This window comes from Apus apus, chromosome 23 (genome assembly GCF_020740795.1).
Source record: "Apus apus isolate bApuApu2 chromosome 23, bApuApu2.pri.cur, whole genome shotgun sequence".
NCBI lineage: Eukaryota > Metazoa > Chordata > Aves > Apodiformes > Apodidae > Apus > Apus apus.
This window is the reverse complement of record NC_067304.1, coordinates 1,791,473-1,860,760: the sequence shown is the minus strand read 5'-3', so window position 1 is coordinate 1,860,760 and position 69,288 is coordinate 1,791,473. Positions and strand designations below refer to the sequence as shown.

The 69,288-nt window shown below is 57.2% G+C and overlaps 2 protein-coding genes across 2 annotated transcripts; both read right to left on the bottom strand.

Annotated features, from left to right (window-relative positions):
* Positions 1-23,122: 23,122 nt before the first annotated feature.
* On the bottom strand, positions 23,123-37,856 carry KCNC4 (potassium voltage-gated channel subfamily C member 4). The gene is made up of 4 exons (XM_051639312.1): positions 37,114-37,856; positions 31,297-32,233; positions 29,636-29,821; positions 23,123-23,731 (listed from the first exon to the last, which is right to left on the bottom strand). The coding sequence occupies exons 1-4, from the start codon at positions 37,762-37,764 to the stop codon at positions 23,622-23,624; spliced, it is 1,884 nt and encodes a 627-aa protein (XP_051495272.1). The 5' UTR covers positions 37,765-37,856; the 3' UTR covers positions 23,123-23,621.
* Positions 37,857-46,521: 8,665 nt separating this feature from the next.
* Positions 46,522-61,774, bottom strand: SLC6A17 (solute carrier family 6 member 17). The gene is made up of 11 exons (XM_051639187.1): positions 61,361-61,774; positions 56,048-56,205; positions 55,668-55,794; positions 54,835-55,016; positions 53,660-53,770; positions 52,360-52,601; positions 51,749-51,941; positions 51,203-51,395; positions 50,878-51,037; positions 49,824-49,986; positions 46,522-49,229 (listed from the first exon to the last, which is right to left on the bottom strand). The coding sequence occupies exons 1-11, from the start codon at positions 61,644-61,646 to the stop codon at positions 48,861-48,863; spliced, it is 2,184 nt and encodes a 727-aa protein (XP_051495147.1). The 5' UTR covers positions 61,647-61,774; the 3' UTR covers positions 46,522-48,860.
* Positions 61,775-69,288: the final 7,514 nt, after the last annotated feature.

Below are 69,288 nucleotides of genomic sequence, written 5' to 3'. Positions count from 1 at the left end.
TCTGGGGAGCAGGGAGCTCCGTGCCCAGCAGCACGTCCTCTCCTGGCCTGTCGGGGCATCGTTGCCCGCAGCCCTAGAGGAGCAAACACCAACTCTTCAGCACCTCTTCCCTCCCTTCCCAAGCGAACAGGGTGTTGTGCTGAGGGTGAGGAACCCGGGAGGTGACAGGGACCCCTCTGCTCCCAGGTCACGCTGCTGGTCACAAAACTCTGGGTTTGGGTTTTTTTCCCCCCACACCCTCCAACCCCCCAGCCATGCACAGGCAGCCCCAGGCTGGTTTCTCTTCCCCAAGCACTAATTCCCACCTCCAGTTGAGCAGAGCCTCAGTTTCCCCACACTGTAGATTTTCATAGAATCGTGGGATGGGTTGGGTTGGAAGGGACCTTCAAGATCATCCAGTCCCACCCCCTGCATGGGCAGGGACACCTCCCACCAGCCCAGGCTGCTCCAAGCCCCATCCAACCTGCCCTTCAACACTGCCAGGGATGGGGCAGCCACAGCTTCCCTGGGCAACCTGGGCCAGGCTCTCACCACCCTCACACCAAAGAATTCCCTCCTCATGTCCCACCTCAAGCTCCCTCTTCCACTTTTCATCCATCCCCCTCATCCCATCCCTCCCTGCCCTTGTCCCAAGCCCCTCCCCAGCTTTCCTGGAGCCCCTTCAGGCACTGGAAGGTGCTCTAAGGTCTCCCTGGAGCCTTCTCTTCTCCAGGCTGGACACCCCAATTCAGCCTTTATAGGAGAGGTGCTTTCCCTGTGCCAGGATGGCTGATGCCCCCACCAAGCCCCAAATGCCTCCCCAGCATCTCCCAGCTCCATCCATTCCTCACCTCTCCATGGCATTAACAGGAGGACAAGATGGCAATGAAAGTAAATCAGAAGCTGGCAGCTCCATCTTGGGGGGAGCAGTTACAGTCTGGATGGGCTGGGAATTTGGGCAGGAGACAATCAATAAAGCCCCCAGGTCTGTAAGGAGACCCCACCAACCTTCAGTCTGGGCCTCAAAGTCAAACCCTCCCCTGACTTTGCCATCAGAGCAAACGGGCTGGAGGAAGGAACGTGTGAGTTGAATTCCCTGGAGCTCTTGGGTTTCCAAGCTGACAGCCCTGGGCAAGACTTTGCTGCTTCAAGGAGACCCTTCTGCAGGTAACAGGATCCTCCAAACCAAGAGGAGCAGTAAATAATTCATGGGGCTCTGGCTGATGGTGCAGCTCCCTGGGCAGGGCTGGGAGGGATGCTCAGGGATGGGGTCTTCAGCCCAGGATGCTCCAAGGAATGAGGAGACCTTCTTACTCCTGAAGGTCTGAGAGCTGGAAAACACTTTGGGATCTCAAAGCCAAGGGGTGTAGTGCTGCTCTTGGCCACCCCACTGAGCATCAGCCCCGTGGTGGCTTCATCCTCCTCCTCCCATGGGGCCATACCTGCCACTCTTGTCTCCATGTGGGTGCTGTGATATGGATTTAATGCCACAGTTTTCCACCTCTCCAGCTGGTCCATCAGCAGTTCCCTTCTCCAGGAGGGCTGGGCTCAACCCAGCACTTCCTCATCCACTCCCAGCCTTCATGGGGACAAGGATCCAAGCTGGGCTGTCCTCACTCAGGCAGAGGGACCAGCACAGGTTACTCCTGAGGGAGGAAAACATAGAATCATGGGATGGTTTGGGTGGGAAGGGACCTTCAAGATCATCCAGTCCCAACCCCCTGCATGGGCAGGGACACCTCCCACCAGCCCAGGCTGCTCCAAGCCCCATCCAACCTGCCCTTCAACACTGCCAGGGATGGGGCAGCCACAGCTTCCCTGGGCAACCTGGGCCAGGCTCTCACCACCCTCACACCAAAGAATTCCCTCCTCATGTCCCACCTCAGTCTCCCTCTTCCACTTTTCATCCCTCCCCCTCATCCCATCCCTCCCTGCCCTTGTCCCAAGCCCCTCCCCAGCTTTCCTGGAGCCCCTTCAGGCACTGGAAGGTCACTCTGAGGTCCTCCTGGAGCAATCCATGATGGACAAGGTGTTGGCACCACAAACGTGCCCCACACAGGCTGGTGAGAGCCCGTGAGGTCTCCAAGGGTTGCACTGTCAGCACTACCTCAGCAGCAGAAGCCCTGAACTTGGCCTGCTGGTAGATTTAGACAGAAAAGGACCATTTCTAGAGACCCAAAGGGCTCAACATGTGACGTGGGGACAGTTCATGGGCACAGGAGGGTGGCTCAGAGCCCCCCTGCTGCCCCCTGCCCCGGGCACAGGGTGGGATCTCCCCCATCTCCACCCACCAACCTCCTTCCCCTCCAAGCTGTGCCAGATCCCACGTGTCTTTATCAAAAACCACCCTGTACAGTTGGTGCCTGGAGCTCCCTCAGCCATGGACTATGAATTCTTGCTAAATATGTATTTAAGGGAGTCGTGGGGATATTTTTAAATGACCCCTGAAGCTATTTCTGCTTCATTTCCCTCACTTTTCCTCCGTGTCTCTTCCTGATCTTCTCCTCCACAGAGGACAAGAGCTCATTTTCATCTCTCCTGTCTGGGAGGTGGGGTCCTTGGCTGGATGAAGACCAAAAAAACAGTCCAAAAAAAAAGATAAAGCAGACGTGGCTGAGCAAGAATAGCAGCCTGGCTGGTCCAGGGCAGAGCACAGCAGGGTCCATCCCCCCCTCCAGCTCCAGGGTGCTGCTCATCACCAGCCAAGGGCGACCAGGGGGAAATATTCCCTCCTGCAGCCCTGCCCAGGCACCCAACAGGGCTGTTGGGGTGTCCAGCCTGGAGAAGAGAGGGCTCCAGGGAGACCTTAGAGCACCTTCCAGTGCCTGAAGGGGCTCCAGGAAAGCTGGGGAGGGGCTTGGGACAAGGGCAGGGAGGGATGGGATGAGGGGGATGGATGAAAAGTGGAAGAGGGAGATGGAGGTTGGAGATGAGGAGGGAATTCTTGGGTGTGAGGGGGGTGAGAGCCTGGCCCAGGTTGGCCAGGGAAGCTGTGGCTGCCCCATCCCTGGCAGTGTTGAAGGGCAGGTTGGATGGGGCTTGGAGCAACCTGGGCTGGTGGGAGGTGTCCCTGCCCGTGGCATTTGGGACTGGATGATCTCGAAGGTCCCTCCCAACCCAAACCAGTCTAGGATTTTTATGCCCATCCAGCCCCTTGCACAACCAGGTCCTGCCCAGGCTGGATGTGCTCAGGAACTCCTTGGCCACCCTGGTCGGGGGGAGCAGGGATGGTTTTGTCCTGCAGGCTGGGAACCCTCCGAGGGTAAAAGCAGCAAGGAAACGTGAGGGGAGGACCCCGAAGCAAAGGTGGTGGGGTTTTCCAAGATACTGCCCTTTTATTTCCATCCCCCTGCTGATGTTTTGGGAAGGGCAGGTATGGATCGTGGCCAGGAGAGGCAGGAGACCTTCCCTCAGCAGCACGGGCAGCTCTTTGCTCGCTCTGGAAGTTGAGACTCCCCCTTGAGCTCCTCTTTTCGGCTCACCCAGCAACAACCAAGGACCCAAGCACCTCGGGGCTGCGGGAACCAGCCCCATTTCCCCACCCCTCGCCCTCAGCCTCCGGGGAGGTGCTTGAGCTGCAGCTCAGACAACGGGATTAGCATCGATTTCCCAGGAACAACATCCTCGGACCAGGATCTGAGCCCTTCCCGGCCAGCCCAGAGCACCCACCACCCCCCCGGCTCCCTCTCAGCCTCCACATCCACCTCCTGTCCCCCCAGCTGATCCGTTTCCAGAATGTTTTGGCCCCATCAGGGGGTAGAAAAGTGGGTCCTGACCCAAAGAAACCTTGTGGCTTCCAGAGCTGAGCCCCGACCTGCATCACTTCCCTCCTGCTGCCCTGGGTGAGGCTGCTGAAGGACAACGCTGGTTTCTTTCACAAGAGAGAAGGAGAGAAAAGGGATCCAAGCTGGTTTATCTCCCCCCCCCCAAAAAAAAAGCTCTCTGGCTCTGGTAACACCAGTTCAGCTCCAGAGGGAAGGGAGGGGAAGGTGCAAAGGAGACAATTCCCAGCCCACCTGCTGCGCTTCGGGATGGGAAGATGCTGCAACTTGCAGAGCTCCTCAGCTTAAGGTGCTTTTTGGAACAAGTGGCTCCTTGGTGGGGTGACCAGGGGGCTGGTGTGGGGGGAAAGTGGCACCACATGCCAAGGCCTGGGTGTCCCCAGTGATTTGAAACAGGCTCTTCAACATTTTCAATGATCTTTCTTTCCCCGTCGGGCTCTGAAAACAAAACCTTTCAGGTCAGGTTCCCTTGGCTTAGACAATGGTCCTGGAGAAGAAACATTCCCCCTTCTCCTTCCCCTCATCCTCCATCCCCTTCCTGCCCCAAAAGGGCTCAATTTAGAAGCACAAAACCCACGAGGTGCAAGTGATGGGGGGGGTTTGGGTGCTGAGCAGCAGCCCCACGACCTGGGACATCCCCCACCTGGTGGGTTCTAGCAGAGGATGGGGGACACCATGGAGGGTCCTCAGCATCCACCCCTAAATCATTCCCAGGATCTCCTGGGATCCAGGAGCCCTCATTCTGCCACAGAACCAACACATTTCCCCACTCCCATCACCACCACAACCAAGCCCAGAGAGGAGAACCAGCACCTCTCCCTGACCACCTCCCAAGTCCTGCTCTGGATGGGGTCGTTCCACTTCAACCCCAGCCTCTGAAAAGGCCATTTCTCCCCCAAAACCCCAACCCTGCCCAAGCTCCTCAGCTCCCACCACCTTCCAACACCCTGAGGGCACATTTCAACCAGTTCCAGGGATGGGACATCCTGCTCCAAGAGGGACAAGCACTTGGGAAGCACAAAGAACCTCCAGCTCCAGCTGAATCCCAATTATCCCTCCCAGAAATTGATTTGTTGGTGGCTTTTTTTTTTGAGTTGTTCATGTCTCATTAAGAACATCCCATTAAAAATGTCCCATCAAGCCAAGATGGGCTTGGAAGGAACCCCAGCTCTCCCTTTCTTCTGGTAAGTTTCCCAAACCCCACTGGTCATGTCCCTAAATAGTTCCCTTCCAGGAGCAGGGAGATGGTCTCAGCTGCTGGGATTTTGTTAAAAGTGAACGAGCAGAAAATAACAAAAGAGCTGCAAAAAGCTGCTCAAAATGCAAAGCAGAGGCTGGTGCGTGGGGGGGACCCGTGGAGATGGGCCAGGAGGAGCTGGCAGGGACAAGGGGGACACATTCAAAGGGGGCACCAACCCTGGAAGGTGCCACCACAGCTTGACAAAGCTGCTCAGCCATGGTGGGTGTTCCCTTGACTTGCAAAGCAAGGCAGGAGGAGCCTGAAGTGTGATCCTAAGGAATCACCTTCATCCTCATGTCCTCCATCTTCCTCATCCTCATGTCCTTGGATAGTTTCTGCTCCCACACTGTGGGCTGGAGACAAGCCCCCCCAGGCAAAGCCCCCTCAGGTGCCTCAAGGCAGAAGAGGACACAGTCCCAAGATGATCTGCTGGTTTCACTCACATCACTCCTGGAGATGAGGGGCAAGGGGTGGGCAAATTCCTGGTTCCACCATTTCAGGAGAGCAAACCCCAACCCATCTTCTCCTTGGCACCACCACCTCACTGCCCTTCCCCACAGCCAGACACCAAGACCTCCCAGCACCAACTGAGCAAACCCTCCAGCCAGAAAGCACATCCAACCCCTCCAAAAAACCCACCAGAAGATTATGGGATGGAACAAGCAACCCAGCCAACCACGAGTGGTGGCCCTCAGGGGTCAGTGTTGGGACCAGTGCTGCTCAACATCTTTGTTGGAGACACACAGTGGGACTGAGTGTCTCCTCAGCAGGTTTGCTGATGATCCCAAGCTGTGTGGTGTGGTTGACACCCAAGAGGGAAGGGATCCATCCAGAGGGACCTGGACAGGCTGGAGAGGTGGCCAGTGCCAACCTCAGGAGGTTCAACAAGGCCAAGGGCAGGGTCCTGCCCCTGGGTCAGTGCAACCCCAGGCACAGATCCAGGCTGGGGGGAGAGTGGCTGGAGAGCAGCCCTGAGGAGAAGGACTTGGGGTGGGAGGAGATGAGAAGCTCAACATGAGCCACCAGTGAGTCCTGGAGCCCAGAGGGGCAATTGTGTCCTGAGCTGCACCAAGAGAAGTGTGGGCAGCAGGGCCAGGAGGGGATCCTGCCCCTCTGCTCTGGTCAGACCCCACCTGGAGAACTGGGGCCAGTTCTGGTTCCCTCAGCACAAGAAAGACATGGAGCTGTTGGAGATGGTCCAGAGGAGGCCACCAAAATGATCCAAGGGCTGGAGCAGCTCTGCTCTGGAGCCAGGCTGGGAGAGTTGGGGTGTTCAGCCTGGAGAAGAGAAGGCTCCAGGGAGACCTTAGAGCACCTTCCAGTGCCTGAAGGGGCTCCAGGAAAGCTGGGGAGGGGCTTTTCACCAGAGAAGACAGTGATAGGACAAGGGGTGATGGTTTTAAACGGAGAGAGGGGAGATTGAGGTGAGATATTAGGAAGAAACTCTTCACTCTGAGGGTGCTGAGGAACTGGGATGGGTTGCCCAGGGAGGTGGTTGATGCCCCAGCCCTGGAGGTTTTCAAGGCCAGGTTGGAGGAGGTTTTGTGCAACCTGGGCTGGTGGTTCCCTGCTGGTGGCAGGGGGGTTGGAACTGGATGATCTTTGAGGTCCTTTCCAACCTTGATGATTCTGTGCTTCTAAATGGCCTTTCCCAACCTGATGCCCACCCTCCCCCCCCCCCAGGACTGATAACCACCTCCTCCTTCTGGAGCCAGAGCTTGGCCAAACCCTCCCGCCCTTTACCTGCTGCTTAGATTTGGGGGTGGAGGTTTGGGGGGGCTTGTTTTTCCTTTTTTTTTTCTGTTTTGTTTTGCAAGGGAAACGGGTTGCCCTGGAGCTGGGTCTCCATGGAAACTTGGGTTTTCCAGACACTCCATGGAAGAGCCTGGCAGGGAGAGGTTTGGGCAGGAATACTGATTCAAGCCCCAGCGTCTGTGACACCGGCTGCATTTTAATCCTGCTCCTCTTCCCTGGTGAGCTAAAAATACCAACCCCCCCCCCCCCCCCCCCCCGTGCTCTCCCCCTTCCTCCTGAACTCCCATAAACAGCTTAAAGCAACACGGTGGTGCCAGAGCAGGAATTTCATGAATCAGCTAAAAAAAAATAATAATAGATGTATCCAAAAGGAATGAGGGGAGGAAATGCTGGAGCCTCAACCCTCCTGGTGCCACGGGGGGATGTCCCTGGTCCCCAGGGATGAAGGAGAAGGAGCATCCAGAGGTGTGGGCCTTGGGGGGGTTGTTTTGCCTCCCCCAAGATGCACTTTTCCAGGTGTAAAAGGAAGAGAACAGGGTGGGGTCCCCCCCCATGCCAAGCTCCACACGCAGCACGGACACAGGGAAGGAGCCCGGGGACAATCTGGGGCCACCTTGGCAGCCACCACCTGGAGTGGGGCCTTCTCTTCCCACTTGGGTCACCTCTTTGAAGCGGGGGGGAACCAAAACGAGGTCCAGCAAAAGGTCCATCCCTGGAGCTGGGGGGTGTGGGGCTGCCCTGCCAGCCCCACTGCTGGGTCAGCCCAGTGTCCCTGGGACCTTAATAGGCAAATAAACCCCTGCTCTTCTCTCTCCAATTAGCCAGGGATGTCCTCAGCTGACTCCCAGAGCTGCCTTTTTTTTTTTTTTTTGCAGAAGACACAAACATCTTCTGGTTGGTTTGGTTTTTCTCCCCAAGTTTTTCTCCCATCCTCTCCTCAGAAGGACCATCCGCGTGGGGGAAACTGAGGCACGAGCTTGGCTGCTCAGGACCTGCCCAGGACTTGGGAGCAAATCCAGGTTTCTCAGCTCCCCCAGCCGTGCTGGGAGCCAGAGTCAGGCATTGCCCTTCAGCTGCAAAGCACCACAAGCACCCTCCTACCCCCAATTAGCACTGACTCCTCATTAAAAGGCTCTCAGAAAGCCACCCGTGTCCTGGGCTGTGTCACCAGCAGCGTGGCCAGCAGGACAGGGAGGGGATCCTCCCCCTTTACTCAACCCTTTTGAGACCCCTCTGGGAGAGCTGGGGCCAGTTCTGGAGCCTCCAACACAAGAAGGACATGGAGCTCCTGGAGAGAGTCCAGAGGAGCCACAGAGATGATGGGAGGGCTGGAGCAGCTCTGCCCTGGAGCCAGGCTGGGAGAGTTGGGGTGTTCAGCCTGGAGAAGAGAAGGCTCCAGGGAGACCTTAGAGCAGCTTCCAGTGCCTGAAGGGGCTCCAGGAAAGCTGGGGAGGGACTTGGGACAAGGGCAGGGAGGGATGGGATGAGGGGGATGGATGAAAAGTGGAAGAGGGAGCTTGAGGTTGGAGATGAGGAGGAAATTCTTTGGTGTGAGGGTGGGGAGAGCCTGGCCCAGGTTGCCCAGGGAAGCTGTGGCTGCCCCATCCCTGGCAGTGTTGAAGAGCAGGTTGGATGGGGCTTGGAGCAGCCTGGGCTGGTGGGAGGTGTCCCTGCCCGTGCAGGGGTTGGATCTGGATGATCTTGAAGGTCCTTCCCACCCAAACCATGTATTGATTCTATGAGTCTCAGAAGCCCAGGCCAGGGGGATGAACCCACATCCAAGTGCCTTTGTGGTGGCTCATCCAACCCTGCCCCAGGCTGGAGAGCAAGGGCTGATTTTTCCAGGGAAAACCCTGTATTTGCACATTTCCTTTCATCCTTCCTGTGGGGGGGAAACCACCAGCATTCCAGGGATGCTGCTTTAAACCTTTTCCTTCCACCAGGAACAAGAGAAGCAGGAGAGATGCCACCCCAGTCAGAAGTTTCAGGTCCCCTCTTCCCTGCCCAAAGCAGGAAAAGCCAATTTCCCAAGAAAAAAAAACCATTTCAGGTGAATTTTTCTAGGATGAGGACGTGGAGAACTTGCTGCAGGGCTTCTTGTTGCTGCCTCAGGGTGGGGCTCAAGCACCTTGGGGACCCTCAGGCATCCCCAGCACCCCCAGGGACACCCTCCCCTCCTGACCTGGCCTCTTCCACCCATGATGGGAGAAAAAGGAGGGGGGGGGGGAAGAACATTTTATGTCAATTTTTGTGATTTCCAGAAGCTGGAAGAAGGGAAGAATTAAAGCCTTTGGCTCTGAACAGCAATCAAATAAATCCCCCCCAAAACAGGCTGCAAGTCTCATCCCTTGGTGGTTAAAAACCAAAACAACCCCAACCAGTTCTGGGCACCAGTTTGGAATTCGTCAGATGAAGTGGTTGGGAACTGGGTTGAGGGGACAGAATGTACCCTCAGCAAGTTTGCTGATGACACCAAGCTGGGAGGAGTGGCTGGCACACCAGGGGGTTGTGCTGCCATTCAGGGAGACCTGGACAGGCTGGAGAGTTGGGTGGGGAGAAACCTCATGAAGTTCCACCAGGGCAAGTGCAGAGTCTTGCATCTGGGGAAGAACAACCCCATGGACCAGTACAGGTTGAGGGATGAGCTGCTGGAGAGCAGGGTAGGAGAAAGGGACCTGGGGGTCCTGGTGGACAGGAGGATGACCATGAGCAGCCATGTGCCCTGGTGGCCAAGAAGGCCAATGGATCCTGGGGTGAGTTAGAAAGGGGGTGGTTAGTAGGTCAAGGGAGGTTCTCCTCCCCCTCTGTTCTGCCTTGGTGAGGCCACATCTGGAATGTTGTGTCCAGTTCTGGGCCCCTCAGTTCAGGAAGGACAGGGAGCTGCTGGAAAGAGTCCAGGGCAGAGCCACAGAGATGATGGAGGGAGTGGAACATCTCCCTGGTGAGGAAAGGCTGAGGGAGCTGGGGCTCTTGAGCTTGGAGCAGAGGAGACTGAGGGGTGACCTCATCCATGGTTACAGATACGTAAAGGGTGAGTGTCAAGAAGATGGAGTTCAGCTTTTTTCAGTGGTGACCAGTGATAGGACAAGGAGTAATGGATACAAATTGGAGCACAGGAGGTTTAAGGTGAATATCAGAAAAAAATTTTTTACTGTGAGAGTGACAGAGCCCTGGGCCAGGCTGCCCAGAGAGGCTGGGGAGTCTCCTTCTCTGCAGACATTCCAACCCCCCTGGACACGTTCCTGTGTGATGTGCTCTGGGTGACCCTGCTCTGGCAGGGGGGTTGGGCTGGGTGGTCTTTCCAGGTCCCTTCCAACCCCTGGGATTCTAGGATTCTATGGCCACGTTGTTCAGCATCACTGTTCCCAGCCCCTCAGGGCCAGCCCTGCTCAGAGTGTCACCCCCAGGGAGGGGACAGGCTAGGGTGCAGCAGCTGGGGACAACAGCCAAGCTCTGGGCTTGGACATTTCCAAGGAGCTCCATCCAGCCCATCCCCAGTATCAGGCTCAGCACCCCAGGCACACCCCAGTGGTTTCCCAGGCAGAGCTGAGCCAAGATACTGGGACAGACCCCAGAGACCACCTGGGAGAAACCTTGAACCCTTCTTCCCAGCAGCAAACTGGTTCCAGTTGCTCTGGAACTCGCAGGGAACTGGAGAGAAACTGGGCTGCAAAGAGGTGATGGCACCAAGCCTGGGGAGGGGGTTTCCACCCCCAGCAAACCAGGGGCTTTGGAGGGTCCCACCAACCCCAAACAGAGCAAAGCAGCTCCTTGCTTTGCTTCTCTTACCTTCTCCATCCCTGCTCCAAAGGCACCAGCAGCAGAACCAGCCCCTGAGCATCACCAGGACCTCCTCTGGGTGGGTTTATAACCTCTCCAGTGTTCCCAGCTCCAGCTCAGGCTGCTCCAGGCAGGGGCAAGCACAGGGATCCTCAATTAAGAGCAGGATTAGGGCAGGAAAACAACTGGCTCCTCTTTCCACAGGTGTTCAGTGGGAAGGAGGAGATGCACCTGGTTCCTGGGGAGCCTCCCCTTCCAGAAACACTGAATCCCAGCCTGGTTTGGGTTGAAGGGACCTTCAAGATCATCTAGATCCAACCCCCTGCATGGGCAGGGACACCTCCCACCAGCCCAGGCTGCTCCAAGCCCCATCCAACCTGCCCTTCAACACTGCCAGGGATGGGGCAGCCACAGCTTCCCTGGGCAACCTGGGCCAGGCTCTCACCACCCTCACACCAAAGAATTTCCTCCTCATCTCCAACCTCCATCTCCCTCTCTCACTTTTCATCCATCCCCCTCATCCCATCCCTCCCTGCCCTTGTCCCAAGTCCCTCCCCAGCTTTCCTGGAGCCCCTTCAGGCACTGGAAGGTGCTCTAAGGTCTCCCTGGAGCCTTCTCTTCTCCAGGCTGAACACCCCAACTCTCCCAGCCTGGCTCCAGAGCAGAGCTGCTCCAGCCCTCCCAGCATCTTCATATGATCACCCCAAAGGGTGACCTGGCTCCAGGGGGTGAGGAGTTGGGGGGGAAATCCCCTCTCCCAGCCCAGCTCTGCTCCCTCCATGATCCCTGGCAGCTTCCCAGGAGGAGCTGCTGCCATTCCCACCCCCAGCAGCTCTTTCCTAAATTAAAAATCCTGTTCCCACCACCTTGGCCCGTGGCCACGGAACCTCTGCCTGGTGTCTCTGGGCAGCACCAGCCTTCCCTGATTAAAATTCCTTTCAGTGCACCCGATGGACCAGCCCAGCCCAGCCCTGAGGCCAGGGATGTTGTCACCGTGTCCCTGTTGTTGTTGTCCCCCCCTTCTCCTCCCTTCTTGTCCCCAGCCCTGCTGAGTGTCCTCAGGTGCCTCTGTCCCTGCTTGGTCATTCCTTGGCTTCCAGAAGAAAGGAGAAGGTGTCCAAAATGTCCCTGGGGGTGGTGGAAAGGGTGGATTTTGTTTGGGAAATGAAATTAAGGAAGGGGGGGAGGGTTGTAAGGCTGTGCCAGGCTCCATCCTTGTCCCTTGTCCCCCTCCTCCCACTTAACTGGTGCTGGATTTATATCCAGAAGGATGGAGAGCCAAGGAACGTGGGCCAGGAGGGAAGTTCTGCCAAAAGTGCCTGAATCCAAAGCTGGTGGCTCTAAAGGAGCAGCAGCACTAATGAAATCCCTTGGGCTGGAGCTGCTGGAGCTGCTGGAGCTGCTGGAGCTGCTGGAGCTGCTGGAGCTGCTGGAGCTGCTGGGCTGGGCCCACGGGGATGGGAGCAGGGACGTGGAAAACCAGGAGCATCCCACTGCTTGATGGGGAGCTGGAAACCTGGGTCCAAAACTGGTGGGAATTCCTGGTGGGAATGGCCACAGTGGCCCGTGGTGGTGGCCCATGGAGCAGCATCCAGAAGCCAGCCCTCCAGCTCCTCCTTGGGCTTCCTGCTCCCTCCAGGAGCTGTTGCTCCTTCATACCTGGTCCTGGGGCTTCCCCCAAAGGGTTTTGGCCTCCCCAAAAAAGGTTCTGGCCTCTCCCATCTCCACCCTCCCCCCCACCACAACCCTCTGTGTCTCCATGTTGGGAAGCTGGGATGCCCAGAGCCGTGCCCAGCCATGCCCAGCATGATGGAGCATCCAGAACAGGAGCTGGGGACCTGGGATGGGGCCTTCACCCCACTTCTGCACCCAGACACCCCCACAGTGTCCTGGGGTGAAGGACCTTTCCTGGTTCTTGTCCACCTTCATGCAGCTTCAGGAAGGTTGGGACACATTTCACACCCACCTTCCCACCCCAAATCCAGGCTCAGGCCATTAACCCTCACCCCACAGCCCCAGGGGTGGGTGCAGAGGGACCCACCTCTTCTCCCAGAACCAGCAGCTGAAGAGGGTGGAGGAAGGAGAGGAGGGTCCTGGAGGGTCCCACCAGACCCAGGGACTCTCCCTCTGTCCCCTCTCTCCTCAGGCAACCACTGGTGACCATGGATTCACTGGGAAGGGACCAGGTCCTGCAAAACCTCAGGGTTTGCAGGGCAAAAAAAGGTCCAGAGCTCTCCTAACTCAGCAGCCTGGAGGTGTCCTGGGGGAGCTGCTGATCCCTGGGGACATTGTTGGTGCCTGGGCCACCCCTTTGTTCCTCTGGATGAATTTTTGTGCCTCCAGGATGGAGACACCACAGGGAACATCTCCCACCAGCTTTGGACCAACCACCCACAACGTGACCACCCTGTCCCTTCAAGCCACCTCCCAGACTCAGGCTGTCCCTGTCCCCTTGAGGTCCCAGCCCAGCAGATCCTGAGCACCACCAAGATGCTCCAAGCACTTCCCAGTCCCCAAAAGGACCCTGGGGGAGTGGGGGGGGGGCAGGGTGGGATGGTGGGGGCAGCACCTGAACCCCCATCCCTGATCAACCAACCCAAACCCTCAGCATGGTCCTGGATGGATCCATGACCATGGCCATGCTGGAGAAGAACCACGACACCTTCAGCTCCAGGCCTGGGAGGAATAATGGCTCTTTGGCCCCCAAACCACCCCCCCACACACACCCCCCCCCCTTCCTCACAGTTGTCACTGATTGATTTTCCATTTCCTGGCAGCTTTTGGGGGGGTGTGTCCCCACCAGTGTCACCTGGCCTGGCCTCCCCCCAGGTCACTGGTCTCAAATAAAAGACCTCCTGCCCCTGGGGTGGGTTAGCAACAGGTCAAAAGCCCCCAGACCCTCCATCCTGGAGGTGCCAACTGAGGCCCCTCCAACTCACGGCAGCAGTGAGCTGAGCGGTGCCGGCTCCCTCCGAGGGGCTCACGCTGCACCTTGAGAGGGGCAGGGGGGTTAAACCTCCTCGGAGCTGATGAAAAGGAGACCCTGGGCTCACCCGAAATCCCCAGGGGGTGTGAGATCCTCAGCCCTGGAGCAGTCGGGTGCCCTTTGCTGGGCGCTGCCCCGACACCTCCCCGCGCCGTTCACTCTGAAACCTAAGGATGGCACCTCAGGCTGACGAGTTCCCCTTTGCTCCTGGGAGCAGGCAGGGCCTGCAGCGCCTTCCCTCCCACACAGGGCCAGCCTGTGGATGCTGGAACCAGCTCTTCCAGTGGGATCCCATCCCAACTGCACCAGGAAACCGGGAGCTGAGCCGCCACGTCCCGGCCGTGCCACCGCTCGGCCAAAATCCCCGGGCAGGTGGTGACGCCCGTGAGCAGGACAGGGGTTGTGGGCACCCAGGGAACTGGGGGCGAGGAAAGAGGGAGGCCAGAGGGGTCTGGGAGCTGAGTCAGCCCGTGGGTGTCTTTATTGGAGCCGTGGGAGGTTGGACAGGCATGCGCACGGACAGACGGACACGGGGCTGGTATTGCCTTGGTCATGGAGATATGGAACAGCGTTAGAAGGACACTGACCCTGCCAGGGCAGCTGAGTTCACCCCACCACGTCCCACCCCACCCCCCAGTGCTTCCCATCCCCGTCCCCATGCTCCCCCAAACCCGCCCACTCATGCCCTCCCCAATCCACGCAGGGTCTGCACCCACAAGTGGGGGGGGACAGGGCGGCCACCCGCTGGTGGCACCTCCGAGGGAGCCTTCAAATCCCTGGAGAAGGGTCCCCACAGTGGCTGTTTGAGGTTGGGGAGGGGGGTCAGAGCATGGATGGAGCCAAGGAGCCAAGATGGCCGGGACTGGGGGGGGGGGGGAGCAGCTGGGGGGGCTCCAGAGGGGCGAGGAGATTCTGCAAGCGTGGGGACAGGGACAGCCCAGGGTGCACAGGGGAGACGTGGCAGGGGTGGCAGCAGGAAGGGAGGGGACACCCCTGGCACCCCGACCTCCCCTCCCAGCCCCGCTGCCCTGTGGCACCTCTTGGGGGGGGGTCCTGGCTGCTAAACACCCCCACACACACACCCCTCCCAGTCGTGGTGCTGGCAACTGGGACAGTGGGTGCTGTGGTGGGCAAGGGCAGCTCCCTGGGGAGAGCATCCCTGGGGAATGGGTGTCCCAGCCCTGGGAGCAGCATCCCTGGGGAATGGGTGTCCCAGCCTTGGGAGCAGCATCCCTGGGGAATGGGTGTCCCAGCCCTGGGAACAGCATCCCTCAGCCTCCAGGAGACCATCCCTGGACTTTGGGGAGGGCATCCCTGGGGGAATGGGTGTCCCAGCTTCTGGGAGATCATCCCTGGGCTTCTGGGAGAGCATCTCTCTGCTTTGGGAAGAGCATCCTTGGGGAAATGCATGTCCCAGTCCTGGGGAAAGCATTCCTGGGCTTTGGGGAGAACATCCCTACACTTTGGGAAGAGCATCCCTGGGGGATGCTTTGCTCAGCTTTAGGAAGAGCATCCCTTGGCCTCAGGGAGAGCATCCCTGGAGGAACACCTCCCTTGGGTTGGGAACACATCCCTTGGGTGGGGAACACATCCCTTGGGGAACATGTCCCTCTGCCTCAGGGACTGCATCCCTCAGGGTACGTATCCTCCCTCAGGGTACATATCCCTCCACCTTGGAGAAGGCATCCCTTGTGGAGAGCATCCCTTGGAGAAGGCATCCCTCAGGAAAAGCATCCCTGGGGAAGAGCATCCCTCGCCAGGGCACCGTCTGCATCCAGCCAGGGCTCAGGAGAAGGTGACCACCTCACCCTGGGGGTAACTGGAGGAGAGGACATCTTGGCAGGTGTCTGCAAGGAAAGACACGAGTGTTAAACACACCATTGGATCCTGCTCCCATCTGCTGGCTGGGGGGAAACGGGGGAGGGAGGCTCAGGAACCAGGGGGAACAAACTTTGCAGGGTGCAGGGAACAGAGAAACCACCCAGCGAAGCCACCTCCTGCAGGGGGATGAAGGCTGCCCTGGCACCAGCAAAGCAGGGAGATAAAGCCTCAGAATGGACCCAGAGATGATAGAAACATGGAATCATGGAGTGGTTTGGCTGGGAAGGGACCTTCAAGATCATCCAGAACCAACCCCCTGCATGGGCAGGGACACCTCCCACCAGCCCAGGCTGCTCCAAGCCCCATCCAACCTGCCCTTCAACACTGCCAGGGATGGGGCAGCCACAGCTTCCCTGGGCAACCTGGGCCAGGGTCTCACCATCCTCACACCAAAGAATTTCCTCCTCATGTCCAACCTCAAGCTCCCTCTTCCACTCTTCATCCATCCCCCTCATCCCATCCCTCCCTGCCCTTGTCCCAAGCCCCTCCCCAGCTTTCCTGGAGCCCCTTCAGGCACTGGAAGGTGCTCTAAGGTCTCCCTGGAGCCTTCTCTTCTCCAGGCTGGACACCCCAACTCTCCCAGCCTGTCTCCAGAGCAGAGCTGCTCCAGCCCTCCCATCATCTCCGTGGCCTCCTCTGGACTCTCTCCAGGAGCTCCGTGTCCTCCTTACGTTGGGGGCTCCACAACTGGCCCCAGCTCTCCCAGAGGGGTCTCACAAGAACCGAATAAAGGGGAAAAATCAAAAAGATGGAAAAAAGGTAGAAACTTGGAAAACAATTCACCAAGAGAAACCACACGTGGAGTCAGGGAGATTTTGAGGGTTAAAAATGAGGAGGAGAGGAAATTCAGCAGCCCTGTCCTCCTGGAAAGCTGCTCTGGACCAACCCTTCCCAAGCCAACCTGCAGGCAGGTGTCCCAAAGCCAAGCCTGGAGGATTAATATCCTGCAGGGTTTTTTCTTGTCTCCCTCTCTCTCCCCCTCTCATTCCTTATCATTGAATTAATTAACATTGATTGGAGTTCTGAGTCACAATACTCATGTGCCAGGACCTGGTTTCCAGGCAAGGAGCCTTCAGGTAGCTCCTGATCCACCTGAGAACCCATGGGGCTTCCCTTTCCACCCAGGGATTTTGCTACAAAACCCACCACCACCTCCTGGCCACCAGTTTGACCTTGACTTTCCCCTCTGTGGACCAACCACCACTCCAGAATTACCTCATTTCCCAGTGTCCAGAGAAGGGGAACAGAGCTGGGGAAGGGTCTGGAGAACAAGGGGAAGGGTCTGGAGAACAAGGATAAGGGGCTGGAGAACAAGGAGAAGGGGCTGGAGAACAAGGATAAGGGGCTGGAGAACAAAGAGAAGGGGCTGGAGAACCTCTGAGGAGCAGCTGAGGAGCCTGGAGGTGTTGAGCCTGGAGACAAGGAGGGTGAGGGGAGACCTGCTGGCTCTGGAACTGCCTGAGAGGAGGTTGGAGCCAGGGGGAGTCGGGCTCTGCTCCCATGGGACACACATTCCCCAGGGATGCTGTTCCCAAGGAGGAGCTTGAGGTTGGACAAGAGGAGGAAATTCTTTGGTGTGAGGGTGGTGAGAGCCTGGCCCAGGTTGCCCAGGGAAGCTGTGGCTGCCCCATCCCTGGCAGTGTTGAAGGGCAGGTTGGATGGGGCTTGGAGCAGCCTGGGCTGGTGGGAGGTGTCCCTGCCCATGCAGGGGGCTGGGACTGGATGATCTTGAAGGTCCCTTCCCACCCAAACCATCCCATGATTCCATGATTCTTTCCAAAGCTCCACATCCCAGAAAAACCCAACACTTCTACAATGTCCCTACACCCCAGGGCTGGCAAGATCAGTCCCCACCAGCCACGAGGGACCCATTCAGGGGTCCCAGCATCCCCCCCCCCAGCACCAGTTTGGGGACCAGCACTGGAAAAGCACAAAGCAGAGATGAAAACCTTGGGTTCAACCACCCCTGTGAGCAGCTAAAAGCTCCGGGTGGGACTGGCTGGGAACATTCCCTGGCAGGTCGATTGATTTCCCAGGGACTCAGCCTCAGCTTTTTCCCTCCCAGCTCCTCCTCTTCCTCCTCCTCCTCCTCCTCCTCCTCCCCAGTTTATGCTCTCGCTCCAGACCTGCTGCCCCCAGGGAGCAGCCTTGGAAAGCAGCTTCCCAGCCCCCGGGGGAGAAAAAACCAAGACTTAACACCACTAAAAATAAAGAATAACAACAACTGAGGGTTGAATGTCTTAGTGGTTGGGCTGGGTTTTTTCCCAAGAAGTTGGTGGTGGGGTTGTTCAATCCCTTGGCCCCCAGACAAAGCCACCAGGAGAAAACTGCCCTCCTGGCTGGGCTCCCTCTTCCAGCCACCCCCACCCTTTCCTCCTCAGATTTCCAGGGATGGGGAATTCACACAATCCCACCTCTTCCCTGTGAGCATCTCCAAAATAAACCCCAACCCCTGAAGTGTCTCCTCCAGCTGCCCCAGCGTTTGGGGTGGGTCCTACATGAACTTTTCATTCTGTTTTCCTGTTTCCAACCCCCCCCCCCCCTGCTCAGGAGGTGCTGGATGAGAAGCCACCAAAAGCCACAACACCCCTCACAAGCCCCCCCAGATAATCCTCCAAGGGCCACCCCAGGACACTTGGCAGGTCCCTCTAAAACTGGAGGGGTCTGAAGAGCCAGCAGCGCCCTCAGGGCAAGAGCACCCACTGCACAGCCCAGATGTTGGAGTCAAACACCTCCCAGCCCACATCTGGATCCCCTGCAGTGCTCATATCCCTGGACCATCATGACATGATGGGGAGATTCAGAGAATCATGGAATCGTTTGGGCTGGAAAGGACCTTCAAGATCCTCCAGTCCAACCCTTCCCCCAGCCCTGCCAAGGCCACCCCTGCCCCATGTCCCTCAGCACCATCTCCAGGGCTTGGAAACCCCTCCAGGAATGGGGACTCCACCCTGGGCAGCCTGGGCCAGGGCCTGACAACCCTTTCCAGGAAGGAATTGTTCCCAAGATCCAACCTCAACCTCCCCTGGGGCAACTTGAGGCTGTTCCCTCTTGTCCCATCCCTTGTTCCTGGGGAGCAGAGCCCGACCCCCCTGGCTCCAACCTCCTCTCAGGCAGCTGCAGAGCCAGCAGGTCTCCCCTCAACCTCCTTGTCTCCAGGCTGGACACCCCCAGCTCCCTCAGCTGCTCCTCAGAGGTTCTCCAGACCCTCCTCCTTGTTCTCCAGCTCCTTCCCCAGCTCTGTTGCCCTTCTCTGGACACTCTCCAGCCCCTCAATGTCCTTCTTGTCCTGAGGGGCCCAGACCTGACCCCAGGATTCGAGGTGCAGCCTCAGCAGTGCTGAGCACAGGGAGACAATCCCTGCCCTGCTCCTGCTGCCCACACTATTCCTGATAAAAGCCAGGAAGCTGGTGGCCCTCTTGGCCACCTGGGCACCCTGCTGGCTCAGATTCCATCACCTCTTTCATGACAATGGAGCAAGAGCCAGCAGTGTCCCACGGGGCAGAGGACCCCAGTCCCCATCACCCTCCCCAGATGCTGGAGTTTCACTCCTCCCAGCCAACACCTGCCTCTCCCACCCCACCCATCCCCAGGTGGGTGTCCCCAGGGACCACAGCAAGAGAGGGGGGATGTGGCACCAATGCAGCAGAAGCCACCTGCCCCCCCAAAAAAAAACCAGAGGAGCTGCCTGGGCTGGGGGTCGAGCCCCAACCCCTCCCCAGCAGTTTGGAAAACACTTCCTGGGCCTCCATTTCCTTCTCCATGGGGGAGGGAAAAGTGTCAGGATCAACTGCCCAGGGCAGGGGTAACACAGGAGCAGCCTGGGAGCTGAGAGGCACCTCATGAGAACCTCAACTGCAGCTTCTTTTGCCTCTGCCTCTGCTCTCCCTGCTCCTCATCAGCACGGGATGTGATTGCTGTTTATTTTCTTGTTGCTTCTTGTCATCAAAGAAGGGCTGAGGATTTTTTCCTGGCAGTGCTGGGAAAGCCAGGAACAGGCTGCTTCTGGGTAGAGCAATTACTCTCTTGCCATCTTGACCTCCCTCCTGGGCTCCCTGACAGGCCTCTCTTGTTTTCTCAGCTCTTTCAGGCAGCTCCTGAGGAGCAGAGCAGTTGTTGCAGCAAGAACAATTAATACTTTGCACACAACCAGGATGGCAGCACAAGCCTGGACTCTTGAGTTTCCCAGGAGGAAATGAGGAGGAAAAAGCTGCTCCCAAATTCCCCCTCCTGAATCCAAAAGGAGGTGGTTGGAAGGAATCCAATGGGATTGTGATCCCATTCCTGGTGCTGAGCATCACCTGGATCTCCAGCTGGGATGGGGCAAGGAGCTTGGGGCACGTACAGAGGGGGCACCCAGTGATTCTGCTGTAGGACCTGCTTGAGGTTGGACACGAGGAGGGAATTCTTTGGTGTGAGGGTGGTGAGAGCCTGGCCCAGGTTGCCCAGGGAAGCTGTGGCTGCCCCATCCCTGGCAGTGTTGAAGGGCAGGTTGGATGGGGCTTGGAGCAGCCTGGGCTGGTGGGAGGTGTCCCTGCCCGTGCAGGGGGGTTAGATCTAAATTATCTTGAAGGTCCCTTCCAACCCAAACCAGGCTGGGATCCTCTATGTTCCTGCTCACCCCCAGCATCCCACTGGGAACACAACAGCAGCTCAGACCCAACACATTCCCCTCATCCCATGGGAAACTCTCCTTTCCAGACTGGGCTGCCAGCGACCTGCCCTCCCCGTCTCTGCACACCACTTGATTTATATTTATATATATATAAATATATATATATATATATTTAAAGCCATTTCAGGCCTCGGGCAGAGGCAGCTGGACTCCTCTTGATTTATTCAGCTCATCAGGAACAAACCAGCCAACCTTCCTTCCTCCTGCTGCTCCTCTCCTGGGCTGGGACGTGCAGCCCTCCCCAGATCCCGACACACAGAGAAGAGGCTGGGAGGGTACCCAGGGGGGGAGGATCCCATATTCCTGCTCTGTTCTTACCCTGTTCTCCAAGCAGCCCATTTTGGCCACTGCTTGAGAGCCAAAAAATAAAAAAAAAAAGACAAACAAACCCTGGGAGCACAGAGATCATTTCAGTGGCCTGATCTTCTGGGCCACCCAAAGCTCCTCAGCTCATCCAACCCCTGTTGAGCGACCTGGACCCCACCAGAAAATAACAAGCTCCTGGTTTTTCCCCCCCCTTCCCTGCCCCCCCACCACACACACACAGATCAGAAGGTGAGGAGGAAGAGGGCTGGGGTGGGTTTGGGGGTATTTTTTGCAACGCTTTGGTGCCTCCCACTGAATTCCCTCTGTCTCCCATTCGGGGCTGGGTTGTTGGAGAGGAGTTTTTGGCACATTAGTCATCCCTTCTCCCGGGTTGCATAACACCAAGGGCTAAAAATTGCATCCCTACCAGCTCCAGGGCTGCTCTGACACTCAACCCTCCGTGCTCTGATGGGGGGCAGATGGTTTTTGAGGGCTTCACCAAAGGTTTTTTCCCCCCCCCCTGGGAAACCAGTGGTTGGTTGAGCTGGTTCCCAAAAAGCCAGGTGGGAGGGAAAAGAAAAGGTGGGATCTGTTTGGATCTGTGGCTGTGTCTTCCTCAGAGTTAATCCTCTGCTTTGGAGAGACTCAGCCCCCAAAAATCCTTCTTGAGCTGCTTTTTCTGCATGAGACAGGGGAGCAGAGCTGGTTTTTCATGCCTGGCTCGTTCCCAAAGTCAGCTCCTGACCTTGGTTAAATCATTTATGATTCAGAGCCCACTGCTGGAGGGTGACCTACCCTTCCTGCCTGCCCTGGGGATATTTTCAGCTCCTCCTGCTTCCAGAGGTGCTTGTTCCAAAGGGAGGGATGCACCCCAGACCTCCTGCATGGTGTCCCCATATTCACCCCTTTTGCCCAGCTCCCAGGTTTTTGGGTGAGTCCTGAACTTGTCAAGTTATTCCCAACTATTTGGGGCAGGAATACACCTGAAGGACAGAAATTCCAGGGATGCAGCTACACCCAGTGCATTTAAATGAGGGGTGAATCCCAACCACAGGGGTTGGAAACCACTACAGGGATGGGGCTGATCCTAATTTCTGCCCAAATCCAGAGAAATTCCAGCACTGGCTCTATGAGGAGCTCAGCTCCTGCCACCAAACCCACAAGACTCAGCTCGTTGCACCCAGTTTTCTCATCTCTTTCCCACTTCCCTCTGGCTCTTGTGGCTCTGCTGGCAGGGTTGGGGCAGGGGAAGGAGAGGAGAGAAGTGAAACAAAAGGCCAGAGGGGCTCATGAGGTCCATGCAGGGCTCAGAAAGGGGTTGTTTGGTGACTGGTCCCTCCTGGCAGCTCCTTCAACTCAGCAGGAAGGAAAACAAACAAACCAGAGGAGGGATTTAACACTTCCTCCTGGCTCAGCACCTCCTGCACCCTGGCAGGGAGGTGTTTTGACTCAGCATTAACCCTTCTCTACACTCAGGGAAACTGAGGCACAGGGAGCATGGGAAGGAGCAGGAGGGATCTTTGGGAATCTGCCAAAATCCAGCCCAGCTCCTTTGGGGTGCAGCTTTGCACCAAGGGGATCTTCACCCTGCATCATCCCCCCAAACACCAGCCCCAGTTTGGCTGTGATGAAAGGAAAGGGCCTGAACCCCCCCCAATAAACTTTTGGGGCTTTTTTGGGGGGAGTTTTGGTCCCCATCATCTGCCTGAAAGTCCCCAGGTTCCAGCCCCGTTGAGCTGGGCTTGCTCAGAGTGAGGAAAGAGGCCAAGAAGGCACCAGGATGGGAGTCAAGAGCAGAGCTGCACCCACCAAACCAGCCCCCCAAGAGCCAGGGTGACAGAGCTGGATACAAGCCTGAGGTCAGGGGGGGCCTGGAGGTTTTGATCTGTCTCAGGAAGACACCCCAGATCATTCCAAATCATCCCAAAGAACTAATACACGTGAGGAGAATCCAGCAGGGCACCATGGGTTTGGCATCCCAAGCTGATCCTCCCAAGGGTGGGGGAGGACCTGGGTCAAACCCAGCTCCCATGGGGATGCTCTGCCTCACCACCCTGCACCCATCCCAAAACAGGATTGAAACCCCCCCTCCATCAAGGCATCACTGTCTCAAATTGTTTTGTCAACAGGAGCTTTCCCAACCTTTCCCAGGGATCCACGTTCTTCTCCTCACAGGAGCATCCATCCATTCCAGTTCATCCATCCAATCCCATCTCATCCATCCCATCCCAGCTCATCTCATCCCATCCCAGCTCATCATCTCATCCATCCCATCTCATCATCTCATCCATCCCATCTCATCATCTCATCCCATCCCATCCTATCATCCCATCCCATCCTATCATCCCATTCCATCCTATCATCCCATCATCTCATCCTATCCCATCCCATCATCTCATCCCATCCCATCATCTCATCTCATCATCTCATCCCATCCCATCCCACCCATCCATCCCAGCTCATCATCTCATCCATCCCATCTCATCCCATCCCATCATCTCATCCCATCCCATCCCATCATCCCATCCCATGGCTCTACAACCTCCCACCTCCACAGGCCCTGGGGGCTGGTTTCCAAGGCTTCCAAAGCCACCTTCAGCCCCAGGACCAGGTTGGATGGAGAAGCAGACACAAGGAGGGAGGGAACAAGTGTGACTGAGGCAGGAAAAGACACAAAACAAGAGGGGAACCACTGCTGGGCAAGGAAGAGAGGTTTATTCATGTGCTGCCTCCAGAAACTTGAGGCTGTTCTTAATGAAAAAAATAAAACCAAACCAAAAAGACCTTCAATTATATGAACTCAGCCATTTCCAGCACAATTCTATACAATTTTATGAGTCAATGTGTCCTCCTTGCATTTCCACCTCCCTCCAGCCCAAGTGCAACCAGCCCACGGGAAGGAGGACTCGACCCCCAGAGGGAATCACAAGGCTCAGCCTGATTTATTTTGGATGAATAAAGGTTTCTAAGGGATAAAAAAAACCCCCATAATCAAAAAAGCACTGAGCAAACCCTCGACCCCCTCCAGGGATTGTCCCAAAACACACAGAGACGAGGCAGGTTGGATGGAGACATGTCCTGCAAACTGGGGAGCACGGGGCAGTGCTGGGCTGGAGGAGATCAGAACCTGCTTCTTGGTGATGGAGGTGGCCCAGCTTGGTCTCCTCTGGACACAGGCAGGGCCACAAAGCCACAGGGGGGACAGGGTGACATGACACAGCAGGTCCAGGCAGTGGATTAGAGGATGGAGGGGACAGGAGAGCTGCAGGGGGAGGCCAAGGGAGCCAAGGCCACCGTGGGTCCTGCCACACCAGCCAGGCTGCTGAGGCTTCGGGACTTCCCAGGGCCTTGGTGAAGAAAAGGGGCAGGTTAGAGCCCAGCAGCCTCCTCCCAAGGATGAGCACAGAGTCACGGGATCATGGAATGGCTTGGTGTGGAGGGGACCTTCAAGATCATCCAGAACCAACCCCCTGCATGGGCAGGGACACCTCCCACCAGCCCAGGCTGCTCCAAGCCCCATCCAACCTGCCCTTCAACACTGCCAGGGATGGGGCAGCCACAGCTTCCCTGGGCAACCTGGGCCAGGCTCTCACCACCCTCACACCAAAGAATTTCCTCCTCATGTCCAACCTCAATCTCCCTCTTCCACTTTTCATCCATCCCCCTCATCCCATCCCTCCCTGCCCTTGTCCCAAGTCCCTCCCCAGCTTTCCTGGAGCCCCTTCAGGCACTGGAAGGTGCTCTAAGGTCTCCCTGGAGCCTTCTCTTCTCCAGGCTCAACACCCCAACTCTCCCATCCGAGCTGCTCCAGCCCTCCCATCATCTCCATGACCTTCTCCAACCAGGAGAGCATCACCCAATTCAACCCCCTCACAATAAAATTCACCGACTGCTCTTTTGAGGGCAACCAAGCTTCTGCAGATCCTCCAGCCATCCCCTCAGCTCCCTGAGAAGCACCAGCTGAATCCAAAACTTGAGAATCATGGATGCTGAGAGATCAAATGAGTCCCAGGTGACATTGGGTTGTGGTTCCCAATTTGTTCGGAATGAGAAATGAATCTGGGAATTCCATGGGCTGAAGGAAAACAGGGAAAAAGCAGCAAAACTCAAAGAAATGTGGCACTGGGGAGGAGTTATTCCCCCAGCTCTGGTTTTTCCAGCAAGCTGACACCTTTCTGGCCAGAAAGGAGCAGGTAGACATTCTTTTCCATAAGAAATTGCATGAAAGAGCAAATATTTCTACCACTTGAAGGACAGGAACACTTCCCACTCCCCTAAAGAGCCAAGAAATGGTTCCAGCTTTTATTGCAAAGCCCCAGGCAGAGCAGATGATCCCACAGGTCAAAAGCCCCTTTTTCCTTCTGGGCAGAAATGAAGCGTTTGCACTGAAAACTGGGATTCTTTTTTTTAGTCCCCCAGGGGCACCAAGACCTGCTCTGCAGATGGCAGGGAGAAAACATGGAAAATGAAGGATGCTCCCAGCCAAGATGAGCTCAACCCCCCTGTGCCAAGATGTGCTCCTTGGATTTTTCCCCGTGGGAACAAAGCCAGCCTGGTCTCTGCCATCCCCACCAGCACCAACGAGCTGGGGGGGAAGAAGAGGGTGGGGGGTGGGAATGATCCAGTATCCAATGATCCAATGAAGTTCCCTGAAAACAAGGTGATGGGTGGGCCCTGGGAACTGTCCCCGTGTCCCCTCCCTTGGGGGGTGAACAAGGTCTTTGATTCAAAGGCACCAACAGTGGGTGTTGCCCCGGGCTTGGATCAGGGATCGACGATCCCACCGGAGCGACCAGAGCATCGACCCCTGAGGAGGAAGCCAAGAACATCCTCTGGAAGAGGCTCCAGAGTCGTCCCTCTTGAAATCTGATTTATATCCCTTTTTTTTATACCTTCTCCCTCCCCATCTCCCACCCACTGCAGGGAAACCTGGGAATCTTCAACCTCTTCCCATAACTTGGCTCCGGCGGAGCCGCGGCCGCGAAGCTGAGGAGGAGCCAAGGGACAGAGGACCTGGCTGAACCTGTTGCTGGTTCCAGCAAAGCTTTTCCAGTTTTGGCAGCAGCAGAAGGAACGGAATCAGGTCCCACGGAGCAGAACAATTCCCTGCTTTCTTTTCTTGGCATCAATCCATGCAGGGACCGAGGAGGGAAGTGAGGGAGAAGGGAAACGAGCAGAGCCCTGAGCTGGGGAAGCCCCATCCCAAGCTGGGGGAGATTCCCACCTACAGCAGCCAACGTAAAGACCCCTCCTACTCCCAAAATTCACCCCCAAAAAACCCGCATTGGGCTCCCCCTCCTTCAACAAACCTTTTCCTGGGAATGCTGAGGCTCTGGGAAGAGCTCAAGCCATTCCCTGTCACGCTCGTGGGAAGCAACCGTGGTGAGATGCAACCAGTCCCTGAAAGCTTGGGGTCACTGCTGGGTCCAGCACCCAAAAAACGTCCCTTTGGCAGGGGGTGTTAGAGGCTTGGGGCTGGCTGGAAGCCACCTTGGTCATGCAAGGACCTGCTGATGTGGTTGAGAACTTCACAGGGATGTTCTTTGCCCTCTTGCTCAGGTCACTGAAGAGAAAAAGGGTGGAAGGAGAGCACGGGAGCAGGGCCAGAAGTCTCAGGCCTCCCAGCTTGGGACAGAACTTCATCAAGATGCTTAATGGCTCCAGGACCTCTCTGAGGAGAAACCTGCCCCGAGCCAAACACTTCCTTTGCTCCAGCAATTAATTCCCAATGCTCATGGGAGAGCCTGGGAAGGAGCTCAGGGCTCCATCCCTCAAGGCCCTGGTGGTTTTTCCACCCACCACGGAGCCAAGATGCAAAACCCCAGAGGGTTGTCCTCTGCTAATTGCCCAGTGCCCTTCGGTAAGGGAACTGGGATCCCAGCAACTCATGTGGTTGCTACCTGAGGTCACTGGGGTTGCTGTGAACGGGGGATAATCACCAATGAATGGGGGTGCATTCCAAGGAATGGAAGGGCTGGGGGGTGGTGGGGCTGGGAAGGACCCCAGGGGCTTGTCCCCAGGACCTGGAAATGCCACATTCCCCACTTGCAAACTCCAGAGCACAAAGAATCCTCCTGGTTGGAAAGACCTTAAGGATCATCAAGTCCAACCATGAACCCAACTCTACCAAGTCCAGAGCTCAACCATGTCCCTCAGCACCACATCTACATGGCTTTGAAACACCTCCAGGGATGGGGACTCCACCACTGTCCTGGGCAAGCTGTCCCAGTGCTGAATAACCTCGTTCAGTTTGAAACCATCCCACTCAACCCATCCCTCCCTGCCCTGGTCCAAAGTCCCTCCCCAGCTTTCCTGAAGCTCCTTCAGGCACTGGATCGTAACCAGTCTCCTTGGCATGGGGGGTGCTGGATTCATCCTACCTCCATCTTCTGCTCGGATGGAGGGATATGGGAGGTCCCAGGCCAGGACAGACCCAGGCCAGGAGGTCTGAGCCCCAGCAGGACACATTCTGGGGAAGTGCTGAGCAGGACCTGAGTGCTAGAAGGAGATGAGGGATCTGGAGCCATTCCTGGCAGCAGGGGAGCAAGGTGACACCAGTGAAGGCAGCAACAGGGACAAGAAACACAAGCCACGTGGCCATCCACTGCAATCCAGCTTGGTCTTCTCCAGGGCCCAGGTCCACAGGGTAGCTCTTCAAGCTGCCCCACCAAGACCAACCCCTGGAATCCAGCCCAAGCCACAAAGGATGCCAAGCTCTGTAGCACATTCCTGAACCAGCTCCACCTCCTGATTTCCACAGCTTGCACAGACACCACTACCTGTCCCAGGATCTGACAGATGGCCATCAGCAAGTTGGGCTCAGCACCAAGCTCATCTCCATTTGCAGAGCTGCCAACATCCCAGTACCAGAACAAACAGCCTCGGCAGGAGACAAAGCAGGAGCGGGGGTAGAGGAGCCTTGGAGGCTCCCAACAGCTTCTGGCTGCAGTGCAGGAGGTGCAGAGGACCTCTGAGCATTTCAGGTCACCACCAACCCTGACCACGCTGGAGCATTTTACCAGGGAAGACACCAGCCCTGACCTCCCAGGACAGCATCTCACCCACCCATCTCCAAGCAGGACACGGATATTGAGGTTTTCTCTTTCCAAAACATCTCAAGCACCACTCAGGCCCCTCTAGAGACACCAGATTCACCTTCCTCCAGGTGCAAGACAATGGTCAGCAAGGTGGGGGCAAGTGACCCATGTCCACATCTCTTTTTAATTGCATGAAGCACTCTGACACGGGCAGGAAGGACACCAGAACAAACCCGTGAGCATCACCATGTACATCCTGGTCTCCTACAACCGAGTAAAGGGATTTTGGAGCCCAGCAAGAGCATTGCTGGATCCTCAGCTCTACTCCAGTTCTCCTAGCTTCAGTGGGACCAAGCTCAAATGCTTCAGCTGAAGAGATCACAGAGTTGTTCTGGTTGGAAAAGACCTTTAAGATCATCGAGTCCAACCATGAACCCAACTCTACCAAGTCCAGTGCTGCCCAACTTGAGCATCTTGCAAGGCTGAAGATCAGCACTGGCTTCCATCCCTGTCTTTCACCCCTTCCAGTCCACCATCCCACCCAGTCTGGGGCAGCACTAAGGCCCCCTCACTTCTTCTCACTAGTGGCCATTGAGAAAAGAGACCAACTTCCCAGGAAAAGGCACTTCCAGGGAAAAACCTGGGGCTGTTCAAGCAACTTTTACTGAAGTTTCTTCCTACCCAAAGAGCAGCAAAGCTCTCCATGCTTGTCCTCCTCCTGAGGGACAATGCTGAGCAGCAACACCAGGGGCTGTTGGGCTGAGCCTGGGCTGAGCCTTGAACATCAAACCAGGAGACTTTGGGGTGTAAAAGGTGCCAGGAGAGTGTGAGATGAACCTGAGCACCAGGGATGGAGGTCACTGACCCAAAGCTGAGGTTCCCCCTGTGCCCCAAGTCCATCCAGTCTTTACCAACCCAAGCAGAGCTACAGCCACAAACCCTTGAAGGCCTCCAAAGCACCAACACCAGAAGCCAACAGGTCTTGGTTTGCAGCTCAGAGACACAGCTCATCATAGAAACCTTTTGGTTGGAAAAGACCCTCAAAATCATCCAGTCCAACCACTTCCCCAGCCCTGCCAAGGCCACCACGGACCCGTGTCCCTCAGCACCACATCTACACGGCTTGGAAACCCCTCCAGGGATGGGGACTCCACGAACCAGGGCCTGACAACCCTTTCCATGAAGGAATTATTCCCAAGATCCCATCTAAACCTCCCCTGGCACAACTTGAGGCCATCACCTTTTTCTCCTGCTTGGTCCCACCTCCCATGCACCATTCCCTGCCAGTAACTGGGACCAGTTGGTACCAAGGAGGCAGAGGTAGGTCAGCTCCACAGCTACATCATCCCACACCACCCTGGACACACACACAAGCAAAGCCACCGAACTAAAACCTGACCCATGTCCTAAGAATCACCCCAACAATCCAGGGTGCAGCTGGATTTGGGGGCTGAAGGGGCTGGGAGGTGGGCAGAGTCCACACCAGTCGGTGGAGCAGAGAAGGTTGATGAGAAGGGACCAGGCCGAAGAAAACGGTTGTTTTGTCACAGGAAGAAGAGTCTTGTGTTTTCTTGGCTCATCTCCCCCACAGTTTGGTGGAGAAAACCTCAACACTCAGCAAAGCTCCTTCCCAAGCCCAGAGGAGACAGACCTTCTGGCAAGCCCTGTGCTTCTGGCACGGCAGAACCTGACACATCGCAGCTCCCCACGCTCCAACCCACCAACCAAAAACATCAGAAGGGGAGAAGAGGGGGGAGGGGGTGGGGGAAAGGACCTTTTTTTTTTCCTTCCTGAAAACATTTCAACCACCTTTCCACAACCTCACCACCTCCCCAGGAAAGATGTCCCACTCAGATGGGTGAAGGGAGAAGAGCTGGAAGGTCAGGAGATGCTGGAACGCTGGGGAGCGAAGGGACAGACCTGTCCCCAAGGAAGGCAGTGCAACCAGCATGGGGTCCCAGACCCCAGATGGTGGCAACCAGGGGAGGAGGACCTTGGGGGGCAGAAATAAGAAGGGCAGAGCTGGCACAGAAAGCCATGGTGGACAGCAAAGAAGCGGATGGAGAGGCAGGAAGACAAGTGGATTTGGGGAGCAGGGGACAACAGCCAGGCAGGAAGATGGAGATGAAACACCCTCTTGGATCAACGCAACAAACCTCCACCTCATTCCTCCATCTCACCCTCCCCAGTTCCCACCTCCAGCATCAGCCATACCTTTCTGGATGTCTCCATCTGCTGCACAGGAGAAGTCCCCCGTGGCCAGCAGGAAGCACGTGGAGGATTTCTTGTTCTTCTCCCGGGTGCTGGAGCGTCTCATGGGCCTCTTCTCCTCATCAGTTGGTGACAGTGGCTGCTCCTCATCTGACAGCACCACGTTGGCCTCACCATTCTGCTTGGAGTCTGCAAGAAGGTGGCAGAGAACCCATCAGCAGCCAATAAAAACACAAGATGAGGTGCTTGGGGTGGCCAGAAGGGTTTGCTTAGACCATGCAAGGAAGGAGAAGACCCAGATTGCCCAATACCTACAAATTCAGGTGCTGATCCCAGCCTGGACATGCTAACATAGAGAAACCAGGACAGAATCTGACCCCAAGCAGCAGCTCTGACTCCTGCTGAGGGTTATAAACCCTGGGTGAAACCAAGCAAGGCTCACCAGGAAGGAAACACCCCTGGTCTTTGAGGTCCACCCATCTAATTGGTGGGAATTAGGTCTCCAAAACTCACACCACTGAGATGGGTGCTGCTGAGGTGGGTGGTGAGGTGCTAATTTGTGGCATCTGCTGAGAGGATGCAAAGGCAGGGGAAGGTCTGGGCCTGAGGTCCTGGATCAGGGTTGGGATGAAGGGATGGGGTTGTCCTCCAGAGCTGAGCAGCTGCTCTCGCTGCCCCAGGCTGCATGAGCACCTGGGAAATGGGAATTCCTAAGGGAAAACAACCCAGCTGGGGCATTCAGAGCCCCTTCTGTCCCCACGGGTGAAGGACCATCACCGTTGGACACAACAGTGTGAAGCTCAGGGGTGGACCTCAGCAAATGTCCCATCACTGCAGGACACAACCCCACCCTGGTCCCTCCTGCTCTGAAGGTGCCACCAGCAGCAAACCAAGATGAAGAGGGCAAAGCCACCTCCGTGGCCAGCAGTGACACCAGGGTGAGGATCCTGCAATGCCCCAAGCTCAGCCCAAGTGATGCTGAACACCACTGACCACCCTCATGGGGCTGAGCCTTCTCCTGACCTGGAGGAAAGTCTGGCCAACCCCCAGACCCCAGCTGAGTGCAGGAGGCCACAGGGCAAACGTGGGGGGTTGACTTTGCTCCCCCAGGATTTGGAGCAGCGTTGACCTGGCCATGCCAGGATGCTCCATCACCTAGGAGATGAATGAGGAGGTGGAGTCTCAGGGAACATCCCCGGATTTCTCCATTTTGGTGGAGCTTGCCCCTGGTTTGTGGTGGGAGGAAGCAAGAGAACATCTACCCCAAGGGCAGCCCCAGGCTAAGATGGAAATCAGGGAAATGGTCTTACCTCTGTCGGGGTGAGGAAGAGGTGGACTAAGTGAGGACACCTTGAACCACACCGTGGTGACGACCTATGCCATCAGGAGAGCATGATGTGGCCTTTCCCTTGGGCTTCCCACTGGATCCCTCTCCTTGAGTAGAGGGGCTCTGATCTGCAGCATCCTGATCCACCCACACAGCACCCCACCCCCGGACACCCCCAGTGCTGGATGTCCCAAGCCCCGGGTGCACCAAGATCTCCCCACCCAGAGAACCAAGGGCCACATCCCACCGCAGGGATGTCCCCAGGGGACCACAGACACTGCCCTGGGGGCTCCCAGAGGTCTCCCAACCTCCCTCTGCCCCACCGTTGGGGTCTCACCTGACCGTTTCCTCTCAGCTGCCCCTTCCTCTACTGCCAAGGGGCAAGTGTCACTCTGGGTGCTGTTCCTGGGGGAGTTCTCCTCGGTTTTGCAGTAGGTGGGAGAGTCCAGTGGGGCTGGACGGGGTATATGCTTTTTCTTCTTCTTTGGCAGCTTCTGCTTGGCCATGGCCAACGAATAGTACATCCCAAAGTTATTGACGATGACAGGGACGGGCATGGCGATGGTGAGCACCCCGGCCAAGGCACAGAGAGCCCCCACCACCATGCCCGACCAGGTCTTGGGGTACATGTCACCATAGCCCAGGGTGGTCATGGTGACCACGGCCCACCAGAACCCGATGGGGATGTTCTTAAAGTGAGTGTGGTCGCTCCCGCGAGGGTCGGACGTCTTGGCTCCGATCCGCTCGGCGTAGTAGATCATGGTGGCGAAGATCAAGACCCCCAAGGCCAGGAAGATGATGAGGAGCAGGAATTCGTTGGTGCTGGCCCGGAGGGTGTGGCCCAGCACCCGGAGACCCACAAAGTGTCGTGTCAGCTTGAAGATCCGGAGGATCCGGACGAAACGAACCACCCGTAGGAAGCCCAGCACGTCCCGGGCAGCTTTGGAGGACAGGCCACTGAGACCTACCTCCAGGTAGAAGGGCAAGATGGCCACGAAGTCAATGATGTTGAGGAGGTTTTTAACGAAGAGGAGCTTATCTGGGCAGCAGATGATGCGAACCAGGAACTCGAGGGTGAACCAGAGGACACAGACCCCTTCGATGTAGGTGAGGATGGGCTCTGTCTCCACTTTGTGTGTCAGCAGGATGGTCGTGGTGTTGCCAACCACCAGGGTCTCCGTCACGTTGACGTCGATGTTGAAGGCCTCGTGTGTCTCCAGGCAGAAGGTGGTGATGGAGACCAGGATGAAGAAGAGGGAGGCAAAAGCAACTACCTGCAACAGTAGAAATTACCCAGGCCATGAGCTGGTTTGGGTCAGCCCCTCGTGATTTGTTGATTTGGGTCAACCTCTCCTCTCTGGAGGAGAGCAGCAATTTCATGAAGCACCGTGACAACAGCTCTGGGGCAGCCTGAGGGACACTTCTGGTGTCTCCTGCCTTTGGTGTATCTTCTAATTCCTGCCAGTCAACAGCAATAGCTGGGATGGGAGAAGTCCTCACCCCACAAAAATGAGGGTAACAGGCTCAAAACACCCCAGAAGCTGCTCCACCTACTTCCCCAAGACTAAGGATGGAGAACTAGGATGGTTCCTTGGACCTGTCCCATGAAATGGCAGAAAAAACCCAGTGTCTAGGGCCACCAGAACCTTTCTCCAGGTGCTATGATATGGACAAGGTGTGCTGGGCTCCATCGTGGCTGGAGATGTGCCAGAGATGACAGGGATGGAGATGAAGGGAGACCTTCAAACAGGGTTTGGAGCAAACCTCCACCAGGAACACGCATGGAAAGGGAACCTGGAGAGGACAAAGTCAAAGAGCTTTGCCCCACCTTCATCCCAACGCCCCCACAGATGAGGTGTTCACACTGTTCTTCACTCAAGTAAAAAGCAACAGAACAAGAGGAAATGGCCTCAAGTTGCACCAGGGGAGGTTGAGGTTGGACCTTGGGGGCAATTTCTCCCTGGCAAGGGTTGTCAGGGCCTGGCCCAGGCTGCCCAGGGCAGGGGGGGAGTCCCCATCCCTGGAGGGGTTTCCAAGCCCTGGAGATGGTGCTGAGGGACGTGGGGCAGGGGTGGCCTTGGCAGGGCTGGGGGAAGGGTTGGACTGGAGGATCTGAAAGGGATTTTCCAACCAGAACGATCCCATGAATCACACCTGGGAGGTTTGGGTCTGGATGTATCAGTGATGTCCCTTTGTCCCCTCCTGCTCCCTCCAGCTCTGGGGTGGACAATGTGCCCAGGAACGGTGCCAGGACTGGGAGGAGAGGAGCAGGCAGAGCTCAGGGACACCTGTGTCCCCTCCCTGTCACCTCCTGTCCCTGTCACTTCACCTCGGGTGGGAACCAGAGAGAAAACCCATTGCTGTTTCCCCCCCCATCAACCCTGCTCAGCCCCACCAGACCAGGATGAGCTCATGGTGAGTCCAATGCCTGGAGCACCAGTTCCTGAGATTCCCCCCCACCCCAAAAAAAAAGTGCCTCCAAGTAGAAGAACCTCTTCTTCCACCTTCCTCCAGCCCAGTAGATCTGGCTCCCTAGGACCAGCCCCATCTCCAGCCCCTTTGCTGCTGCCCACACTGAGCAGGATGAGACCTTTTGGTGTCCAACCCACACATTAGGCTGAACGAGCTGCTGGAGATGACAGCCCAGGTCCTTGGCTGGAGTGAATCAGCAGCAGAGCAGCCTGAGTCACGCTGGAGGAAAACCAGCCCTGGACACCAGCAGTAACATGCTGAGAGCATCCTTGAGGAATGTCCCCAAGGGCAAGGCCATGTGGGTCCAGCACAGAGAGCATCAGCCCTCCCAAAGTTAGGTGTGAAGCCAGGCTTGAATTGGTGGAGCAACTCTGGAAGATTTTTTTTGGGTGTTCAGCCTGGAGAAGAGAAGGCTCCAGGGAGACCTTAGAGCACCTTCCAGTGCCTGAAGGGGCTCCAGGAAAGCTGGGGAGGGGCTTGGGACAAGGGCAGGGAGGGATGGGATGAGGGGGATGGATGAAAAGTGGAAGAGGGAGCTTGAGGTTGGAGATGAGGAGGGAATTCTTGGCTGTGAGGGTGGTGAGAGCCTGGCCCAGGTTGCCCAGGGGAGCTGTGGCTGCCCCATCCCTGGCAGTGTTGAAGGGCAGGTTGGATGGGGCTTGGAGCAGCCTGGGCTGGTGGGAGGTGTCCCTGCCCATGTGGATGGATCTGGATGATCTTGAAGGTCCCTTCCAAGCCAAACCAGTCTTGATTCTGGTCCCAGAGTTCCCCCCCTTAGTGACAGACTGGATGGGCTGAGATGTTCCCAACCTCCAGACCTAGAACCTGCACCATGATGCAGCTCCACTGATGGCAGCTCCAAAGGTGGCCCTCACCCATCAGCCTGCCACGATCTGGGGAGCAAACCCAACAAAACAACAACAACAAGTGGGATCTGAAAGCAAGACCAGTTTAACCAGTCACTTGTGTCTACACTGGGATTGAACTGCCAAAATAATCCACTTTTCAGCTGAGCTTCCAACCTCAGGAAAACCTGAAGAGGAAAAAATTCAACTCAAAGCAAAGTAGGAAGGAAAAAAAAATGGCCAAGGAAGGGAGTGAAGACCCTGGAAACCCTTGGGCAGTGGAGCAGCCCTGCTGTGGGAGCTGAGTTAGCCCCAGGAGCAAAAGCCACCTCTAAAAACAGGAGAGTCAAGTTCACAGCCAGTGCCAACCATCATCCCACCCCTCCCCAAAGTCAACAGAGCTGCTCCAGTTTTGTGGCAGCTGAAGATCTGACCTGAAACATCTTCTCTCAGCTATGACCTCAACTCCAAGCTTGAAGGTTTATTTTCTGAAGCTGTCTTAAAAATACCCTCAAATCCATGGATCTACCCAACACAGCACCAAGGACCCCACCAAACAAGTCCTCCAGAACCTGCTGATGAGCTTCATGATCTCCACGTGCACTCAACAGCTTGAGATGGGTGATCCCAACACCCATGACCTTACAGGGGGTCACCAGCCTTGAGGTGCCCATGGAAGCAACGTCAGGACCCACCAAGTTGGGCTGCAAAGGGGAAAAAAACTGAGGAGCTACCACTGAGCAGAGTTTGGAAGTGAAGGTCATGACCAGGGCAGTTTTCCACGGGGGAAAAAAAGAGTTTTAAACTCCTGCTGGGACAGGGATCAAATTTTTATGGAGACTGGACTAGACACACGAGCCAAGATCCCGTGGGTATCGATGCTACAAGGAGAAGAAGCTAAAAACTCCATCACCAGCTCAGGAGGTGCTGGGCAAGAGAAGTGCTGGAAGGAGGGAAAGCTGGAAATAGCCAGAAGGCACCGGAGTCAGGGCCTGAGGAGGAGCAAGGACCTGAGAAATTCTGTCCCCAAGATTCTTAGTCACCGTTGTCACACGAGGGAGGGAGAGGTTTCATGCACTGAGCTGGGGACCTCTTGTCTTCCACTGCTGCTGCTCCAGAGCACCTGGCAGCTCTGGAAAGGGAGGAGGAGGCTCCCAAAGGGACCACCCTCATGAAAACCCATTTGGGCCACCCCAAAACCCCAGGGCACCATGAACACTGCACCTCCAGTGGGTCCTGGAGCCTCCTAGTGCTGGATGGTGACTCCACACCAGTAACGGCTCCCCACGTTAACTGGGTGCACTGGGTGGGTTGGGTTCAGTTGGGTTGGTGGCACTGCTCTGTGCCTCAGTTTCCCCTTCCAGTTCTCCTAAGGGCTTGCTAAATTATATTAATATTTTAGAGTGGAAAACACGACCCAGAAGGTCCTGGGAGCGTTACCACTGGGAGGCGCCCATCCCCGTGCTGGTGCTAAACTGGTCCTTTACCTTAGACCAGTAAGAAGGAAGCTGGGAGCTCCCAGTGCAGACTGGTCCCACTCCAACCCTGCTCAGGGCTCACACCACAGCCAGCTCCACTCCTCCTGCGAAAGCCTTTGTGAGGACTGAATCACAAGGTGAAAAATCCGAGTTGAATTCCCCTGCTTGGGTTTATTTTTATTTCCTTTGAATTTTTAATCTCGCACCACTCGGAGGCCACGAGGCCCTCAGAGATGGGCAAAAGGATGAGGTGCCTCTTGCAAAGCCAGCAAAGCTCTTCCTGCTGCCCCAGCACCTTCTGTGCCTGCAGGATTTTCTTACCGTTGATGGGGTTTGGTTTTTTTAACACCTCTAAAAACATCCTGAATTCATTTGGACGCCCAACCTGGATCCCCACGTGGGGTGGGTTTATAAACTGGGTGTGATGGATGGGACAGGATGGGGATGGGACAGGATGGGGATGGGACAGAATGGGGATGGAATGGCATGAGGGGGGTTGTCTAGGGGTCCAGGGGTGTCTGGAGGCAGCTTTGGGGATGATCCAAGAGTAGCTGGGAGAGGAGACACGTGCACAGGATGGTGTCCAAGCCCCGAGATGTGCCTCGTTATGGGGGATCCATCCCAGGAATGTTGGTACCTTTGGGTAGGGATGGTCTGGGTGTGCAAGGGGGGGGCTGTGGGGGGGTGTCAGCAGGTGTGTGTGCTCGTGTGTGCGTACGTGGGGTTGCTGGCACACGCTGGTGGGGACCGTCTGCTGCGCGTGGGCAGCAGCGACGCGGGGACGGGGAGGGGGGAGAGGGGTGTGGGGAGGGGGTGTCCTGTGGGGCCACTGCTGCTGGAGAAGAGGAGCACAAGCTCTTTGGGGACACCAATGAGGATCTCACTTGGTTCAGGATCTGCCTGAGGCACCAGCAGGCCCCAGCTGTGTCCCCCCACCATTAACTGTGGTGGTTGGTGAGGGAACCCACCCAACCCAGCAAGAGGAACCCAAGGAACCTGTCCTGGAGCTTCCTGAACCTCTGCCAGGCCTCGGACCTGCCAGGGACTGTTTCTCCCTGATGTTCCTGCATCTCCATGTCCCCCAGGAAGTGCTGAGGCAGCACTCAAGGGTGGGCTGGGGACAGCGAGATGAGCTTGTTCCCAGTTTCAACCCAGCTCCCCTAGAAGCGATGGACTGGAAGATGATGGAAGAGGCTTCCCATCGGATGGGAGATGGTAGAAGGTGAGTGGCTGGGGGGGGGGGAACAACCCACAGAGCCCACTAGGAGAGTCCATCTCACCCACAGGGATGGTGAGATGAAGGCACAAGCCCAGCCCAGCCCCATCCCACCTCCCCACTGGCACGTTTGGGGAGCTTACCCTTGCTGCCTTGGACGAGTAGGGATCCTCAAAGAGCGCCCACATCCTGGGCTGCCAATTCCGACAGCAGCCACCCCCTCCAGCAGCCCCCGCTGCCCCCGCCGGCCTGTCATCCATCCCCAGGCGTTGAAGGGCCATCTCCCTACCCCCTTCCTCTTCAGGTTCCTCTCCACCAGCCCCACCACCTGGCTCAGGGCTCTCGAAGATATCCAGGGCCTCCTCGGCGTCGCGGTGCTGCCGGTAGGTCATCCAGCAGCAGGGCTCCACGTCGGTCTCGTCGATGCCCCAGTAGGTCAGCTCCTCCTCGAAGAGGGGCCCGCAGATGTCGGCGGGGCAGTGCAGCTTCCCCGTCCGGTAGTAGTTGAGCACGTAGGAGAAGATCCCGGGGTGACGGTCGAAGAAGAACTCGTTGCTTTTCCCGTCAAAGTCAAAGTTGCTTTGGGCGTCGGGGTCGGCCAACCAGGCCAGGCGGGTGCCCGGCAAAGTCCTGAGGGTGCTCTTGTAGGTCTCATGCCTGGTGCCGCCTACGTTGATGGTGATCTTGTCCGATTCTTCCCCTTTGCCCATCTCTTCCTTCAGGCATGTTTTGGAAGGTGGTTTGTTCCCCGACTTGCGTCCGCGGTAGGAGGAGACGCACACGGAGCTGATCATAGATTTCGGTGGCTGGGGACGGCACCCTGAGCTCACCCTTCCTCCGGGCGAGGAGCTGGGGGGTGGTGGGGAGCAGAGATGGGACTGGGGGAGGGGGAATAAAAAAGCAGGGTGGTGGGGGGGGGGGGGAGTGGAGCTCAGGCTCGGCTCTGGCCTCAGGGGGAGCAGGTTGGAGCCGAGCCCGGACCCCGCTGGCTGCTGGGGGGGGGGTAGGGGGGGGGGGTTTGGGGGGGCGGCAGGACAGGCTGCAACCTCCACCCCCTCCCCAAAAGCACCAACCCTCCCGAAATAAAACCGCCCTAAAGCTGGAGCCAACCCAGCCCTGCCGGGCAGCAACAAGTGCAGGGAAGGAGAGAGGAGGGCTCGGGGGGGGGGGAAGGGGATGGGAAACGGGGGGGGGGGGGGGGGTCTGTTGGGGGGGTGGGATGCAGGCCCGGCTGGGGAGGAGGAAGATGCTGCAGCCGCCAAGGCTGGGGGTTTGGGGGGGGCGAGTCCTGAGCTTGGATGTGTGTGTGTGTGTGTGTGTCCCACCCCCGGTACCTGCAGCGCCAGGCGGGGGGGGGGGTTGGGAAAGGGGGGGTCCCCGCCGCTCCGCTGGTTCCGCGCTCCCCCCGCACCCGCGGGCCGGGCTCAGGGAGGGAGGAAGAGGAGGAGGCGGGGGGGGCACCTCCCCGGTTCCCGGAGAAGGGTTTGGGGGGGGGATAGATGGATGTACCCCCTCCGCCTCCCCTCCTAAGCCGGGCCCTGCCCTCCCCGGGGTGGGGGGGGGGGGGGGGGGGATGATGCTGCGGCACCGTGGCGGGGTTGGGGGGGGCCCCGCAAACGCGTGGCCGGGCCGGGGTGGGGGGGCCTGTTGCGCCCCGGGGGTTGCCGCCCGGCTGAGCTCGGTGCGGGGTTTGGGAGGGGGGGGGGAGGGGGGAAAGATCGCTCCCGGTTTCGGGGGGTGGGGGGTCTCGACAGCCCCCCCCTGGGGCTTTTATAGCGCTAGAAACGAGCGGCGGGGTTACAGGAACCGGCACCGCCCCGCCCGGGGGGGGGGCCCGGACCCCCCCGCCCCAGCGCCCGGCCCCACAGCCCCCCGCCCGCGCCCCCCCCCCCCCCTCCAACCACGCTCCTCCATCCGTGCATCCCTCCCCTCCATCCTCCCATCGCTCCATCTCCATCCCAGCCCCCTCCCCTTTATCCACCCCCCCACCCCCCCCCCCCCCCAGCACCCCCAGGTCCCGGCTCACCTCCCCGACGGGCAGGTGATGCTTTCGGGGGGGCGGGGGTCGGTGTCAATGCGGAGTGAACCCCGGACACCCCCAGCTCCGCTTCGCTCCGGAGGGGAAATGCAGCCCCGAGCTGCCTGCGGAGCTGGAACCAGCTCTTGGCAGAGGCTCCAGCAGATCCCATCCCTCCCTGGCTCGCAATCCCTCGCTCACCGAGAGGTCAGGAGAGACCGACCCCGAGCATGGGGAGCTGGGGGGGGGGTTGGGTACTGCAGGTAGACCTGCCCCCCACCCCATCCCTCCCCCCCTCCCCCCACTCTTCCCTCCCACCACCCTCCCCGAGCATCTCTCGCTGTTTCGGCTCCTGCCCCTTCCCCAAAGCTGCACCCGCCCAGGCTGGGGTGCGGGGTACCAGCCACCTCAGCCCTTCCCCTACCCCCTCCCCATCACCTCCTTGGGGGGCTTTTACACCCCCGGGGGGCTGGTGGTGATGCTCAGCCCCATCTCCTGGGGCTTGGGGAGGAGGTGAAGACCAGCGGTGCCCCCGGGGGACAAGGTGGTCACCAAGGCGAAGCCCTGGTGGGGGGGGGGGGACCTGGTCCCATCAGAGCTGTTTGCTCCTGGTTTACACCGCTGGTATTGGGGGGGCGGGGGGGGGGGTTCTTTGGGGTCATAGGTGGGATCCAAGCCCAGCACAGGCCTGTTACTGGAGCAGGGGGGTGCTGAGCTGGGGGGTCAGCACCTGTAGCGGGGGCTCCGTGGTGCAGGGGGAGGGGACAGGGAAGGTGGGGATGCTGCCCCATCCCTGCATCCCTCTCTGCACCTCCCTGGGCTGTGGAGAGAGGGGGGTGTCGTGTGTGTGTGTGTGTCCCCTCCAGGGACCCCAGGTTTCCTCCTCACCCCCCTGGCCCAGCTTTGTCCCCTGGGGTGACATTCTCACCAAGGCAGGGGGTTGAGGGTGGGGGGGGGGGTGTTGGGGCAAACGCTCCACCCAAAGAAAGAAAACACCAACAAAAAAGAACCAGGAGGAGCCGCGGTTCAAATCTTACCCCCCAAGCAAGCCCTGCTCCGACTGGAACTGCAACTCCACAGCTTCCAGGGCCGGATCCTGAGCGGCTGGAGGAGGAGGAGGAGGTTGGTGAAGCTTCACACCCAAACCACCCGGGGCTGCACCGGCGGGAGAACGTCGAGGAGCCCGAGGGAAAACGGTGCTGGAAAAATCCAGCCTTGCATCACCGGCCGGGCATGGCAGCTGGGTTCCCCAGCCCTGGGGAAAGCCAGTTGGGCCGGGAGGAAGGGAATTGCTGCGACCTGATGCTAATATTTTAGCTGGTGACTTTGCATCCCGCCGAGATTCTCGGTGCCCCCGTTCCTGGGCTGGGAGGGGGTGGCCGGGCAGACAAATGGGTTTGATCTGGGGAAGGGAGAGGATCTTTTCACCAGCAACACCCGCCCCAAGCTGTCTGCTCTCCACATATGCCTTCAGATTTTTAATGTCCATGAGGGAGGAAAAAAAAAAAAGAGAGAGGAAGAGAGAAAATAGAAAGGGCTTGATGAATAAAAGGGCCTCTTCTTTTTTTTTTTGGAGCCAGAGGCCTCCTGTGAGGCAGCTCAGATGACATCCAGGTGAAGGCTGGAAGGAAGAGCAGGGTGATCTCCAGGAGGATCAGCTTCAACCTGGAAAGCCACAGTCCTTGGGTGGGTCCTGAGGGCGTGGGGAGGGGTCTCGGAGTGTCCCCCCCCGCTGGTCTCTGCACTGTCTCTCCACCTCACCCAGCACAGCCACCCGAGCCCGTGGCCCAGCCCAGGGGATGTGTCCCCTCTTTGGGACACTGGGACCAGCACAACAGGCCACAGGATGCTCAGAGGGATGTGTGGCCTAAAGGAGAGGTGGGCAACGTGCTGGGATCATGCTGTGTCCCCATCCCTGGAGAGATGGAGGAGAAGGGGGGGCTGCAGCTCACTTTGGGGAGACACAATCCTGCTTTGGGTTAGGGATGGACAAACCAACATCTCCAGGTCCTTCCAGCCCAGGATCCCATTCATTAAAAGATACATTGACCTCAGCAACCCCCAGATGCTCCAGACTAGGTCTTTACCCTCTTTCCTTCACGTTTGGGTGGGACAGGTCCACCCTGAGCCCATGGGCACCCAGAACACCACGGGGAGCTGATCCCACAGAGCAGCTCCCCAGGGCAGGAGCTCCAAGCAGCCTCCCAGGACACTCCCTTGGAGACAGGTTGTCCTGAAGAAGCTGTCCCAAGCTCTGGGCAAGGTCCATCTCATCCAGGTGAATTTTTTCAGCTAAAAACAGGTAATTGGGCTGCTCAGGGTTGCAGGGATGGAGTTTGCATCCTCACCCCTCCCAGGTCTCTGCCTGGAAGAGGAGCTGGTTCATTTCCCCAGCCTCAGGAGTGCCCTGCACCCCAAATTTCTCCCGAGGGTGGCCGGGTCCCCCAGCTGCTGTCACACAGTGCCATCTTGTGGGTCGTGAGACCGCGGCTGGAGCCAAGGCAAGAAGGAAAACACGTCTGGGTCCTGTGGTGGATCTGGCTCCATCCGAGGAGGCATCGCTGATGCGATTTTGCTCCATAAAAGCCATTTGGGAAGGGGAGGAGGTTGGGCTGGAGCGGGGATGGTGACGATCACGCCTTGGGAATGACAAGGAGCTGCTCATGAGCTGGTGCTGTGCCTCAGTTTCCCTGCCTTCAAGAGCTGGGGTAGGGAACTGCTGGTTTTCAATCCGAGGTGCTCAGGGAATCCCAGCGAGATGTTGCTGTCTGCAGCTCCACCCTGTGCCCGTGCCCGATCCTGAGCTGGTTTGAGGTAGGACACCCCAAAACCACCCCATGGTCCTGCAGCACCAGCCCCCCCAACCCCCCAGGCTCTGCAGGTTCCCTGCCTCACTCTCCTGGGAAATTCATTATTTATTTCTTTTTTAAAAAAGCATGGATTTGGAGGGACATTTTAACATCTGGGCCTGTTTCTCTGCTTTTTTTCTAGCCCCATAAGGGCCAGAATCACAGAATCATGGGGTGGTTTGGGCTGGAAAGGACCTTCAAGATCATTCAGATCCAACCCCCTGCATGGGCAGGGACACCTCCCACCAGCCCAGGCTGCTCCAAGCCCCATCCAACCTGCCCTTCAACACTGCCAGGGATGGGGCAGCCACAGCTTCCCTGGGCAACCTGGGCCAGGCTCTCACCACCCTCACAGCAAATAATTCCCTCCTCATGTCCAACCTCAAGCTCCCTCTTCCACTTTTCATCCATCCCCCTCATCCCATCCCTCCCTGCCCTTGTCCCAAGCCCCTCCCCAGCTTTCCTGGAGCCCCTTCAGGCACTGGAAGCTGCTCTAAGAATCACTCTTTTCACTCTGTTTCCTTCATCTGCTTTGCAAGGATCCCCCAATACCAGGAGTTGGGGGGGGCTCTGCCTCCCCCACTTCCCCCCCCCCCCCAGACCCACTCTCAGCCCCCCGTGGGGTGGATGGAGCTGAATCCTGCCCTGGGACTTTCCCCCAGCAGCAGCTCCGTGGTTCTCAAGCTGGAGCAGAGGGGGCTTGGCAGGGTTTGCTCCTGCAGGCAGCTGCTGGGGGGAGGAAAAAGGGATCAAACCAAACAAGGCCCCTCCGTGCTGGGGGGTGGCCTGGGGACCAGCCTGCCAGGACCTTGTCCTCGTGCAGAGTGGAGCAGTAGGGGACACGTGCCCCCCATCTCTGGGTTTGGGGTCTGAAGCTCTTGCCAAGGCCAGAGCCACACAGCACAGGGGGGGGGGTGGGCTGAGGCCAGCCAGCTCATCACAGCAGTGGGCACCACCTGTGGGTACTGCAGAGCCCCGGGCAGCCCCCTGAACTGGGCTCCATGGTCCTGCATCCCCCCTCTGTGCCACCTCACGGAGGGTGAGGAGGAGCTGGAGTGTCCCTCCTCCCTGAGGCTGTGCTGGGCTCAGAGCTGCTCAGTGTTGTCCTGCTCGTTGCTCCTGGGGGACATTTCCCCCCTCAGAGCCAGGTCCTGGAGGGACTCTGGGCAAAGACAACCCACGTGCCATCTCCTGCCTCCAGTGCTGCTCCTCCAGCCCCCCTGGCAGACACTCACCCCAGCCCTACACCAACATCTCCAGATGATGCAGAGGTGTTCAGAAATCCTGCCCTGCTCCTCTGCAGCTGCCATCATAGTGGGGACAAGTTCAGCTCATGGTCACCTTGGTACACTGATGGCATCCCCAGCACTGGCAGATCTCATCTGGTTCCATCCATCCCATTTTCTTCCTCGGGTTCCTCAGGGCTGGATCAGCCTTGGAGAAGCCAAAAGAGCTGCAGAAGATGGGAGGGAAGAGGCAGCCCCACACCCCACCCCACATCCCTAGGCAGCTGAAGTCACCTGGGGCTGCTGGAAACCTCTGGTCCTTCTCTAGGGAGGGTCTCCAGCCTCCCAGCACCACCAGAATAACCCACCAGCAACACCAGCAGGTCACTGTGCAGGGTAGCAAACCCTCCAGCTTACCAGTTTGAGTGCCCCGTAAAGCCAGTGTGTACTGGTTGAACTGGCCTGGGATGGAAGACCACCTCCACCATGCTCCTGAAGCACCTGCAGGCAGCCAGGCCCTGAGAGGAGCCCTTGCAGGGGCTGGTGCTGGGTGGAAGGAGGGAACTGGAGGACAAAAGGGGACAGAAGGACAACAGCAGCCACAGAGCAGGACAGACACGGACACCCATGGGTGCCAACATTGCCCATTGCTTCACCTCCCTGCACCCCCAAACCTCAGCCAGCCCCCAAAGCCCACCCCAAGAAAGGAAAGAGGAGCAGGCAAGAAGCTTGGAGAGAAGACATTTGGTAAGAAGAGACTTTTAATCAGACTCTGGTACAGCTCTTACAGGGCTCCTCTCGCCAGCCCAGGTGGGAAATACACCAGCTAGGAGGTTACACGGGATGAGTTACTACAAGATCTGTGCTTTTACCTGTACAGGAGGGTTCCACCAGCCTTGTGCTCACTGGTCACATCCTGCTGTGTCCCTCCTGGCCACCAAAGCCACCCAGCCCCACCACAGGGCTAGGGGAAGGGCTGGGGGACAGGAGGAGGGCAGTGGGAGCTGCTCCAGGGAAGGGCTGAACTGTTTGGGTCTAAGGAGGTTGGGTTTTTTTTTGGGGGGGAACAGGCCAAGGGACAGCCAGGGAAGGTGCACATCAGCAGAAGACAACCAGAACCTCCAACCATCCCAGCTGCTTTGCACCTGGGTCAAGAGCAGGTTGTGGCTGGGACGTCCAGGATGGAGCAGCAAGGTCAGGGGCAGATTTGGGGCTGGAGCATCCCAGCTCCAGCCCTATGGGGCCCACACCCACTCACCCACCCTTGGAGCCACAGGGGTGGGCACCCTCCTGCCCTCAGCCACCCCCTCTCCCCCACCACCTCCCAGACCCCCTTAAAGATCCCCCAACCTTTAGGGTTTCACCCCCTCTTGATCTCCCCAGCACCTCCTTGTCCCCCAGCCAGGGACATTATCCTGCTCCCAGCAGGAACCCAGCAGGGAGCCAATATGTGGGAACGGGAATATTGGCAGCAATTCCTCCCCCCTCCTTCTCCCCCCACCAGGAGGAAAACTGAGAAGTGCCTGACAAAGAGCAGCTACTCCCTGTGCCTCTGGGGAAAGGGGGGAGGGAATAAAAGAGGGGGGGAAAAAAAGGGATTTCCAGGGCTTGGGACCTCGAGGAGGTGGGTGGAGGGAGAGCAGGAGAAACCAACCCTCCCCCAAAAAAAGTGCCCCCTGACCGAGGCCACCCACGCATCCACAGGCACGTCCCACGGACACAGGGACGACAGGGAGCTCCCCAAAGTCACACACAACCCACCCCCCCCCAAAAAAAACCCACCGCAACAACCAACCTCCCCCCTCCCCACCCCCTGTGCTTAACAGTGAGCAAATGCCACCAAGGAATAGGGGAGTTCCACGGATATAAATGAAGGTGGTGACCCTCCTCCTCCTCCTCTTCCTCTTCCTCTTCCTCCTCCTCCTCTTCCTCCCCCTCCTCCTCCTTCTCTTCCTCTTCCTTTTATTCTTCCTCCTCCTCTTCCTCCTCCTCCTCCTCCTCCTCTTCCTCCCCCTCCTCCTCCTTCTCTTCCTCTTCCTTTTATTCTTCCTTCTCCTCTTCCTCTTCCTTCTCCTCCTTCTCCTCCTCCTCCTCCTCTTCCTTCTCTTCCTCTTCCTCCCCCTCCTCCTCTTCCTCCTCCTCCTTCTCTTCCTCTTCCTTTTATTCATCATCCTCCTCCTCCTCTTCCTCCCCCTCCTCCTCCTTCTCTTCCTCTTCCTTTTATTCTTCTTCCTCCTCCTCCTCCTCTTCCTCCTCCTCCTCCTCCTTCTCCTCCTCCTCCTCTTCCTCTTCCTCCTCCTTCTCTTCCTCCCCCTCCTCCTCCTTCTCTTCCTCTTCCTCCTCCTCTCCCTCCCCCTCCTTCTCTTCCTCTTCCTCCTCCTCTCCCTCTTCCTCCTCCTCCTCCTCCTCTTTCTCCTCCTCCTCTTCCTCCTCCTCCTCCTCCTCCTTCTCTTCCTCTTCCTCCTCTTCCTCCTCCTCCTTCTCTTCCTCTTCCTCCTCTTCCTCCTCCTCCTTCTCTTCCTCTTCCTCCTCTTCCTCCTCCTCCTTCTCTTCCTCTTCCTCCTCTTCCTCCTCCTCCTTCTCTTCCTCTTCCTCCTCTTCCTCCTCCTCCTTCTCTTCCTCTTCCTCCTCTTCCTCCTCCTCCTTCTCTTCCTCTTCCTCCTCTTCCTCCTCCTCCTTCTCTTCCTCTTCCTCCTCTTCCTCCCCCTCCTCCTCCTTCTCTTCCTCTTCCTCCTCTTCCTCTTCCTTTCCTCCTCCTCCTCCTTCTCCTCTTCCTCTTCCTCTTCCTCCTCCTCCTCCTGCTGGACCCCCAGAGCAGCCCAGGCTCCTGGGGCGGGGTGGAGGGGACACACACACACACACACACACACGATGATCACCCACCACACACGAGAAAATAAAAAGGTAGAAAGATGTCCCAATATACAAGGAGAATTGATCTGTACAAGCACTGGGCATGAAAATAGGTCACGGGTCACTTGGGGATATGATTTGTCATTTAACAGCATTTACAGTGACATTTACAGAATAAATATACAAGAGAAGCAGAGATTCTCCAGGTTATTGTTCCATCTCCTCTCTCTGGATAGATTTGATGGATCTAGGATGTAGCTTTTTTTGATACCTTCTTTAACAACTTGGCCTCTCGTTGGTGCTGCAAGAAGAGGGGAGGAATGTGAACGTCCCCCCCCCTTGGCTGGTTTGGGAATGGTGATGGGACAGAGGGAGGTTGGATTCTTCCCTCCAGGCTTTGAGGAGCATCAGGGATGGGAGGTGTCCTGCTCCCTTAACTCCATGGGAGCTATGGTGGGAATGGGGGGCAACACACAGAATCACTGAGTGGGGGGGTTGGAAGGGACCTCTGGAGATCATCTAGTCCAACCCCCCCTGCCAGAGCAGGGTCACCTAGAGCAGATCCCACAGAAACACGTCCAGAGGGTTTGGGATGTCTCCAGAGAAGGAGACTCCAGCACCTCCCTGGGCAGCCTGTCCCAGGGCTCTGCCACCCTCACAGTCAACAAGTTCCTCCTCATGTTCAGCTGGAACCTCCTGTGCTCCAGTCTGTGCCCATTGCCCCTTGTCCTGTCACTGGGCACTGCTGGGAAGAGAAGGTGACGTTGGGCAACGATTTGGCTCATCCTCTGGTTTGCTGGTTGGGTGGAGGGAACAGGGGATGGAAGGAGAAGCAAGAGATGGGAGGAACATCTTGCCTAACACTGGGGAAATGCCACAGGATTTGTGCTTCTCCCACTGGGAGGTGACAGGGGGGGGATATTCCTGTGTCCCTCCACATGGGCAGGGGCAGGAGAAGAACAGTGGAGGGGATGCTGAGGGGGGGACCACTGGAGGAGACACAAGGGGCTGGTGCTCCTCAGAGCCATCAAACACTGAGCTGCTTCAGTTCCCTCCGTGCCTCCCTCTTTCCTCTGGAAAAATGGTTGATGAAGGGTCTAAGCTCATTATCCAGGAAGAATCTGCAGGTCACCAGCCAAGCCCATGGAGAAGGACTATAAATAACCACAACCCACCAGAGCAACAGCATTGTGGGGGACTTCCTGACCCCAGGGATGCTGAGAGAAGCCAAGGTTGGAGCAGGTACTTTCTGCTGGCACCTCCCAGCCGAGGTGGCAGAAAACCCACTGACAGGGAAGCAGAGGAGAGAAGGACTCATGGCTAAGCACCCACAGACCTGGCCTTCAGACTGGCTTGAAATCCCACCACACGCCATCGGAAGCCCAGCAGGACCAAGGATGAGGAGCTCCTTCAGCTTTTGGAGGCCATAATAACGTGCTGAGAGGGTGCAAGCAAGTTGCTGCTCCCCTGTCCCCAGAGGGAAGGGAGGAAGGTGCCACATCATTTTGGTGTCCCGGGCAGAAATGCTTGGCTACCTGCAGGATTCAGGGAAACCACCCTCAGTCCTAGTGGGACATTCTTGGAGTTGGCAGATACCAACTCTTCCTAGACAGCCTGGGGAGAAACAAGGTAAGATCACATCAATCTGGTCCCCAGATAAGGTGGATGGGCACCAAAGAGGCCCCTGGGCTCTAAGAAGGGCTCACCAACCTGGATCAAGGACTCTGAGACCTGGCACTGAAAGCCAACAACTGCTGCTCAGCAGACCCCTGTTGGTCACCCCCACCTGAAGGCTGGTGAGCTCCTGTGGAGGTGCAACGGGAGATGACACAGCCCCCTTGGCTCGGAGCTGTGAGACACGAGGACACGTGTCTGGAGACAAGCTCTGCCCAGCTCACCTGGGCTGGTGGGTGCAAGGGAGTCGGGGATGGGTTCCTGAGAGCTAAACTAGGGCTGGGGTAGGACTGGGTGTCCCACAGCTTCTCTGCTCGTCCCTCTGGGACATCTAAGAGAGGAGACCATCTCCATGCCAGGGAGTTTGGTTCAGCAGAGCATCCCACACATCAGGAGTCATCCCAGGAGAGCATTCCTGACCCCTCCCCCATCATGGTAGCCCCATGCAGGCCCCACACACCCTCACACATCTACATCTCCCTCACATCCCAGGTCCTTCTGCCACTCTGCACAACAACTGCCAAACTTTGGACCACCTTGACCGCATCATCCCACGGGTGTGACATCTCCCTGTCCCAGAACAACCCACATCCCCACGGTGGTGGCACCAAGACAGACACCAAGGATCCACCATCTCACACATGGCAACGTCTCAGCCAGCCCTGAGCTGCTCCTGGCCCAACCCTGGTCAAAACGTGGGGGGATCTGGGGGTGTCCACAGCTATAAAAACCTACAGGAGATACAACAACAACAACGATGGTGACAACCACAGCAGCACCCTTTTGTGCTATGAACATTGATGGTTAATTGTGCTCGTTGGAGTAAGGCCATGGGCTCCTCCTGGCTCAGGGACAACAGACAGGGAGGGAAGAGCCCTGGGCTACAGGAGGAAGCATGGTTGGCTTCCAACCTGCCACCAGGTCCTTCTTCTAACCATCAGCTGCTCAGAAAAAAAACAACAAGAGAGATTCCTTGCTTCAGATTGAGGAACAACTCCCAGGAAGATCTTGCAGCATCTCTTGGTCCTCCTCCCTTCCCCACAGGTAGAGCCTGGGGGGTCCTGCCTTTCAGCCCAGGGTTGTCCTGCCCCTCCCCAGTCCCTTCTCCTCGATGTCACCTTAGAAACGGCTGCTTTTGGTTACGATTTTACGAGGGGTTTCTTCTTCTTCATCTTCCTTACAGAATGAATTTTCCTTGTTGCCTGGACAGCCAGGACCCCACTCCCCAGTGACTTCCTCTCCTGGTGGGGGTGGTGGTGGGCGGGCAACCATCACAGCTCAGATTCAGGGGTGCTGGCCAGAAGGTACCCACTGCCATAACGTCCGTTGGGGGCACCGCTCATTTCCATGGGGGAGTTGCTCCCAGGCCCCAGGTAGGAACGGTGGGTGGGCATGGGGGATGGGGTCTCACTGGGCACCTTGCTGAGGATGAAACGGGTCTCATCATTGTCTTCCAAGTTGGAGATGTCCTTCATCATCCTGCCCTTCTTGTAGGTGACAGAGAGGGCGTTGGAGCCGTCGGACACGAGGTGGAACTGCCGGAGGATGAAGACCAGAGGCAGAGGGAGGGATGCCAGGATGATCAGAGAGATGAGGATGGCCATGGCCCAGGTTGGGTAGAAGAGGAACTTCTCTGCAGCCTGGAAGAGGCAGAGATTTGGTGTCAAGGGGCTGTTAGAGCAAATCGTGGAATGGGTTGGGTTGGAAGGGGCTTTAAAAATCATCCAGTCCCAACAGCCACGGGCAGGGACACCTCCCACCAGCCCAGGTTGCTCCAAGCCCCATCCAACCTGCCCTTCAACACTGCCAGGGATGGGGCAGCCACAGCTTCCCTGGGCAACCCGGGCCAGGCTCTCACCACCCTCACAGCCAAGAATTTCCTCCTCATGTCCAACGTCAGCCTCCTCTCCTCCAGTTTAAAGCCAATCCCCCTCCTCCTGGGTTCATGTCAGGGGAAAGGACATGGTCCTGCAGACAGCATGAAGCTCTGCAACCAACCCAAAATCCAAGCTCAAGCTTCAGCCCCTGATCAGAGCTGGCTGGAGACTTCTGGGCAATGTGGCCAAACCTGATGGGCTGCAGAGGATGAGCAGCCACAGGCAGGACATCTCCCAGCAGGGAGAGGAGAAACGAGCAGAGCTGGGCTGAGCAGGGTGGTCTGCAGGTCTCAGCTGCCTCCTGCTCAGCCTGGACCTGGGGTGGAGGGGGCTGTGGGGAAGGGGGGCTGTGCTCACCTCTTCTCTGATCCATGCACTGTAGCCTGGTGGGCTGACTCCCAGCTGGATGATGCTGGCAGTCATCAGCACGGCCATGCAGATGGGAGACACGTACTTCCAGGTGTAGTAGTAGAACTGGTAGGGCCGGAAACCCAACATCTCCGTCAGCTCCTGCATGAACCTGGTGGCAAAAAGAGATGGAACCCACCTCCAAGTGAGAAACTCCATCCCAGGAGCCCCTGTGGTGAATTACGCTTCAGGTAGAGCCTGAAGAAGAACCAAGCTGATCCAGACAAGCAGCTCAGTGTCCCAGAATCACTGAATGAGTTAGAAAGGACCTTCAACATCATCTGGATCCAACCCCTCTGCATGGGCAGGGACACCTCCCACCAGCCCAGGCTGCTCCAAGCCCCATCCAACCTGCCCTTCAACACTGCCAGGGATGGGGCAGCCACAGCTTCCCTGGGCAACCTGGGCCAGGCTCTCACCACCCTCCCAGGGAAGAATTTCTTCCTTTAATCTAATCTCAATCTCCCTCTTCCACTTTAAAACCTCTTCCCAGCTTGTACCAAGGGAGAGAAAAGAGCTTATGTCCCTCAAGCCTGTAGGACTTGTTGGGAACCTCCTCAGGAAAAGGCCTTTTGAACCTCCCTTGCTCTGGCCAACTCATGAAAAGCAAGACCGAGCACTAGGGGGAACAAGGTCTCCTTCCAGAAGATCCTGGAAACCTCAAACAAGAAGGTAATACCAAGAACACCACAGCCAACAGTAGATACCCAACAGAAGGACCTGCTCCTGGGGATGGGTTACACCAAGGGCAGGGCAAGAGGATCAAGGTGAACTGAGTTCTTGCCTCTCTCAGGTAGCTGCCCCTGGGGCCCTTGCTCCATCACAGGTGGCCTCCTGGGGAAGAAGTCATAGTCCATCCTAGAGTTGCTTTGGTTGGGAAAGAGCTTTAAGCTCATCATTTCCAACCACTAAAAGTCCTATGGAAAAGATCTGGGAGAAGGTGGGGTTTTTTTTAGGCAGGAGCTGGAGCACAGTTACTCTTTTTGTTGTACAAAAGTCTTACTTCTTGGTGCCATAAATCCAGGCCACAGCAATGTTCTCCAGGATGACCACGACCGTGAGGGGCAACGTGGCTGAATAATCATCAAACATGGTGACAAAATAATTCCCAGAGCGTTGCACGAAGATCAGTCCCACCAGGAAGGCAAAGATGCAGCAACCGACTGTGGGGAGCAAACAGGCAGGGTCACCCCAAGGCTTTCACCCCAAGGTCCATCCCCTGCATTAGCAGGACCCAGTACATGTCCCCACTCTTCTGGAGGGACTCCCCAGGGCCATGGGGACCCTCCACCCCTTTCCCCTGGAGGTTGCAGGAGAAAAGACCTCACCTGTGAACACTTCCTTCCGCACCTTGAAGGTGTCGATGATGGGTGTGGTGATGCCAGACATGGTCCCAATCATGCTTCCCAACCCCAGGTTTATCAGCATCAGGAAGAACATGACAGACCAAAATGGAGAGGCTGGGAAGTGGGTCATAGCTTCTGTGAAGGCAATGAAGGCCAAGCCAGTTCCTTGCACCGACTGTTCAGGGGGAGAAAGGACCAAAAGATGAGGAGAAACATCGAGGACACCACCTACAAGTCCCCGAATGTCTCAGGTCTCTCCTGTCACACTGAACCATTCTTTGAGGAAAGAAAAATCCAGTCTGGTGCCCCAGGCTGGAAGCAGGGATGACCCTGTTGGACTTGCTATGGGCAGACCTCTACCCCACCCCAGAAAGGACCACTACATGGTGGAGAAGACCACACGGACAGGGAATCACCATCCCTGAAGGGTCTCTAAAAACAGCTTTTCCCAGATCCACGTGCCAGGAGTGATCCAAGTAGAGCAGCTTCTACCAGAGAGAAGCTTCCTCCTGGAAGACCACCAGGTACCTTGTTGAGTTCATCCTCCAACAGGCAGGGGTCCAAGCCCAGTTCTTTGAAGTGCCCCTCTTTAACTGTCATGATGACCCTGTACATCTCATTGTAGTCCTTGGCAGTGAGGTGGGAGAAGTTCACGTGGGGTGGGATGAGGTCGTGGCTCAGCACATTGGTGTTCAGGTAACCCAAGATCTTCTCAGCGTTCCTAAGGGAGAGCAGAGTCTGGTCACCTGGAGACATCCCCTTCCTCCCAGGGTGGAGGACAAGGCCTGACCATGGAAACCCTTTGCCCTGGGCAGGATGAACCTCCCTGGGTCACATTACCCAGGTCAGAGGGACCTGGGGAGGGACTTTTGACAAGGGCAGGAAGTGACAGGACGAGGGGAGATGGTTTCAAAGTGCCAGAGGGGAGATGGAGGTTGGACATGAGGAGGAAATTCTTTGCTGTGAGGGTGGTGAGACCCTGGCCCAGGTTGCCCAGGGAAGCTGTGGAGGCTCCATCCCTGGAGGTGTTCAAGCATCACCCAGCTCCAGAGCACTTACTCTGTTACCTCCAGACCCACCACAACCAGAAGCAACCAAGACCTGCCCACCCCAAACAGTGAAAAAGCAAATCCTCTTACTCCACCACACATTTCTCATTCATGATGTTGGCCTTGAAGCCCAGCACAGCAAACACAACCAAGGTGGCCAGGACGGACGTGAAGAAGTTGATGAAGGAGACCAGTGTGGCATCAAAGTGGCAGTTGTTGTCCTGCTTGTTGTAGCTGGAGAAGGCAATGACTCCTCCAAAGCCCAAGCCCAAGGCAAAGAAAACCTGGGTAGCTGCCTCCCGCCACACCTGGGGGTCCAGCATCTTGTCCAGCTTGGAGAGGAGACAGAAGAAGAAGTTAGGTGGTTTGGTGGCCCCACAGCTCATCCCAGGGGAGCCAGAGCTGAATGAGAAGGCTGCTACACCTACAACCCGGGCTGGTTTTGGAGAAGTCATGGACATGCTTTAATCTACCACAACCAGGTCTTGGGTTACTCGTGAGTCCTGCTTCTCTTTCCCACAGAGAACCAAGACATGGAGAAGGGGAGGTGAAGGTTTGACCTGGCCATGTCTCTGGGTGCTTCACCTGCTCAAAGACCAAGCTGGGTGCCTGATCTCCCAGTGCAAAGCCCTACAGCTTCCCAGTGGACCACCCAGCTGTCCTGGGGAGCTGTGCTTCCCCATCAGCCCCACCCAAGGGAGCCACAGGTCACCCAGTGATGGGTCTCCATCCTCCTCTGGCCACCTCCTGCCTCCAGAGCACCTGGAGATCATGAAATCAAACATCTCTGCTGGTGGGTTTGTTCAGCCTCCCAACCCCACAACCACATCCCCCCTTCTCCTGCCAGCCAGAGCTGCAGGCTGGAGGCCTCCAAGCATCATTCATCAAGAGAACATAATTAATATCTTCTAACAGCCTCGCCGACTGAGATGATTCATCTACATCTCTGCTTAATTAATTAATTAGCTGGTTAATTAATGGATGCATCCCACCAGTGCAGTTTTTGCTGCCAGCCACCGTAGGATCGTATCATGGGATGGTTTGGGTTGGAAAGGACCTTAAAGATCATCCAGTTCCAACCCCCCTTCCATGGCCATCTTCCCATGGAGCATTAAATACAGCACCTTGGGCACCCCCATGCCCCCCACCCTGGTGTCTGGGCACCCAAAGGTGATGGGAGCAAAGCTAAGGCTTAGTGAAGCTCCATGGTGGTGAGTTGGTGAAGCTCTTAGATGTCCTGGCCCTACCTGGTGGTGTATCAGGATCTCTGAGGTAGTTTGGGGTTGGTTCTGTGGGGTTTTTGGGGTGGAAAGGGAAAATAAAGGGAAATAGGGTGGGAGGAGCCAGGAGGAGAAGCTGCTTGGAGCCTGCTGAGCTTGGAGGTTCTCACCTTGGGTGTGAACATGTGCATGATCCCATCCACTGCCCCACGCAGCAGAAGTCCTCTCACCAAGAAGCAAACCAGCACCACGTAGGGGAAGAGGGAGCTGAAGTACATCACCTGGAGCGAGAGAGATGGTGGAACCAGGGCATGGTCACCTTCACTGTCCACTCAGCTCAGCCCCCCAAGCCCAGGGCAGCTCAAGAGGGGTGAGAAGGGAGGGTTGTCCTCCCCAAGATGAGGTTGCTCCTCAGGCACTGCAGGGTTGAGCTGTGGGTCTCCTCGGTGCAGGGTGAAGCTCAGGTGGATCTGCACAGTTCTTGGACACACATAAGAGGGAAAACCTCTTGGGGCTGCTGAAGGTGAAGGTGCTGGTGATGACTCTCAAAATCCCTGAACCAACTGCTGGTGGCCAGGGAGCCCAAGGGAAGGACAGCTCTGCACCCCCAAGCCCATCTCCTTCCCCCAGCAGCTGCAGGCAGCTCCAGTTGGTTCCTGGCGTGGGGAACACCTCCAGTGGCCCAGTGAGCAGATATTGAGAGGACTTCATTCTGGGCAGAGGAGACCTGCTGTCCTGGTCCTGCTCCTGCAGCTCCCTCCCACCCCCATGGCTCTCAGGGCCATGGGGCAGGGGTCTCGTTGCCTCCTGCTAACGCACCAGATGTTCTGCAGAGCACATCTGGAGACAGGGATGGCCAAGTGTCCCAGGACATCATACCCTTCTGCATTCCACCCACTGCTTCAACTGCCACCAACCTCCACCAGCCACCAGCAACCCTCTTCCCAAGCTTTCTGTCCCTCCCTGCCCTCCTCTCCAGTGCTCCCCCCAGGAAGGAGGACTCAGCTCCCATCTCTGTGTCCTACAACCACCCGTTGAGGGGGTGTGCATGGGAGGTTTGACCACTGATGGTCCCCAAATGCAGGGGCTGGGCAGAGGATTTGGCCAACCTGACGTGGCTGAGCCCTGGGCCATGGCTGCAGGTGTCAGTGGGGCTGAACCTCTTCCTTGAACCCTCTTCTGATCTTATTCTGGATCCCCCCAGTGATGTCCCCAGCTCTGGAGCAGGTTGAACATCTCAGAGGACACAGCATCACCCTCCAGCCACCCCAGATCAGCACAGCAGAGCGTGGTCCAGTCAGGAGGTTCCTGCCTCGAGGACACCTCAGTGGCCACCAATACCCACCTTCCCTGAGGACTGGATGCCTTTGATCATGGCCAAGCCAACAAGGCTCCAAGCCACCAGCAGACACAGGGTCATCTTCCAGTTGAGCCCCCCACTCTCTGAGATGGAGTTGGAGATGTCCAGGGTCTCCCTGTACCAGAAGTAGGTGGTGGCCGAGCTCCTCTCACATTCAGTCTCCACAACTGCAAGTGAGCAGAGGCAGGAGAGCGTGAGGGGGCTGGGGAAGAGTCACCCACCATCTCTTAGAGGGTGAAGATCAACTAATGTCCAAGCCCTGCTGGAGCTGGCCAGGGAAGGCAAGCACCCCAGGAAAAGAAGGGTCAGGAATTAATGAGGCTCATTTTTAAGAAGAGACAAGACATGAAGGCAACATCAGGTGAAGATCAGATGTTCCATACCAGGAGAGACATTTGCACTTGCTATAAAACCTCCTGGAGTGACCCGAGGAGATCCTGAGATGTTATGAAACACCACCAGCTCCATCAGCATCTCAGCCGGGCACCAATGGAGCAACCAGGTGAGCCCTGTCCAGCTCTCACTGTCATGGTCCTGGCTCATCTCCTGGCCCCAGGCAGCCTAGAAACCCAAGCTCTGGATCCCCAGACGAGGATCCAGTCATGGAAAGACCCCCCCAAAGGGAGAGCATGGGAGAGACTCCTCCAACCCAAGGGAAACATCTCCACCTGATCAAGGCACCTGGACTAGAGAAGACCCAGTGCCCCAGGAGACACCTCAACCTCGGCTTTCCAAAACCTGGGACAGATTCTGGGGGGTCCTCAGTGTCCCCCTTTCCCTGGGAACTGCTCCCTCCCACCCTGGTGGCCACTCCTCACCAGCCACGGAGCCGTTTTTCACGACGGGGCACTCGCTCCAGGGCAGAGGGTACTGGAAGGACTTGAAGAAGTAGAAGATGCTCCAGCCAATGATGACGTTGTAATAGAGACCAACGAAAAAACAGACCTGGGGGGGAGGAAGGAGGAGGACAGGGTGTTCAGTCCCAGGGCTGTGTCCTTGTCCCCAACACCCCTCCCACCGGGCAGGGGTCAGAGGTGTTGGGATCAGGGGATGGGACCCTTCCCACCCAGCCCTAGACCCAGGGATGGTGCTGGAAAAAAATTCCCCTTGACCTCTCAAACCTCCTCGTGGCACCAACCTCCAGGTTGGCTCCCAGGCCACCCCGCAGCCCCCCAGGGGGACCCACGGGTGAGCTCACCAGGCAGCTGGCGTAGCCAATGCCCCCCAGGCGAGGACAGATGTAATTCCAGACCCCGATGCTGCCCCGGCGGATCCGCTGCCCCACCGCCAGCTCCAGGAAGAAGAGGGGGAGCCCGATGATGATGAGCAGGACCAGGTATGGCACCAGGTAGGCACCTGGCAGAGGAGAGAGAGCTCAGCATGGAGCCAGCCCTGCCTGCAGCCAAGGATGGATGGATGGATGGACAGGGATGGGCAGGCAGGGCAGAGCTGGGACAGGCTCTGCTTGGTCCATCAGTTGGTTTGTGAAGGATCTGGGAACGCAGCTCCGGGGTTGGGCAGCAGGTGGGACAACCGTGGGGAGGAGCAAACACCTGTGTGTGGAAGAGAAGGGTGCAGCATCCCCTGCCAGTGTGGGGACGTGTGGGACAGACCCCAGTGCACCTAGAGACACGCTGCATCCATCTGGCCACCTCGGCTCATGCACAAGGAGCCACCTCTGAGAGCCAAGGAGCCACCTCTGTGAGCCAAGGAGCCACCTCTGAGAGCCAAGGAGCCACCTCTGAGAGCTAAGGTGTCACCTCTGTGAGCCAAGGAGCCACCTCCACAAGCCAAGGAGCCACCACCACAAGCCAACCCATGGGGACACGTGCAGGTTTGCAGACACACGGACAGGGAGGAGCCCTCCTGTTTGCCCAGGTCCTGCACAGCCAACCTCCCTGCTCTGATCTGCACCCTTCCTAGACACCCCACATGCCCCACAGACACCTGCACCCCCCATGGACACACACACCCCCCCATGGGCACCCACACCCCCACCAGCAACATTCACCATGTGCCACCCAGCCCACAGCAAGCTCCTCTGGCAGGGGGGGAAGCCCAATTAGAACCACGGTCCATCTCTGCCTAATTGAAGAGGCCAGGGAGGAACCAGCAGCTCCGTGACCAAGTGACAGGAAGGGCTGGGTTGGCTGAGGGATTCTCCAACCTCCTGCCAGGACCAGGCTCTGCAGCTTGGGGTTGGCTCCCTCGGGGCAGCAGGTGAGCCAAAGGTTCCCTCTGGAGCCTGGGTGCTGTCAGCAAATTCCCAGCTGGATTTCCAGCCAGGTGACAGTCACCATCCCCTGGGCCAGGGCAGGACCTGTGGCAGCTGCTGCTGCTCCAAGTGGTGACACTGCAAAGGGATCCAGCCCGGTGTCCTGAGCTGAGCAGCCTGACAGTGGGCTGGGATTGATGGGTTAGAATTCCTGGAATTCCTGGTTTGGGTTGGAAGGGACCTTCAAGATCATCTAGATCCAACCCCCTGCACGGGCAGGGACACCTCCCACCAGCCCAGGCTGCTCCAAGCCCCATCCAACCTGCCCTTCAACACTGCCAGGGATGGGGCAGCCACAGCTTCCCTGGGCAACCTGGGCCAGGCTCTCACCCCCCTCACACCAAAGAATTCCCTCCTCATCTCCAACCTCAAGCTCCCTCTTCCACTTCTCATCCATCCCCCTCACCCCATCCCTCCCTGCCCTTGTCCCAGGTCCCTCCCCAGCTTTCCTGGAGCCCCTTCAGGCACTGGAAGCTGCTCTAAGGTCTCCCTGGAGCCTTCTCTTCTCCAGGCTGAACACCCCAACTCTCCCAGCCTGGCTCCAGAGCAGAGCTGCTCCAGCCCTCCCATCATCTCTGTGGCTCCTCTGGACTCTCTCCAGGAGCTCCATGTCCTTCCTGTGTTGGGGGCTCCAGAACTGGACCCAGCAGAAGTGCTGGTGAGGAGATAAATTAAGATGCAGCAGCCCAGGGCAATGAGGAAGATGAGAGAAGAGGGCAGAGCTGGACCCTGGGGTAATTTGAGAAGAACCATGAGCATCCCATGTCCACAACAACTTCCTGGGCATCCCAACCCATGGATGGACAGAGATGAGACAGATTCAGCTGGAAATGTGTCTAATATTGCAGATTTTCTTCCCGAAATCTCTGGCAAGACAGACACCAGCTCCCAGCTGGTTCCCAGCACACGGAGTCCTGGGAATTTGGCTCCAGCCCATCTTGCTCCCAGCAGGGAACAGTTCTTCCCCCACCAACACCCACCTGGGGAGCAGGAGAAGGAGCAGCCACCACCTCATCCCCCCTGGACTGCTCAGCAGCTCCTGAATTGGTTTGTCCATCACTCCCCAGCTCCTACATCCATCTGCCTGGTTCCAGCCTCACGTCCTGGTGGGAACCCCAACCCCAGGGCCAAGCAAAGGGAAGGAAAGGCAGGAAATCAGCGTGTGTCCCATGGGACAGGGGAGATGATGCCACTCGGCCCAAGGAAGGGCAGGAAAGGTCAGTAACCTGCTGCTCCAGCCAGTTCCCACCTCCGTGCCTCAGTTTCCCCATCTGTTAAATAGGAGCAATGGCTGGGGCAGCTTGTGAAGCCTATTTTTGAGACCTGCACGTGTCCCACACCCCAGAGCTCCTCCAACCAGCCTCTCCAGTCCCTGCCTGGCTCAGCACCCCTGTGTCCCACAGCAGGATGGGCCCCAGGGCTGGGTTCAAAGCCAGCCCAGCTGTCTCCTCTGCTGCAGGGGGGCTCGGGGCTGCTAGGGCTTCCATTCCTCATCCCCACTTCCCATCCCACTTGGCCTCTTGTCCAAAACCACTTCCCTAATGGTCAGCCAGCACCTTCAGCCCTGGGCTTGCTCGGGAATACACCAGGATGAATCCCAGCCAGGGGACACCAGCTGCTCCTCCTCTTGCCCAGCACCTGAGACAGCCAAGGCCAAACCCCACCGAGACACAGGACACCAGAGACCTCAGAACAGACTGAGCCACTTTCACTCACTGCACTAATTACAGGGAGTTACTGACTGCTGTGCCAGTGGGGAAACTGAGGCACGGCTGGGCAGAGTGAAGCAGGACTTTGGGTCTCTAACCTCCAGGTCTGAGCTGGTTCCAGATCTCCTTTAATGAGAGAAGATGCTGAGTTGGAAGGGACCCATCAGGATGATTGAGTCCAACTCCTGTCCCAGTGTAGGACACCCCAAGAATCACCCCGTGCTCCTGAGAACATCATCCAAACGTTCCTTGAACACAGGCAGGTTTGGTGCTGTGATCATTGCCCTGGGCAGTTGGTCCCAGTGCTCAACCACCCTCTGGGTGAAGAACCTTTTGGATCCAACCTAAACCTCCCTTGATCCTGCCATTTCCCCTGCTCAGAAGTCAGATGCAAGGAGCTGTGTGATGAAGCCAGCAGGGCCATCTCCATCTCCATCCACCCCAGCTCCACATGGACTCCAGGCTCTGCCTCCAACCTCCTCCAACCCATCCCACCTGCCAATGGGATGCACCAAAGGCAGACACTGGAGCCCCACATGGCATGGTCACTGCACCCCAAGACCAATCCTAGACCCCCATATCAGCTGTGTCAAGCCACTCTCCACCAAAACCAAGCTCAGCCCCAAACTGGAGACCTTAGAGCACCTCCCAGGGGCCTCAGCAGAGAAGACAGTGACCGGACAAGGGGTGATGGTTTGAAAGTGAGAGAGGGGAGATTTAGGTGAGATATTAGGAAAAAGTTCTTCCCTCAGGGTGGTGAGGAACTGGGATGGGTTGCTCAGGGAGGGGGTTGATGCCCCAGCCCTGGAGGTGCTGGAGCCCAGAGGGGCAGTTGTGTCCTGGGCTGCACCAAGAGAAGTGTGGGCAGCAGGGCCAGGAGGGGATCCTGCCCCTCTGCTCTGCTCAGCCCCCACCTGGAGTCCTGTGTCCAGTTCTGGTGCCTTCAGCACAAGAAAGATATGGAGCTGTTGGAGAGAGTCCAGAGGAGCCACAGAGATGACAGAGGCCTGGAGACAGGCTGGGAGAGCTGGGGGGTTCAGCCTGGAGAGGAGAAGGCTCCAGGGAGACCTGAGAGCACCTTCCAGTGCCTGAAGGGGCTCCAGGAAAGCTGGGGAGGGACTTGGGACAAGGGCAGGGAGGGATGGGATGAGGGGGGTGGATGAAAACTGGGAGAGGGAGCTTGAGGTTGGAGATGAGGAGGGAATTCTTTGGTGTGAGGGTGGTGAGAGCCTGGCCCAGGTTGCCCAGGGAAGCTGTGGCTGCCCCATCCCTGGCAGTGTTGAAGGGCAGGTTGGATGGGGCTTGGAGCAACCTGGGCTGGTGGTTCCCTGCTCATGGCAGGGGGGTTGGAACTGGATGATCTTGAAGGTCCCTTCCAACCTAAATGATTCTATGATTCCATAAATGTGGGACACCGGGAACAAAGTGTGCCAGCAGCAGGAAAACACTGGGATGCAGGAGGTGGCCACAGTGTGCTCCAATCCAACCCTGAAGGCTACAGAGCAGCCACCAGGGTGGGAAGTGCTGACTGCAGAGGGCTTTGTTTGGGAGAATGACTCACGGTGAAGATGACACCGGAGATGTTTTAATTATTGAGGGCGTTGGGGCTTTGCCAGCTCCAGGTTTGGGAACATTGCAGAGCCAGGAAACTGGGGAGAGTGAGGGAAAGCTGGGCTGATCCCACCTTCCTCTGCTCCTGCTCGGGAAGGGGCTGCTTCCCACCCCTGCCAAGGTCAGTGCTGAGGAGGAGAAGCCTCAAAGGCCGGGTTTGAATTGTCCCTCCTCTCACTGGTGGCATGAAGGGTGGTGGGTTTCAGCCCAGCTGGGAAAACCTCAGCCCTCCAGGATGCTCCTGGAAGTCCAAGGAAGGGCTTGGCTTGGGTTGGGAGGATGGGCTGGCTGGAAGGAGGGTTTGGGAAGAGGCTGGAGCCAACACAAGGTGGCCTCAGGACACAGGGAAGGACACTCTCTTCCTTTTCTTAACCCTTAGTTTCCTAATTGCCCCAACAGGAACTGGGGGCTGTGGTGGGAAATCCTGGCTCCCAGCCTGGGGTTCACATTGACAAGAGGAAAATGGGCTCAAGCTGCACCAGGGAAGGTTTGGATTGGATCTTAGGGGAAACTTCTTCACTGAAAGGGTTATTGAGCATCGAGGCTGCCCAGGGAGGTGGTTGGGTCCCCATCCCTGAAGGTGTTTCAAAGCCATGTAGATGTGGTGCTGAGGGACCTGGGTTAGCTCTGGACTTGGTAGAGTTGGGTTAATGGTTGGACTGGATGATTTTAAAGCTCTCCAACCTGAGGGATTCTGTAACTTCAGAGCAGGCAGGTAGACACCCTTCAGGAAGGTGCCATCACCACCCCCCAGGTTCCTGCACCTCCTCACCAACGCACACACAGCAACAAGCAGCTCCTGCCTGCCCCGTTCCACTTCCCAAGCCCAAACAACCCCTGTTCCACCCCCAGGATCCACACCCCAAGGTGCAACCAGACAGGATGAGCCACAAACCTTCCCTGCCCCATCTCTCACCTCCTCCATTCTTCTGGCAGAGGTAGGGGAAGCGCCAGACGTTGCCCAGCCCCACCGAGTAGCCGATCTGGGCCAGGATGTACTGCAGCTTGCTGTTCCATGCTGGCCTGTTCTCCCCATCCAGCTCCTCCTCTCCATCCTTCTGCTTGTCCCAGGTCTCTCCTGTCACGTTGAGGACACTACGTTTGTAGTCCACGGGCTCTTCATGGGCCAGCAAGTCGGCCACCGACTCGGTGACCGGCTCACTGCTGTGCTCCCGCTGTGTCACTTTGCTGTTCTTCGGCATCAAGGTGGCTCCAGGTGGCCCCCAAGGGGCAAGGCAGGACCAGGAGTGGGAGATGAATGTCCTGCAGGGAATGGCACCCGGGTGAGCTACAGCTCAGGTCTCACCTCCTCTTCATCAGCAGGACCTGGGTGAGGAAGCGGGTCAAGAAAGGATGAGTTGATTTTGCCTTCCCCCAGAGGGTGTCCTGGTGCTGGTGGGAGTGAGAGAACCAAGGGGGAGAAGGGTCTCCATCACTCCATGCTTTGGAGACCCCCGTTGGGCTTAGGGGATGCTAAGGACCCCCTTCTCCATGAATGATGGACCAGGAGCCACCCAGTGGTTCAGCATTCACAGAATCGTTCTGGTTGGAAAAAACCTTTCAGATCATCAAGTCCAACCATTCATGGAGAAGAGCCTCCCATGGCCCACAGGAGGGAATGTCCCTGGGCTGCAGGGGATGGTGACAAGTGACAGAGCTCATCACATCACCATGACACCTCTTTCATCCTCTAGCAACCCCACGCCCAGGCCAACAACACTGGTGCTCCTTGGAGCACCGTGAAATTCTGCTCTGCTGAGATAGGGCTCCCCAGCCCAGGAAAGCACATCCCTCTGCTCCATACTGGGAAAACTGGGCTTTGACTGGCAGCTCCCACCCCAGCTGGGACTGTGCAGCTTTGCCAACAGATGAAAAGGCCCAGAAACCCCACAAGAAATTCCACATCTTGGGAAAATGACTCTCCTATACTTGCTCCTTTTCTCTCTGCTCCATCCCTGCTTCTCAGGGGACACCAGGCTGGTCACCAGCCCCTGGAAAAGTGATGGTGCCATGGCTGGGGACCTGGCCCCAACATTATCTCCCCCTGGGGGGCTTTCTCCTTCAGCTCAAAGCTCCTACAAGACCCAGGTGGCATCTCACAGGTGACATTGCACAAAACAAACCCCTCAGCACAGCCCTTGGGGCAGCGTGGATGGCAGGTCCCTCCCAGGATGGAAGGTGCAGGACGAACCTCCCCCTGGAGGCGAAGAAAAACTCACCCCCGGTTTCCCAGCTCCACCCCCAGCTCTCCTCTCCTTTCCTTCCTTTCCCCCTCTCCTTTCCTTCAGACAAACCTCCACCTTTCTGACCCAATTCCACTCCCAACCCCAAACCTTCTCCCAGCGGTGGGTCCGGCCCCGGGTGACAAAGCCAAGGTCCCACCAGGAGCAGAGCATCACCAGCAGCAAACCTCACCCTCCCTTGCCCTCACCTGGATGATTTTCCACCCCTGAAGAAAGTTCCCCCTTTTCCAGGCCCCCCCTTTCTTCTCAGGAAAGCTATTTTGGGCTGTCGGCTGCATCCGTTGCCGGGGCAACCCTGTGGGCTCCGCATCTTTCCTGGATCCGGTTCCTCCAGAGGAGCCTTTGGAATGATTCCTTCAAGCTTGAGGTTTCATTTCCTAACGAGGCCTCATTCACAGAAACTACTCGTGGCTCCAGCCTGGCAAACACCAGCAGGTGGCTGCTGGAGCCTCCTCAGCTGGGCTGGGGATAGGGATGGAGGGGAGGGGTCTCCTCCAACAACCTGGAAATCACCAGGATTTCCATCTGGTTTGGATCAGGTTCTGTGCAGATTCATTGTTGAGGGGGGATTTTTTGCTGGTCCCTGTCACTCAGCAACCATCTAAGGTCCTTTGGAGTGAGGGTGACTCAGAGCTTCAGGAGGGCTCAGTCTCAGGGGCTAAAGTCTCTCTTGATATTTCAGCCCGAAAGATCTGGGATCTGCTGGCCCAGCCCCCAGAGCTCAGTGCCCAGTGACCAGGGCACCCAAAAATTGGTCTCCTGGGGCAGCTCAATCCCTTGGAGCAAAGCTTGGGAGATGCCCAGCTGCAGGCCAGCACGATGGGGTCAGGACAGACCCCACAGCCTCTCCCTCTGCATCTCCACCTCAGCCTTCCTCAGTTTAGGTCCCCCCAGTGTCACCCTTTGGAGCTGAGAGGCAGCAGGGCACAGTGGTCCATGAAGAGCAGGTTTCTTCAAGCACCTCCAAGCTCTCAGCACCTTGGAGGACACTCCAGACAGCAACATTCCCAAAGGATCTGGGGATAAAAGGGGGGTCTTGGGTGCTTTCCTGGCGCTGGGCCTTTCAGGCGTTGGGATGAGATGACACTAGAGGACGAGATGAGGGTGAAGGAGCAGAGGTACAAGTCCTCCTCCCCACAGAAGATGCACCCAAATGGAACCAGAAGAGGGGAAAACGCTGGTATAGTCCAACTTTTGATCCCACCATGGTTCTGCTTGGGGAGGTCCTGCTGTCTCCCAGACAGCTCAGCCCCAGCCTGGTGAAGCTGGTGTTACCCAGAGGAGATCCAGGACCATTCCCAACAGTGATGCCATCAGCACACCCAACTTTAGCCACCCATGTCCCTGCAGATCCCATGGGATGAACCCATGGGATGAACCCACCAGCACAGAGCCACCAACCCGCAGGACGTGGGGACCCAACCCAACAGGACCATTCTGATTCCTTCCCCCAGCATTTTGCCCCAGCCCCAAGCTCCACACCCCTCAAACCAGGAAGTACCCCCCGAACCCAGCCCAGAAAGGTATTTCCCCTCATTCCTTTGATGGAAAAAGGAATTGAATCAAAAATTCATCTGCCAAAAATAATAAACCACCCCCTGAGAAAGAGGAGGCAGAGCAGCTGACAACCAGGAGCTGGAGAGAGACAGAAACCCCTTGTCACTGACAGATGGAGATTCAGGTTGTTTACTTAGTCCTCATGACCTTAATTTTCTTAAATGTGCTGCTTTTTTTTTCCCTTCTTCCTCTTTAGAAGGCAGATTAGGGCCTTTCAGAGCCCAGGGCTTGTGATAACCTCACTTGAACTGCTGGGCCAGGGGGGGTCTCTGCACCATCCACCTGGTCCAGGTAAAAGCCACGTTGATGCCACCCCCGTGGGTGCCTGGAGAGGAACCACAGAAGCACCAGGGAAAGGACCTGCTTGTGCTGGGGTTGGTGGTGGTGCTTCTAGGGATGACTTGAGAGCAGCCAGCATCTCCTGGGGTGTCAGGAGGGGAGAGGCTGAGGAAAGATCACTGGGTTGTCCCTGGGGATGAGTTATCTCCTGCATCTCCCACCCCTCCTTGGTCCTGGGTGTCTCCTGGAATGGCATTGCCAGTTTCCTGGGTCCTGGTGGGTGCCCTCATGTCTAACCCCTTGCAGGACCTCAGCCCCTCAACAGAGCAACCACCAACCCCCCCCTGAGCCCTTCCTGGCTGAGCCCGGGGCTCCTGCCTCCACCAAGTGACAATTCCACGTCCTACCTGTCCAGGTGACACAGGGGTGGCCTCCATCCTGGTATCCCTTGGCACTGACAAGCTCAGAAGCCACCTTTGCAGCAGGTCAAAGGGACATGGCACTGGTTTGCTGTGGGACAAGCTGGATTCACCCCACCCGGAGAAGAGGCAGAGATGGAGAAACTCCTGCTTGGCTGCACCAGGGGAGGGGGGTGCCCAGAGATTCCCATCGATCCCAGGCAGAGACAGAAACACACAGCAGGGAAAAAGCTGCAGTTTGGGCTGAGGGAAGGTTCCTGGGAGCTGAGGACACCGTGTCCCTCAGCCCAGCCCTGCCAGCAGCACCACAAAGGGTTCGGGGGGGGAGGTAGGAATGTTCCGAGCCACGTCACCTGCCTCAGCCCATCCCTGCTTTCCTGGGAAGGTGCCTGGGGAGCCCTGAAGCAGCCTGGAAATGTGTCAGCAGAGCTCTCAGCTGGGCCTGGGGAGGCACAGGCAGGAGGGGAGGATTTACAGCAGCCACCAGCAGCAAACACGCTCAGGGGCTGAAGGACAGGCACGGGGCGGAGGGGGGGGAAGAGAGATTTCTTCTCTCCTGGGTCCAAATTCTACACTTCCACCCCGTTTGGGTCCATCAAGGGGAAACCGAGGCAGGAAAACCCCCAGGCTGAGGCTGGGTGAATTCAGAATGGATACTTAAACCATAAGGACTCACTGCTGGTCCCTCCCTACCCCTCCACCTCCTTCAGCTGCCTCCCTGCTGCCCTCAGCTTCCAGGGAAATCCCCCCCAGCTCCTAAAAGAGAAGGAAAAGGTGCTCCTGGAGAAGCAGCCAGCTCTCCAGGCCCCAGAAGGTCCAGATCATTCCATCAAGGTCACAGAGCAGGGAGAAGGGAGGGAAGAGCGAAGGGACCAGAGGGATGTGGGGAGGTGGCAGATCCCTGGCAGGTTGAGGCTGGGAGATCTGAGCACCCACGTGCAGCTTTCCCACCTGCCCTGGCACACAAGGGGCCAGGGAGAACCTGTACCCAGGGCCAGGCTGATTGGTGCAGATGGGGACACTGAAGCAGGGGAGGGAAGGGATGGATCCAAGGTCACCCAGGAAGCCTGAGAGCCCAGGAAGGAGAGGGGGAGGGAAGGGCTGAGCATCCCTCCCAGTGTCCCAGGGAAGGAGCCTGAGATCCACATCCCAGCTTGGGGATCAAATCATGAGGAAACCTGCTCCAGGCCTCTCCCTGCTGCTCCCCGGGGTCAGGAGAGCTGCCATGATGGGAGAGGGAGGTCCTTCAGGAGGCAGCCCACCTTCACCCTTGGGAGGTGGCCCACCCTTGCAAGCCACGAGAAACCAAGGGCAGGACCCTCCCAGCAGCACCCAAACTCCACTCCAAAGCCTCCAGAAGAGATTTTTGCCCAACACAGAAGCATTGCAGCTCTGATCCCACCCCCAGCCCCTGCTCCAAGGACCTTCCTGCAGCCTCTGTCACACCAACCTCCCTTCCACCAGCCCAGCCTGCTCCAAGGTGCCTCCAGCTTAAGTCCCTCCAGTGCTGGGACTCGTTCCTCCTTGCTTGTCCTCTCTGGCTCCACGGGGAAGGTTTTTGCCATCTGGGCTCATTAGGGCTGCTCCCTCTCTCCCCTTCTCCAAACGTTCCCTGTTAATTAGCACCAGGCTCTCACCACCCCACGGAGATGACACCAGTGACTCAGTCCCACCAGCTGAGCTGCATCCTTGCTACTCCCCTTCCCTTCCACCCACGTCTGGAGAGCCACCAGCTTTGGATGGTGTCAAGGTGAGAGCACAGGGGTGCCCGAGGACAAGGACACCAGCAAGAAGCTTCACTGGAAAACCAAGGTCCCAGCTCCGTGGGGTGGAGAGCAGCTGGGTGGGGTGCAGCCAGCATCTCCTGGCTGGAGGTGCTGGAGATGCTCCAAGTCCTTCCTGCTTTAGCATCAAGACACGGGAGTGATTCCCGTTCCCCGAGGAACCAAGAGCTGCCTCCGCTTCTGCCTGCCACCCACCCAAGTGCTTCTCACCACCAAAAGCACCCAGATGTTATAAATAACCCCCAGCTCCTACAAATACAAGCAGAGGTGGGGCTACCCCCGTCACCACCCCCACCCCAAGGGCTGGATGCATTTCCCACCACCCCCAGCTCAGGATTTTTTTAAGCCCGGTGGCAAATTGGGCCATTTTAGTGACTCTTTTCTTCAGGAGGTCCCAAAAAAACCTTGGGAAAGGGCAGTTTTTCTGATGGGTCATGAGACAGACACAACAGCCCTGGAGGAGCCTTGGCACTGGGGTTTGTCACGACGTGGATGAGCTCGTTGATTCATCAGATTGGGTCTGTTTTCAGCACTGGTTTCAGCCCATGAACACACACACACACACAGCAGCTGCACCAACGTGACACCACCTCAAAAACCAACCATCATATGATGCCTTCAGGCCTCAGTTCACCAGATCGTCTTCTCCCTGTTGGATCTCCATGATCCCTCTCAACTCCACGTTAGTGACTGATCCCCTAAACCAAATTGATCCCAAAAAGCAGCATCCAAAGCCCTCCCTGGGGCAATTCCTGAAGCTGCTGCCACGTTTGTCAACGGACAAATCCAAAGGCAAGTGGGGATGAGGGAAAACCAGAGCTTCTCCCATCAGACAGGGGTTTGGGCTGGGTGTGCTCAGGTCAGCATCTGAGCTGGGGGGGGCAATTTGATCCTCGTGGTTCCACCTCAGCTCTGGCATAACCCCGGAAGCAGGAGTCACTCCAGATTTAAACCAAACCCTTTTTATCCCTGTCGATTGCAACGGAGCCACCTCCAGCTCATCCCAGAGGACACCTCGGACCCACATTTTCTTTCCCTTCCAAGCTGAGCTGCAGACAAACCACCACCCAGGTTCCTTGACCTACTCCTGACACCTCCAGAGAGATATTCACAAGAAACTCTACTCCCTGCTCAGAATAGCTCGGGGTTTTTTTTTTTTCTCCTCCCAAGACCAGAAATAGTTGCATCAGCTCCTGATGGACTCAAACCTCAGGTGCTTCAGACACAAGGCACGATCCAAGGACCTTCTGGGTCCTCTACAAAGAACTGAGACCAGATTTTGCAGCTGGTTTCTGGGCTTTTTGATAGCCCCATGTCCTCAGAGTCATGCAAATCTGCACCTGGCCAAGATGCCAACCCAAAACACGGGCACATCCAGCCCTGCAATAAACACACAGAAGGGAATAAAGATTCTCCCCACACCCAAACTCGGAGAATCACGTGAAACCAGGACCTCAAAGCTCATTTATTTCTTATTATTTTGGCCTCAAGACCAGCCATCTGCAGCCAGGGGAGCAGGGTAAAGATAGATAGATAGATAGATAGATAGATAGATAGATAGATAGATAGATAGATAGATAGATAGATAGATAGATAGATAGATAGATGGATAGATAGATGGATAGATAGATGGATAGATAGATAGATGGATAGATAGATAGATGGATAGATAGATAGATGGATAGATAGATGGATAGATAGATGGATAGATGGATAGATAGATGGATAGATGGATAGATAGATGGATAGATAGATGGATAGATAGATGGATGGATAGATGGATGGATAGATGGATGGATAGATAGGACAAATAAACCCCCAACACCTCGGGGGCCAGGAAGGGGAATATTTCAAGGCAGCCAAAACACTCTCTCCTTTCCCAATGTTATTCTCAAGGTCAAGCTGGAAGCTGCATTTCTGTCCCTACTCACAGGGGATGATGATGATGATGATGAATCCCCCCCCCCCAAGCTGAGCTGCGTGGCCACTGCCACCCCACCCCTCCCACCCCCCCCACCCCCCGTGGCCACTTCCAGCCTCTCCAGGATGGTTTAAGCCATTTGGCATCTTTAAATGTCACCTCCTTCCCCCCCCACCCCCACCCCTCGATGCCACCACCCTTAGGGCCACGCCTGATGCCTCCAGACCGAGGTGTGTGTCCCCAAACCTCCCCACCCCACCCAAAAGAAAAAAGCCCCGACAGCAGCGCTGGGGAGGGGGCAACCAGAGCTGGTAGTAGCCGGGGAGAGGGGGATGGAGACCCCAGGGAGAAGGGGATGGAGAACCCTGGGAGAAAGGGATGGAGACCCCAGGGGAGAAGGGGATGGAGACTCCAAGGGACAAGAGGAATAGAGACCCCCAAGGAGAAGGGGATACCGGGGAGAAGGGGATAGAGACCCCCGAGGAGAAGGGGGATGGAGACTCCAAGGGACAAGGGGAATGGAGACCCCCGAGGAGAAGTGGATGCTGGGGAGAAGGGGATGGAGACTCCCAGGGAGAAGGGGATGGAGACCCTCGAGGGGAAGGGGATGCTGGGGAGAAGGGGATGGAGACCCCAGGAGA

Coding starts and splice junctions, on each gene's coding strand:
- KCNC4 (XM_051639312.1), bottom strand. CDS start 37,764: ATGATCAGCTCCGTGTGCGTCTCCTCCTACCGCGGACGCAAGTCGGGG. Junction 29,822..31,296: donor AGCTGAGAGGAAACGGTCAG/GTGAGACCCCAA, acceptor ACCTTCTTGCAG/ACTCCAAGCAGAATGGTGAG. Junction 23,732..29,635: donor AGATGGAGACATCCAGAAAG/GTATGGCTGATG, acceptor TTCTTCACCAAG/GCCCTGGGAAGTCCCGAAGC.
- SLC6A17 (XM_051639187.1), bottom strand. CDS start 61,646: ATGCCGAAGAACAGCAAAGTGACACAGCGGGAGCACAGCAGTGAGCCG. Junction 55,017..55,667: donor GAAAAACGGCTCCGTGGCTG/GTGAGGAGTGGC, acceptor GCTCACTTGCAG/TTGTGGAGACTGAATGTGAG. Junction 49,987..50,877: donor TGGATTTATGGCACCAAGAA/GTAAGACTTTTG, acceptor TTTTGCCACCAG/GTTCATGCAGGAGCTGACGG.